Below are 69,190 nucleotides of genomic sequence, written 5' to 3'. Positions count from 1 at the left end.
CCGCAGGGACACTCACCGAGGAAGAAAGCTCTAACACAGAGTTTCGAGCTCCCGTAATTGCGGTCGGGTCTTCATTTTTGCATCCTTTATTTTTTTCTTTAGCACCTTGAAGAATGGAGTAGGAAGAAATGTCCCCTCCTTAAAAGGACTGAAGACTTAATTAAAGCTCCGGCTGCCCAGGAGAGAGGAGGAAGTGGGTTTTCAGTCCTAGTGAATTAGCCACCAAAGGTCTGTCACCAGGAGACTCCAGGAGAGAAGGCTCAGAGCGGGAGGGCGGGGGGATTCCTGCTAGAAATGAAGGACGTCCACCCAGGGGCAGGGGCGTCTGGGGCAGGCCCAGGAGGAGGAGCCTGGGAGAGGGGACTTCTGCTGCCACCCCCTGCCTTCTCCCCTCCCCCCCCCGGGGTGGCCAAGCCTGAGAAGCACAGGGAGCAGGGGACAAGCTCCAGACTCCCGAGTGGCCATCAAGAGTGACCAGGAGAGCGTTTGAAGTAGGTGATGTCCCTTCAGAGAATCCAAGGGCGCTCTGGGGAGGGTTACCCGACTCTGCCTCTCTCAATGGTCTTCAGGAGCCATTTGAAAACAGATAACGGCACAGGTGAGTCCCGTCCCATGGTGGGGTCCCTGGAAGATGGCCGCATTCGTTCCATGAGTGAAGGAAGAATAATTCCCCCTATGAGGTCGGAGCTCCCGGTTGGGACAGAGATGAGCTAGAGGGACACAGACACACAGCCCTCGGGCACAGGTGGCAGGTCCCAGGGAAAGGAGCCGCTCCCAAGGAGGTGGGGCTGGCTGCGATCCCAGGGTCACGGGGCCACCGGGGTGTGTTTTCAGAGTGACGGGACAAAGGCAAAGCACTTTGGGCCTCGTGGGACGGGGAACGGAGGGAGGGCAAGTCAGTAGTTCGTAAGGGCTGGTCAGTGCGGTTGGTCAGTGGACGTCCAGAGCCCTCTGCATGCCAAGGGCCCAAGGTGGTCTTTGGTGGTGAACTTGGTCCTTCCTGGTGGGCAGTGGGTAAGGTCACCTTTGGAAACAGATGCCCGGCTCTGAGGCCAACACAGAAAGGCTGGGAGCCCTCCTGTGTCTGTGCCCGGGGAGAAGCCTTCAGCTCCAACCGTCCTCAGGCCGAGGTGGCCGCTCTGGGGTGGCTCATCCGGGCCTCCTGCGCGTCTGTCGGGGAAGTCCCCCGGGCGCTTCTCCCTGTCCCCGGGCCCGGCACTCCCCGAGACAAACCATCTGATTTTGCATCGCTCATGGGTGAAGTCCCGGACCTGTGGTCATCTGTACGGGACTTGTTCTCACTTTCCAGAGGCGTCCTCCCCCACCGCAGCCCGCGGCCTGCACCCCACGCCCTTCCCTGACTGTCCCCCCTCTCCTCCAGGGGTCCTGAGACTTGGAGGGGGAAGAATGGCCCCGACCTCCCCTCTGGGAGCTGATGGCAGAACTCCAAGGGTGGACTTCACTAAGGCCAGGGCCTGGGACCCGGTGCTTGTCTGTGTCCTAGAGACAGGGTCATCCAGGGTCAAGGGCTCGGGCCTCAGAGCCCCAAACCTGCTTCAGATCCAAGTGTTCCCTTCTGTGTTGTGACATGCCGGGCACTTTGGTGAGTTGTCACCCCCTGTGATCTAGCAATGTTAATAGAAGCTGCGCCAACGCGAGGTGAGGACTCGGTCAACAAACGCCCGTAAGATGCTCGGCCCGGGGCTGGAACGGGGCACATGACAGATGAGGTTCTGTTGTCACCGTGCCTGGTATTGTCCACAGTCTCCTCCGGCACTCCCCCCGGGGCTGCCTGGCCGCTGGTTTGGGCTGGGATCCCCCAATTCCTCCCGGTCTCCCCCTCTACAGGTGCTCTGGGCTGGCAGCCTCCTGCAAGGGTCGTGGCTCCTTCTGAGCAGCCCACGTCGCCTCCATGTCCCCAGAACCGCCCTCCCCTTTCCAGGCCCATCCAGCGTCAGGGTGGTGAGGTCACCTGTTTCTGCCCTGGCTCCTGCGTATCCACCGTGCGCCTACACCCCACCCAGCCCTCTGTAGAGAGCGTCACCTGTCCCCACAACGCGGTCACTCTCGTGGTTACTCTTCACTCCCTCGTGTCCCTCTCTGCCCTGGCGTGGTGAGCAGAGTTCCCCCTGAGCCTGCTGGACCGCGGGCAGCTGGAGTCCTCTCTCCAGCTGCCTCTGAGATGTCACCCCTCGGCAGCCCTCACTCCACTGTCCACCCAACAGGCTGCCTTCCTTTTGGTGACTGACCCCGAACATAGAGCACGGGGGACAGAAGAGTTGGCGGGACGAGGGGCCCACCCCAGCCCAGTCTGCAGAAACAGACCTTAATAAAGCAATCGTGGCTACTTCCTCACAACTGTCATCCCTGACCCCAAATTGATCTTTGCTAAAAGGGTACGAGAACGTCAAGCCAAAGGGCTTCTTGGAATTTCACTCCTCTCCGATGGACTCCGTTGCTTGTGATATCTAATTCACCCCCGGGGCCTTTTCCATTGTCAGTCTTCTTAGTTTAATTCACAGCCCCCTGTTACGGAACCTGAAAGCTTAAGGAAGAGTTTCCTGCACAGTGCCAGGTCCCTGCCGGCATCTCGGAGTACAGGTGGGGGCCCGTGCAGCGAGGCATTTGGAGGAAGCTTCAACCCCGTACTTCAGAAATGAGCGCCCTGGATCCTGCAAGCCTGCCCCTGGTGAGCTTTATCGCCCACGTGGGCGATTATGGAAACGCTGTCCATTTACCGTGTCGTCTGACTTCAGTCACGGTGCAATCCGTTCACTCTTGCTTCCGAATGTGCTCTGTCTAGTCTCCCGTAAGGAGCGTTCAGCAGCTCCCATAGAGTCCTGCTCATTTTCCGGTTTTAGACGTCCCCTCCCAGGGAGGCTGGCTGTCCTCGGCGGCCTCCTTTGCTGACAGAATACAGCAGAAGGAACGTTTGGGGACTTCCGATGCTGGATCCTAAACCCCTGCGGCTGCCATGGACCCTCCTGGAGCCCTGAGCTCTCGGGCAAGGAGCCATAGGAATCTGAGGCTCCCAGGGTGGGCCACACTGGGACGGAGACTGCAGAAGCTTCCAGCAACAGCACAGTGGAGCCTGCCCTACTTCTTCTTCCAGCCAAGCCAGCAAGCAGCCCATTCCCCAGCTGTACACCACCGAGGACCCCATCTGTGCTACCCGGAGCTGAGGGACACTCTGCAGAGCCCTGACCTGCGAAATCACGATGCCCAATTCACAGCCGCTGCGCCCCGGTGCCTGGCTCTGGGTGACTCTGCACACCCTGAAGTTACCACATACCCCCCCTGCAGCCCTGTCCTTGGCTCTGGGGGCAGTTAGTGGCGAGTGACCCACCGCTGCCCTGGGGTCTCCTCGCCGGCTTCTCATCTCTGAATCTCGGCCCCTGCCCCTTCCAAGGTGACCCTTGGGAGTTCCCTTCACGTGGCTTCAGTTGGGGCGGAAGGGTGGGATGAAGGGTCTGGGGAGGGTCTGGGCTGGGGCTGGTGGCACACCAGGTCCCCTGCCCTTAATAAGCCCCTGGGGGACCTTGTCTGACTGGGACCTGGTGTCTCGTTGTCCTCCATGATGGACCCCGTTGCCAACTTGAAGGTTCAACACAGCGTTTCCCTCGAGGCCAGAAAGGCACCACCAAGGAATGCGGCAGGTGCTCACAAGAGGGCAGTGGCTTCTGAAGGTGCAGAATAGGTGCGCGTGGGGCGTCTGTGGCTGCTGGCCGGCTGCGGGCAGTGCTGCCAGGCCCTGGGCCTTCCTCTCAGCACCGGGGGCTCCTGGCCAGGACGCTGGCTGGCTGGGAGCACACAGCACCAGGCCTTCTGGAGGCAGGCAGGGGACAGACGGGAAGGGGCCGGGCCACCACGCCTCCTCTGTCCTCAGTTAATTCATCCTCTCCTCACAACAAACGGAGGGGCGGGAGGAGACCCGGGTCCTCCTGTCGTGAAACAAAGCCCAACGAGGAGGGCCAGGCGTCCCCAGCCCCAGAGCCAGGTCCCAGGGCACACGCATTACCGCAGGTACCTCCCGCTGCGCGTGCCCTGCCGGGCGGGAGGCTCTGCCCTGTTCCTCTGCAGCCTGGACACGGCCGCGTGTCCGTCCATTACCCTAGGATGTTGGTCAGGGTTTAGCTCATGCACCACTCAGGGGTGGGGGGGAGGCAAGAGAGAAAGAGGTCGGGGTCCGTCCACTGCGGCTCTTTGCCAGCTCATGAGGCTTGGCCCTGGCCCACGGGGAGGAGCAGGCCGACGGGTGCCCACTCCATGCAGCTGCCTTTTCTGGGTGCCGGGGATCACTGTCCCCTCCAATCCCCTCCCCGTGTATGAAGGAGAGAGCTCCGCTGGTGCCCGCCTGGGTCTGTCCCTTCCTGTTGCCTTACCCCCTTGTGAAGTCCTGGGCCACATGGCCACCAGGCCCTCCCTGAGTGAACCATCTGTCCCCCGCAGCGCCCGGGCCCTGGTATCTCCCCACTGGGGGCCAGGCCTGCTGGGGAAGCCCACTAGCCCCACCCCAGGCCCCTCGGTCAGCCCTTGGGATCTAACTTCGCCCCGAGGCCATGCTCCCCCACGGCGGTGGCCAGAACCCTGTGGTGGAAGTGACAGCCAACAGGTCTTTGGCTTCAGCTTGGCAGGAGGCCCTGAGTTGGACGCCGGCACCAGGAAACATTCTTTCATGCAGGACACACGTCCACAGCAGGCACACAAGTGCGTCTTCCCCACGTCTGAAGAATCGAATGCACGGAGAGCGGGTGTGTTGGTCGGGATTCTCCAGAGAGAACTGATACGATGGAGAGACGGAGGCTGGCTGGAGGCCCGAGAGGCTCAGTGTGGGTCTGGAGGCCGCAGAACTGGGGGGCGCTGCTGTCTGGCCTGCCTTCCTCCTTTTCGTTCCAGCCAGGACCCCAGACAACAAGGGTGGGTGTCCCCTCAGTCCACACGCTCCACGCCAACCTCCTCTGGCAATGTCCTCAAACGTCCAGGCACACCTGGGCAGCCCGGTCATTCCAGTCGAACCCAGAGCACCGTGTTTCCCTGGCGGTGAGAGCAGGGTGGACCCGGGGCCTGCGGAAGCCCAGGGAGTAAACACCCTTCCCACCTCTAAGTGTCCTTGGATCTGAGCAAGTCCACACCCCCAGGCGGCTGTCCCCTGGGGCGGCGGTGGGAGCCTTGGGTTTGCGTTCAGACGGCTGGAGCCTGATTTCTAGTTTCTGAGGGGCCTGGACCACCACTTGGCCTCTGCCCACCCTGCTTCCTCTTCAGCACAGCGAGGGGACAGCCATTGAGGAGACTGCGAGACGTGGGTGCGTGATACAGTCTCAGGAGAGGAGCTGTCTTACCGTGGCAGACGCCAGGTGCCTGGGTTGCAGGGAGCTCAAGGTGCAGCCCCAGCTGGCCCGGCCGGGAGCCCTGAGCCCCACACCAGGAGCCGCCAGCTGCCCCCGGGCTGCGCTGGAGCAGGACGCCCTGTTGGGTTACCTCCCACTGCATCCTAAGAGCCGGCTGACATTGTCCCTGTTGTCTCTGGTGGCCTTCCAAGTCCTCACCTGAGCCCAGCCCTGGTTGGGGGCGGCGGGGGTGGGGGGGAGCGGGAATCAAGAGAGTGACAGACGACGCATCTGCTCCTCGGGGCCCTTTGTGTGTGCGTCTGAATGGGGACAGCCGTCTGATCATTAGAGTTCCAGGGCAGCGCCTGGCAAGATCCGGGCACCCAGCAGCCCTGTGCCAGCCTGGGACAGGCTCCGAGGCCGAGACTGACTGACGGGTGAGCACCTTTAATTACCCAGGCACCGCGTCGACGGCCCTGGGGTGTCTCATTGCTGTGCTGACACTTGGGAACACCGCATTTCCCCATTAAGACGCCAATTATCCCAGAGCACGTCTGCAAAAACCCATCAGCCGGAGCTCTGGACGGTCGAGGGGGGCGGTCAGAGGGGTGGAGGCAAGTCTGTGAGATCAAGGGCACCGGGAGGGTTCAGAGCACCGTCCCTGCTCTGCCGACTGCTGCCAAACCAGGAGCGCACGCACCCTCACATGCTTTCCCTCTCCCTCTCTCTCCCTCTCTCTCTCTCTCCCTCTCTCTCCCTCTCTCTCTCTCTCTCTCTCTCTCTCTCTCTCTGTCTCTCTCCCTCTCTCTCCCTCCCTCTCTCTCTCTCTCTCTGTCTCTGTCTCTCTCTGTCTCTCTCCTCCCTAGGCAGAAAGATCAGCATCTCTGGTCCAAGTAGCTGCCAGGAGAAGTTTCAGGAGCCAGGAATTAGGAAGAAAATCAATTATCTGGATAATGGAAAGCACATGCTGGAAATCAGCTGATGGGGCCCGTGTGACGGCCAGGAGTGGGGTCGGCTGCAGGAAGCCCCTGCCCACCGCGCTCCTCCATTGCACACGGGTTCCATCCCCAGGGTTCTCTGGAAGCCTCAGCTGGGTGTGCCCTTCAGGGGGTCACCGGCCGTCCATGCAGCCGGGCTCTTGCTCCTGCCTGAACCTGTGGGTCCTCTCGGGACGGTGGGGGGCAGCACGGCTGTGGCTTCACTGCGGGAGGCTGCACTCAAACTCAGTGTTAGTCCAGAGGACGGTGGGGAGGGAGGCGTTGGCTTGTTTTCCTTACTGAAATCTGACAAGAGAATGGCAGTCGGGTCACGTGGCCCAGAACACAGCTCCCAGATCCAGATGCGGAGCCTCGGATTTCAGCTGGGCCACCTCTCAGCCCTGTGAACTTGGAGAAGTTGTTTAACCCTCTCTGCGCCTAAGGTCCCTCGCCTATAAAACGGTGAGGATGACGGTACCCCCTCCCATGGTCATTGTCAGGATTAAACCTGTCAATGACTTCAAAAATACTTGGAGCCAGGAGCCGTGGGCTTGCCCGGAATCCCAGACGTTTGGGAGGCTGACGCAGGAGGATTGCAAGGTTGAGGCTAGCCTCAGCAACTGTGCCCTCTCTGGGCGATGATGGTCCTTGGCTGGCCAGGGATGTGGGTCCTCAGACATCAGATGGGCAAGTGGGTCCCCTGTGGCCTGCAAGTTCCTGGACATTCCTTTCACTGAAAGTCAGATTCCCCTTGAAGGTGGGTGCATCGCTTCTAGATGGAATGTGTCCCCCAAAGACATCTTCCCTCTTGATCTTGTTTGGAGACAGACTCTTGGTAGATACAATCGAGCTTTAGGGGACCACACTGGGTTAGGATGACCATAGCCTGCTGACCCTTGCGGGGTGGGGGGAGATCTGCACACAGAGGGAGAAGGCCGGGGGAGACGGAGGCCAACACTGGATGGGTGTGTGTCCAGGCCAAAGGTCACCAAGAACTGCTGGTGGCCCAGACACTAGGAAGGAGCAAAGAGGGGGCTTCCCTATTTCTAATTTGGGTTAAAAGCATAAAATTGACCATCTTAGCCATTTTTAAGTGCACAGTCAGTGGTATCCAGCTTATTCACTATTGTTCAACCAATTTCTAGAACTTTTTCATCTTGCAACACCGGGACTCTGTTCCTAGTAAGACAGCTTCCCGCATCCCTCCCTTCAGCCCTGGAGAACATCCTTCTCCCAGCTCCATGACAACATCTGCCCTCGGTGACCGGCTCATGCCATTTAGCAAAAGGGTTCAAAATCCTCCTGTCCAGAATTTCCCTTCTTTTTCAGGCTGAGTAATATTCCGGTGTGCCTATATCTGAATCCTGTATCTGGTTTGTCCTCTCATCTGTGGGTGGACCTGCCTCCACTACCGTGAATAATGCTACTGCAAACACCAGTGTCCAGCTACATCACCATTGTCTTAAGCCACCAGCCCTTGCAGTAACTGTCAAACAGCAAGAGACCATTCCAATGACCGGATCAGGGTGTCGAGGGCCGGCTGAGCCTCCTTGCCTCTGGGTGGAGCAGCCTCTACAGCACATGTGACTCCAGAGTCTCAAGGTCACCTCCAGGCCAGCCTTGCACGGCACTCCTGCCAACACTACTTCCAAGGTGCTGACCCAAGCCTGGGGACACGCATGGCCAGGGTGGCACGGGCAGGCCCAGGTGGCTGCAGGGACGTGTCACAGCCTTGACAGGACAGGGCAGCGGTTCCTGGTCATGCAGACCCTTGGGCGAGTGTCCAGCCTGTGGGGATGTCCAGCAGCCATAGTACCAACAGGACGCTGCCGCCTGATCACAGCTCTCCTGACCCGTGGGCACCTTGGAGGAAAAGCCGAAGTCTGGAAATGGCCTCCGGTCAGAGCAGGCGGGGCCAAAGCATCTCGATGGGAACTTCTCTTGGCAAAGTGTCTTTTCATCTAGTCTCTTCGTGGGTCCTGTGACCCTGTGGGGGCAGTCCCCCTGTCCTGCAGAGGAAGTCCAGGAAGGCGAAGGGAATCCATCGAACCATTGACACGCGGTGGAGCCTGGTGATTTGCAGCCTCCCTGGGGCTGCCCCTTGCTGGCCGGCCAGCCTGCCCCCTGGACCTGCACACATCAGCCCGCGTCCCTCTTGCTGGGGCTGCACACTGGCTTCTGGCTGCAGACTCCTTGTCCTGATGGAGGAGGCCCAGGCTCCCGGAGGCTGCTGGCCCCGGGGCTGGCTCAGGGAGCTGGGGCCATGCTGACCTGTCAGCCGGCCAGGGCCTCCCGCGGTCACCTCTGTCCAAAACTCTGTGCCCCACTCTTCCCACTGCTCCCTTGTCCCCTGCTCAGACACCGCCTCGGGGTCTCAAATCATGTCCACGCTACAGTCCTGGTCTCAAAATTCTCACTGGACTCCCCGTGGGTGTGTTTGAACTCAGTGACCCACTTGTAGTGAACAGAGGACGTGAAGTGACAGCAGGTGACTTCCAGGACTGGGCCACCAAGGGCACGGCAGTGTCCTCCCCGCCTCCTCTGGATCCCTTGCTGTGGGGGGCAGGAGCGCACTCAGCCCTGGGGACTGGCCCAGACGGTGAGGGACTGAGGACCCCGGCCCACACAGCCGGGGGACAGCCCCTCAAGCCACCACAGGAGACAGCGCACAGGTGTGTGGCTGTCCACCCGCAAGGCTGGACCAGCGCCTCTGTTTCCAGGTGGGGTGGGCCTCAGGGAGGCTCCAGGGAGTGGCGGGCAGGGGGAGCCACGCCATAGGCTTTGCTGCTGATTGGCCAGGTCACCTGGGTGACCGGAAGCAGGAGGAGAGTGGGCTGTGTGTTTAGATCCCCAGCAAAGGGCCCCGGCTTCCAGGGTGCCAGGGCCACCAAGAACACACCCAGGCTGCCATCTGTCTGCTGCAGTGACAGCCTGGGTCCCGGTGTCACCCTCGCTCGGCTTATGACTGTCCCGGAGCCCCGGGAACAGCTCTCTGCTGTGGACCATCTTAGATGCAGATGCACCACCTGAGTCTGGCCTGTTGATGACCACAGTTCCGGCCAGTGGTCTTGACATGATCTGATGAGACGCTGACCAGGCCATCCAGTTGAGGCTCTCCCACATTCCCCGCCCACAGAAACTGCAGGTCAGTACCTGCTTATTACGTACTGACCCAAGCCTGTGGACATGCATGGCCAGGGTGGCATGGGCAGGCCCAGGTGGCCGCAGGGACGTATCAGCTGATCATAGCTTTGCCAGGACCGTCTCCCTGTGTTGCCCAGGCTGGTCTCCAACTCCCGGACTCAAGCGATCCTCCTGCCTCAGCCTCCCGTGTGCTGGGATCATAAGCGTACACTACCGCACCTGGTTATTTTATTTGATTTTTTAGTACCGGGTATTGAACTCGGGGGCACTCGACCACTGAGCCCCATCCCCAGCCCTATTTTGTACTTTATTTAGAGACAGGGTCTCACTGAGTTGCTTAGCGCCTCACTGTTGCTGAGGCTGGCTTTGAACTCGCCATCCTCCTGCCTCAGCCTCCCAAGCTGCTGGGATGACAGGCGTGGGCCACCGTGCCTGGCTGCACTTGGTTATTTGAAGCCCAAGTCTGGCACTGATTTCTTACACGGGAATAGCCAGACCTCTGCGTGTTCTCTGGGGGCCTCCTGGACTGCACTCTGTCCTGCCTCCCTGGCCTCCTTGTCCCCGACGGGGTCAGTGCTTTGGCAGGTCCAGCGCCCCACCCTTCCCCTTGGGACCACTCCTCACAGCCTGCATTTTGTGGGCTTTACGCTCGTCCTGCTTTCCCGGCAGCACCTCGGCCTCCCGCGGGCAGCTCCATCTTGTCCAGCTCGGCCGGTCACCCCGCTGGCCCAAGTCCACCTCTCGCTGCACAGATGCCCCTGGAAGTGCCCTAGGGTGAGCCGCCCGGGGGGCACAGCCAGGAAGCTGAAGCTGCTGAACTTCAATGTTAGCGAGGAGCCCCACAAACACCTCGGCGGGTCGAGGAGGGGACTCGCCCATCTCTGTGTCCCATGATCTCAACTATCCAAGATGCAAAGGAGCCGGAGCCGTCCCTCGGGCCCCCAGACAGAGCCAACCGGTCCCCGAGGCTGGGAGCAAAGCCCGTCTAATTAACTTACCGCGAGCTCTTGGGCCATTACTCAGACCCTAATTACTTAATCGCCTTAGCAGATATTTATTAGTCACCTAACATCTGCGAAGCTCCGTGCTAGGAGCAGGGGGGCCGGGGCAGGAGCTGGGAGGGTGCACTGGGTGGTTGTCTCCACTGAGGAGTGGCTGCCCGGAGGGAGATCCTCAGAGGCCACCAACCACAGGCACAGGGGCCCGCCAGGCGGGTGGGGGCGGGGCGGCGCGCGGCCTGTCAAGGAGGCCAGGCTCAATTAGTCACAATTATAACACGCGCAACAAGCCTCATTATCTGGTTTCCGAGTCCATAATGGATTAGCAACAGCACGTTAGAGGGGGAAGGAGGGGCCACGCGGGCGGCAGGTACCTTTGCTGTGGCCCAGAGTGACAAGGGACAGGAACCAAGACCCGGGGTTTCTAAAACATCGAGAGTAGACGGAGTCAAGGGGAACATGACAGGGTAAGGTCATTTTGGGTGGGGGCGTCGGCTCCATAAAGACACAGAGGCTGAATGACACTGGGGGGGAGGCACAGATCCGTCCCTTGGGGTCACTCAGTTAAGTCACGTCACCCGGCCCTCCCTCAGCCTTCTCATCCACGAAAGGGCACCTGTACCTCATAAGGATGTTGGGAGAACTCGGTGAGTCAATCATTAATTTATTTAGTCGACTGATTGAGTCAACATGGCGGTCGGAGGGCCTGCCTCAGTCAGGACTGGCTGGGTTTGCTGCAGTAACAAGTAGCCCTTCAAGTTCACGCAGACAACGAAGGCTCATCTTCCACTCAGATGCCTGTCCACCACGGATAGACAGAGGTTCTTGTAATCATCACCGTCCTCACCCCAGGGCCCAGGCCTATGGCTCTGCCACCCTCTTACGATGCCCATTGCCTGTGAGCAGGGAGGAGAGTGCCTTGTGTGTCACTTGTGGGTAGTTACTTGTTCATACCAGAAGTGGCGTGATCTCTGACCCACACAGAGCTCTGGCCAGCATTGGCCCACTGCCCCCTCTCTCCGTGCACTTGGAAGGGGTTATGGGGTGTTTGTCTCACAGCAGGGCCGGCTCTCGAGGGGCCTCTCTGCGCTAGGCCACCAGACAGAGTGTAGAGACCAGGGTGGCCCAAGGCTCAGCCATTCACTGGAACACCACAGGAGCCCACGTTCCGGGAGGATGTAGACGGGGACATTCCTTCTCAGGACGTTAAGCACCCCTGGCTCAGCTCGCTAGAGGTCAGGAGCGTCCCTCCTCCAAGTCACTGTGACAGTGACACCCTAACCTATCTCTTGGCCCTCCTGGGTGGGGCAGGGCCTGCCCTCTTTGCCTCAGAACCACCAACAGATGTTGATTGTTTGGAGTCAGTGAGAGCCAGAGCTGGTACCTGGGCACCGCTTCCCTCCCCGATGGCGGCTGGGGACCCTGAGTCCCGTCCACTATAGTTAGTTTTCAAGAGGGGACAGGGCTGCGGCGTGGCCCAGGGCTGAGTGCTGGCCTAGCATGTGCAAGGCCCTGGGGCCCCTTCCAGCACCAAAGAAAGAGGTCAGCAGAGGCAGGGTCCCCAGGAGGACAAGTGGGACCCATGACCACTCGGCAGGCCTGCCCCTTAGGAAAGAAACCAGGCCACTTCCTGCCCGTGAGATGTCCTGAGTCTGCTCGCTGAGCCCCCCAGCATGCTAAACTAGGCTGAGTAGGTCTTTGTCACTTGTGACCAAATTCTTTCCGACGAGAGCACGTGGCCCCTAGAAACGCTGCTGGTAAGAATGAGCTCCGTGTCACGGGAGGATTTCCTGTGGGGACGCTTCCCACGGGGTCAATCCACAAACCTCTGCTGTGAGCTGCGCACAGTCAGCCCGCACGCACAGAGGGCAATGTGTGTTCTATAAGGAGGGCTTCCAGAGGGGCAGGGCTCGCGGCCTTGGTCCCTGAGCGAGCACACAAGACACCAGGTGACCACCTCCCCTGGTCACAACTTCCCCTCCTGGTCACCTGGATACTGACCCTTTCAAGCTCCAGAGAAGAACTGACATGACCCATAAAACCGAGAAACAAGATGACATTAACCCTCACAGCAGCGTTCAAACCAGATTTATGAGACCTTTTTAAACTCGAAGATCTCCCGCAAGCGTTACGGTAGTGTGGCCTGAGGATGAGTCTCTTGCTGTGAGTGATCAGCCCTTACCCAAACGTCCCTCTCCCGTCCTGTGGCTGCTCCAATCTCTACATCTGGATTCACAGAGAGGACGCGGCAGGGCGTGCTCACCCCCCCAGCCCTTCCAACACCGCACGTGGGAGCACCTCGAGCTTCAGGGGGTGGGATGACCAGAATCAGAACAAAACTGCAACAAGCTCCTTGTGACTCTGTGTGCCAAGAACGTGCACTCAGTGAGCACCCAGTCAAACAGAAATAGTGTCTGGTTATCAAGGCAACCAGGAGACCTGAACGGCGAGTACTTACTAGGGCGCTCTGAGAGGACTCCTTTCAAGCTGCCTGAAATCCCAACCTGCTCTCACCTGCGTTGTGTAGGTGAGCAAACTGAGACCACAGTGACTGCTTCCTTGCCTGAACATGCAGCAGGTAAGGGTTGCTCCAGGTGCACTTTCCGTGAGCTGCACAGCAATGGGGTCTGGTGTCCCTGAATGTCCCGGGTAAGATAACAGGTGGTAGAGCTCCACCTGGGTTCGGACTCAGGCTCCAGAAGTTACCAGCGAGACTCATTCCATCTTGAACGATTTCATCTAACTCTGGGTGTCTGGTATCCCTTTCTGTAAAAACGGCTTTAAAGAGGTATTGGATAAGTTAAAGAGCTTACAAGGGGGTCCAGTGTGGGGTCCATGCTCTGAAATACCAGCCTTTAATTACCACCCACACTGAAGGGAAGGAGCCCAGCTGGCCCCAGGCCGCACCTCCTCCCCTGACCTTGAGCCTGGTGCACCGAGGTGCAGTTGGGGCCCACCCGTGGGTGGGGATCCGTACCCCTGTCCCTGCTCCATTACCAAGTCCGTGTGTGGCCCTGGGTCCTTGCAGAGGCCCCCAGAGGAAGAGAAGTTCTTGCTCAGTCCTCAAGGAGCCTCCCGTCCACTGAGGGGCACCTCATGGGTCCACCCTGTCCTTCTGAGCTGACGTACGGGGCAGATGTCATCACGGACCTAGGACCTTGCTGCTGGGTATCTTCTCGCTTATTTTCCTGCAAACCCACTACGAAAAAGCCCCATTTCCCCACGTCAAGGGCCCCTACATCGTGCAGAGCCACAGCTCTTAGATAGGTTCTGAGCCAGACAGCTTCATATGGAAATCGAAGTGACCATCAAGCGGCTGTCCATGCTGCATGAAGAGTTGCACCTGGACCTTGAAGAGGTGGCCTGCAGCCTCCCCCCAGGGCCTGGGCCTCTCTCCTCTCCTTTACCTTTGGCCTCCCAGGGTCCACTGGAGAAGCTGCCTCCTGATGACCGCGAGGCCTGCCCACTCGGGCACGGCTCCAACTTTGTCCCTGCTCCCTCTCCCTTCCCACATGCTGGCCCCAGCTGGCCCTGGGCCAGCCATGCCTGCCCCTCCCCTGTGCCTCGGGAGGCTGGGACGGTCCTAACACTGGCCGCTGCTGTATTTCACCGTGGAAATCAGCGGGTGCCACAATCCTGTTGTTTGTCATCAACGGGGGCCAGCTGCTAGACACCCGCCAATGACCACGTGCTCACTCTGCTGCCCGTTGCACCATGGGCTCCCAGCCTCCCCTCCCGGGTCTGCTTTGGGGGGCCCACGTGGGGAGAGGTCCTTATAGCTCCTTGTTTGGTCAAAAGAGGAAGAACTCGCGATCACACAGGAGAAGCATCCGCACGTGACTCTGTCCCCGGCAGTCCCTGGGTCAGCCCCTTCTTCTCTCCTCCCTCCTTAGCCAAGGGGAGGCTCCCCGACATTCTCAGGACAAACAGAACTCCCAGGCTCCTGGCCTCAAAGCTGGCACCAGCCCTGGGCCATCCGGTCACCTTACGGATGTGCTTGGTACCCGTCCACACCCGGGACACCGCCACAAGGGGCAGCCAGAGTCAGGCCGAAACTTGACCCTGGGTCAGGAAGGAGGTGGACCCACGGTGGACTCGGGAAACTGAAAACCTGGGGTCAGGCAGCCGGGACTCAGTCCTTCGTGAGGTCCGCTCCCCACTGGGCCGGGGCGGCCTGGCAGACTGCAGGGACGTGAGGATGCGGCTCGCGAGGCCGGGTCACCACGCACGTGGCAGCTTCTGCCCGGCTCTCTCTCGGGTCACTTGCTTGGAATAACAGCAGCTGCTGGGTCAGGAGGACGCCTGGTGGAGCGTCCACTCCCTGTGGAGCAGGACGGGAGCCTCCGGCCTGCCGCTCACAGCCCTCGAGTGTGCTCCCTGAAGGGACCGTCCTGCAGAGGACAGACCTGGTCCTGGCACCGGGACCTCGGCCCGGTCACTCTGATCCCCAAACCTGCCCGAACTGCACACAGTCAGTGCTCCTGGCTGTCCCGGCGCGAGGGTCTGAGGGCTACTTCTTCATGCAGCAGCAGGTGGGCACTGAGGGTCCCCCCACGGTGCCAGAGGCTGCCTCCGATGTGGCTACTCAGGGGGACACCTCTGCTCCCGAATCCACATTTCCAGCTGACCTCGACTCTGCTGTCCACCTGGCTGTCAAGTGGACGTCCACACCAGGGTGAGCTGCTCACCAGTAAGACCAGCCACGCGCCTGCCCGGCTTTCCTCCTGTCTTCATGGCGGGAAAACGGCACCCTCTGCCTCCCCTGACGAGGCCCAGCCTCCTTTAGGTCCCACTCGGGTGCATCTCGGCTGCTCCGACTCTGAACTCGCCTTCCTAGGGTCTCACAGACCAGCTGGACTGTCCTGAGGGCCAGCCTTGACCTTTCCCACCTCGTACTATGACTTCATGATGGGCCTCAGCCCCCTCTGTGCTGGGGAAGGGCCCAGAGCCTTGGGCACACTGGGCAGGGGCTCTGTCCCCGAGCTGCTCCCCCCAGCCCCCACCTCTGTTCCTGGTCTGAATGCACAACGTCATTTAGAGTGGAGCCCCGCGCCCCTCTGTGCTTGCCCTCTGCCCGCCCCATGGTGGCCTGTGCCCAGGTACAGGGCAAACCTTAATGAACGGGTCGGGATACAATTCAGGCTCAGACACCCAGCTCGCGGCCTGACTGTCGGCCTTCTCTGTCTCTTTTTGGCTCTTTTTCACCTAATTACACTTGGAAGCTAGAAACCAATTAGCGTCCACCATTAATCCGGGTGGTCAGCCATCTCCCAGGGCCCTGCTCTCCTGGTCAATTTGTCCCCCCTGTAGGAAGTGACACGAGGAGGCATCTCTCTCTCTCTCTGTCATCCGAACTTGGAGGGCCTGTAACACGAGCTGAAATATGAGGCGATTAGCCGTGTAATTCAGACAAAATGGCCTGGAAATGTCCGTGGTGAGTAGGTACGGAGCCCGTGATGGAGGGCTGACTGCAGACCCGTTCGTGACACCATTGATGAGTGGAGGCGTGCGCCGTGCCGGGAACACGGCGAATCTGTTCAAGTCAGCGTCCCAGAGGAAGGCAGACTCAGTGACACAGTCCCCCTGGACGCGGCCACCAGAGACGGAGCCCAGGACTCAGGAGAGGAGACACTGCCCAGGTGCGTGTGGGGACGGTGTGGCTCTGTACTTCTGTGCTGGCCAGGTTCTAGGGTGGCATGAGGCAGACACTGAGTCACAAGGTCAGGTCCCGTGAAGGGAGAAGACAGGATCTACTGGGAGCTCTGCTTTGTGCTCAGAAGCCAGGCCATGGAAACATCTAGAAGGAGAGCGGCTCTAGGTTCCCAGGGCAGGAGCCAACTCCAGGACATTCTCACTTGGAAGTCCCCAAGGACCCTGCCATCCTCCTCCCGCCCAGGGTGCGTCTCTCAGGAGGCATCAGCTCCCAGCGCCCTCCTGTGCCACGTGCTCACGGCCAGGCACTTCGAGGGCTTCCATCCCCTGGACTGGCCTGGACGTCACTGCGTCGTGTCCACACGCCTTCATTCCCCCCACACGTGTATCTAGAAAATGGAACAAACTTGGAGCAGACATCACGGGTTGGAAACTTCATCCCCAATAAGAGGAGACTGGGTCCTGAGGGCTCGGCCCCCATGAAGGGACAGTCACTACCAGGAGGTGGTGAGTCACGGAGGGTGCGGTTCGTGAGAAGACCAAGTTCAGCACTTTCTTGACTGGCACCTTCCACCATGGGATGAGGCACCCTGCAGGCCCTCACCAGAGGCCAGTGACACGCTCTCGGACCTCTCAGCCTCCAGAAATGTGAGCCAAGTGAATCTCTGCCCTTTGTTAATCATGCAGCCTCAGGTAGTGTGTTACAGCAGCAGAACATGGACTCAGACGTAGGTTCCCACAGCCAATGGGGAGGAGAAATCCCCCCCATGATCCCAACAGGAGAAGAGGCAGGGAGCCTTCTGGAAACCTGGGGAGTGCTGACGGCTGGCCAGAACAGGGTGCATGGTGCAGGGGCAGGCAGGGGGAGAGGAGTAGATGGGTGGCAGAGTGGGCTCAGCCTGGCCCAGGGATGGAGAGAGTCCCTGGGCTGGAGCGCGGGAGGGCAGGGAGGCGGGTGGACGTGGTCCAGCAGACGCCGGCCAGAGTGCTCGGGGTCACAGAGGGGAGGCTGTCTGGATATGTCCTCTGAGACGTCCAGACTCAAGCTCCGAAAAGATGCTTGTTGGCAGATGAGCTGAGACGGGACTCCAGGATCTGCTGCTTCCCGCCCAACGTCTGCATCCCCTGTCCTAACACGCAGGACTGATTCTAGAATGTGCCATCTGGAAATAACGTATTCAGAAGCAAGAGGCTTCCAGCAGGGCCAGGGGCGGAGGAGCGCAGATGCGCAGCCTCGGTGCAGACCAGCTAGATTGACATCCTGGCTCCACCACAGGACCGGTTACTCGACCTTTCTATCTATGTCCTCTGCTGGGGACAGGAGATAATGAAAATACCTCTGTGGGGCTATTGACACAATAAAACGAGATAAAGATTGATTTCCCCCCAAACCCGTCCTCTCCCTACTTGTCTGGCTCAGCCAATGGTGCTCCTGCCGGCCAGTGCGTGACTCAAGACAAACCTCTTAGTCACTGTCTTCATCCATTTTCTGTTGCTATCACTGAATGCCACAGGCTGGGTAAGTTACACAGGGTGAAGGTCATCACCGCATGCCTGCCAGCTAGAAGTCCAATAGGGGACGGTCGGCTTTCTGGTGGGGACTCTGCCCTGCCCCCTAGACACAAGTGTTACAGGGCAATAAGGGCGCTTACAAGGGACAGAACCAGTTGGCTTTTAACGGATCTGCTCCTGAGATAACCCATTGGCCCATGAACCCCTTGATCCAAGAATGGGTGGATCCACTCCCCAGGCCTCTGCCTCACCTGTGAATGGTCCTGTCTGATCCCACTCTCGGCAGGGACCAAGTGTCAGCATGAATTTGGGTGACGACTTGAAAACCAGAGTCTAAATAGTCATCCTTGATTTTTCTTCCCTTTCTGGAAATTTGAGTTTTCCGACATGCCCAAAGGATTCCGTTTCTGAGATCCCTGCCGGGTCTGTGGGCACTGGTTCACCTCCGCGGCTCCCGGCCTGCTCCAAGACACGGCTGTCTGTCCCCGTGGACATCAGCATATCCTACCTGGCTTCCTGTGCTTCCCACAGTCTACCCTTCCCCAGGCAGGGTCATCTGACAACGTGTCATTCCTTAGGCCCGTCCCACGTGCCCTCTGTTCCCGTCTCCCTCTCCACACCAAGCGAGAGTGGACCCTGTGGTGGGTTCTTCACCTTCCAGAACGGCCCTGCTGTGGTTTAGCAGGACAGAGTGAGATTCTCTACTTGGACTTGGCTGGAGGGCTCTCTTGGGCCTGTGGAGGGTCCGCGGTCATGCCCTGGGCAGAGCCCTCAACCGTGGATGTCTGTCTGACCCCTGCACTTCTGGGATCTACCAGGAGAAGGACGAGCCCCAGGTAGCTGCAGAGGGGGATGGAGAGCCGGCTCTGAGTCCACCCCGCATCTGAAGCCAAGCCTGGCCCAGCTGCAGCCAGAGGCCGAGACGGCCCTGACGTCCCCAGCCGTCGGCAACAAAATTGAACACCGTTTCGAGCTGCGGGGCGCTGAGGTAGTGACCCGGCTCTGCTGCCAAGAGCCGACCAGCACGCTCAGACCCTCCGTTTCCTCTGTCCCCTGAAGTTCTCTTGCTTGTCTCTGGACCCGTTCGGTTTCCCGGCCTCGGCTCTGCTGACGCTTGGAGCTGTTAACTCTGCGTTCCAGGGTGATGGCAGCTTCCTGTTCACTCGATGCCAGCAGCCGCTTCTCCCGGTCCCCAGGGTGAGAAGCCAAACTGTCTCCAGGCATTGCCCATGTTCCACGGGGGCAGACCTGCTGCCCGGTCTGCACCATGGTCTAGAACATTCTTTGGTGAGTCACACCTGACCTTCCATGATCTCCCTCATTTTCCTCTTTTCTCAGGCTCCTGCCTCTCCCTCTGGTCATTGCTAAGGACATCAGCCAAAGCAAGACCCTGGCCTTTACTCAAGAAGAGTCCCTGGCCTGTACCAGGCCCCCACAGACACATTCCAATGACAGAGAGCTCTAAAGACGTGGTGTCTGCTGTGCCCATGGTGACACATGACACAAAGAATGATGAAGGAACAGACGTCATCGGGGTCATCCACGGGGCTCAGCTGGCCGGTTTCCCTGTGGTAGGTAGCTGCTGCTCTCTGACTCTTAAAACTGATGGCCAAAGGAATGTTCTGGAGCCTTCACTGGGGTGCTAGGCTGGGGGGGAGCCTCCTGGGATATCTTTAAATTGGATGGAAACAGGAAAACACTCCAGTGCATGTGATTTCATTTACTTTTCTCAAACTGCAGGGCCCTCCTATCGGTGGCTTTCATATGCATAAGGACCTTCCCAGAGCCCAAGCCAGCGGCTGGCAGAGGGAGAAGCTCATGCAGAGGGCACCAGCCTGCTTCTGCACAACCCAGCACCCCCCACCCCCAGCTGCCTCTTCCCTGGTGACAGCAGACAGCACCCGTTTTCCCATTGGGGTGAGGTTTCTCTCTCTCTCTCTGAAAGGAAGACATCACCTAAATACAGAATCAGCCACATCAAAAGATCGACGGGGCCTTTGGGTGGTTCGACAGCCAGGCACAGGGAGAGGAGGGGGGACTGGCCCCCGGTGCCCAAAGCAAACGTTGATGTGTAAGCCGAGGGGCTAGAGATAGGCAGGCACAGGGCTGGGAGCAGGCTGGACCCAGAGAGCAGAGGCAGAGACGGACAGCTGACCAAGTCTTCCCAGAGACTGGCCGCTGCAGACCCATGCTGACTCCCTCTGAGGGCACCCACACCTGCCCAGTGCATGGCCAGAGCCGCTCCCCTCCTGGAGCAGGCTTCTCCCCGTGTCTGCCGCAATCCCCAGAGATTCAGCCAAGGAGCGGACAACAGCTTCCCACAGGGACACAATCCCCACTGGTGCTGAGAAGTAGCCAGCAGCCTTACCGGGACCCCTCCGGGGACGCGCGGCTTCTGCGCACACCCTCTCCTGAGCGCCCATCCCATCACTGTCACTCAGGACCATGTTGCCGCTGACTCCAGTCTCCTTAGGGCATCTGGCCCTCGGTGGCAAACAGGGCTGACCACGGAGATTCCATCTAAGTCACATCGTACGACGGTCTGCAGGCTTCAGGCCACGGCAGGACGGGCCACTTGATGTGTTGGGCTGACCACGGGAGCCCTCAGTCTCAGGAGGAGTGGCCTCTGCAGTACAGGCTCCTGCTCTCCAGTGCCCCATGGTCCCCCTGGCCACTCTGTCTGCTGGCCCCATTTGTCCTTGCTCCCAGGGCTGTGGTTTCTGGATACCCAGGGGCGGCCTTGGTTCAGCCGGCTGCGGAGCCCAGGAGTCCCCTCTTCCACACAAACTGTGTCCCCTCTCTCCACTTGTATAGTGAAGTCCTAAGGGGTAGCACCTCGGAAGGTGGTGGTATCCGTGCAGAAGAGTCTCAAGAGGTAATCCAGTTCAGGTAAGGTCATTTGGGGGCACTGGCCCAAGAGGAGAGTGTCACATAAGAAGAGAGACCAGGGAGGAGCATGCAAGAGGACAGGCCCCGGAGACACTGTGAGCACGTGGCCATCTGCAGGCCAGGAGGGGGGGTCTGAGCAGATGGTCCCTGCCCTCACATGGGTCTCCGACGCCCAGCCTCCAGCACTGTGACGGTCACCTTCTGTTTGCGGTGTTATCGTGTGGCGACTGCAGGAAGCGGGTACCCCTCAGTGCAGTCTGCCCTCCCTGGCCTGACGTGACTTTGGGCACTTGGATCTCTCTAAAATTTGGGAGAATGCGTTTCCACTTCTTTCCGAGGATTTGCTGGTCTGCTCTGCCAACTTGGCTAAGCAGAATCACATGACTCCTTCCTCTGTGTCTAGAAGAATTGCCAAAAAAACTTTTTTTTTTTTTCATGAAGCGTGCAGCAGCCGCAGGGAAGCCGCAGCTATTAATTACCCTCTGAGGGTCGTCACCCTTAAATGCAGAGAGGGATGGCTGCAGAGGCTCCAGGGACCCAGCTCACCTTGGCTCTCCCCCACTCCCCTCCCACCAGGCTTCCCCGCCACCCATCAGCACCACGACGCTGCAGCCCTGAGACAGCAGCTCCCAGAGACCAGGTCACCACTGCCCTTCTCCTTCGCTGTCCCCGGGCAGCAGGACATGCCACCTCCTGCCTTCCCTGCAAGCTCTCCTAGGGTTTCAGGAGGACGGGTCAACTGCCCTTGCAGGCCCTAGGCTCCGAGCCTCTCCTGCCACCTGTAGGAGCTTATTAAACCAAAGCCCCAGGTCCACAGTACTCCCAGGGCTTCTGCTTCCCTGACTGAGCCCTGAGCCACAGGAGGCTCAGATAGGAGCCCGGGGCCAAAGCAGTTGGCACCCCGCCCGCGGAGGCTGGGGACCCAGGGGCTTGCTACTGCCACAATTCTCACCATCAGCACCAACACACTTAGAGGCCTGGCTTGTCCACTTGCCTCATGACGTAGAGGAGTAAACTGAGGCCAGTTTGTCCAGGGTCACACCCCTCGGCATGGCTACCAGGACTCAGGTCTTCACATTCTTAGTCCCACTCTCCCCAGCTGGCCCCTGCCCACCAGCCTGGTCCTCTGGCCATCAGCTGGTAGCTGGGATGGCTCATTCTCACAGCCCAACTCAGACTGGCCTAAACCCCACACTGGGTTTAATAACCTGTCACCAAATGGTCCAGAGAGAGGACTGGCCTCAGCTGCATCACGGAGATGGTGGCCCCTCTGTTCCTCTGAGGTCCCCTCCCTGTTCCTTTCTGCTGTGTCCCCACCGTAGGTCCACTCATGGAAGGAAGAGTGGGGTCCGTGCTCCCAGGCCCCACACTCCTAAGCCAGCTGTCCCCAGGAAGTCTAGGGGCCTCCACCCAGTCTGCCGGGAGGGTGGCAGAGGTGAATGCATGGAAGGCCTAGTCTGGGTCACCTGCCGTGGGGAGGGTTGGCTTCCCTAGAACCACAAGGACTGGGATTGGGGGGCGCTGGCAGTAAAGGCTGGAGAAGCCACCTGTGCAAGTGGCCAGCACACGTCTTCGCACTGGGTCTCTGGATGGGGACAGAGGAGCTGCATTCACCGTCAAGGGTGATGTGTTTAGAAGTGGTGGTCATGTGATCAAGTATTGATGGCCACTTAGTTTAACAGGAACCATCCATCAGCCATTTCTGCTGAGTCTGTCTGGCATCCTGAGTCAGGTGGACAGTGGGGCACGTGGGCTCCTTGCCCCTGGTCCAGGTCATATTAATTAGTCTTAGACACTGAGTGTGTCCACCTGCTCCTGAGCAGCCCCTCAGCATGGAGATGTGTCCTGACAGACCTACCGGGATGTGGCAGATGCCTTTTTGAAAATGCAAGCCTCGTGGACAAGCATGAACTTGGCCCTTTGCCTTGGAAATGGATTTTTTAAAATATATGACTAATTTGACACTGTAGGAGTGGCCAATTATTTCCCCTCCATCTTTCTAACTTCTCAGCTGGGACCCCCTCAGACAAAGACAGATTAAGAAGAGAAAACCGCAGAACTTGTTAGGAGGTGGGGGTCACCCAAGGGAAAGTGGGCAGCTGTCAGAGAAGCGGCTCACCCCGCACCTTCCGCTAAGGCAGAGAAGCGGGTGGCGCACCAGGCTGCGGGGATGTGACCCGGAAGGCAGTTTGCTCTGCAGAACTTGTGTTGGTGCCTTCTCTGCTGATAAGTCTCTGGTGACTCCACCTTCCTTCCCTGGTACAGAGCAGGGGACACCCTCACAAATGGACATGTCCTCTACACAAGGAAGCGACCCTCACAGAAGGACCATTTCTTTCTACTTTGTTCTCAGAGCTTCTCCTGTGCTGCTGGTTCTCAAAATAATCCGCTCAAAATAATCCTTAATCTACAGAGACATATTTCAGGGGGAAGCACCAAAAGCAGTAGACAGTCCTGGTGTGTTTAGGGTCTGATCCAAGTCACCCTGCTCTTCTGACTCTCAGCTGCTAACCCAGCAGCCTGCACTCCAGGAGATCCCGGCCTGTGGGCACCTGGTTGAGAGCAAACAATGAATGAACCCTGCTGGGTGAGGCCGGGAGATGTTGGGTGTGGGTGTAGCCAATGGGAAGTGCAGGCTTGGATGTGGCCAATGGGAGGGGTTGGGCTGGGTGAGGCCAATGGGAGGGGTTGGGCTGGGTGGGGCCAATGGGAGGTGTTGGGCTGGGTTTGACCAATGGGTGGAGTTGGGCTGGGTGTGGCCAATAGGAAGAATTGTGCTGGGTGTGGCCAATGGGAGGAGTTGGTCTGGGTGTGGCCAATGGGAGGAGTTGGTCTGGGTGTGGCCAATGGGAGGAGTTGGTCTGGGTGTGGCCAATGGGAGGAGTTGGTCTGGGTGAGGCCAATGGGTGGAGTTGGGCTGGGTGTGGCCAATGGGAGGAGTTGGTCTGGGTGTGGCCAATGGGAGGAGTTGGTCTGGGTGAGGCCAATGGGAGGAGTTGTGCTGGGTGAGGCCAATGGGAGGAGTTGTGCTGGGTGTGGACAATGGGTGGCGTTGGGCTGGGAGAGGCCAATGGGTGGAGTTGGGCTGGGAGAGGCCAATGGGTGGAGTTGGCTGGGTGTGGCCAATGGGAGGTGTTGGGCTGGGTTTGACCAATGGGTGGAGTTGGGCTGGGTGTGGCCAATGGGTGGAGTTGCGCTGGGTGTGGCCAATGTTTGGAATTGGCAGGGTGTGGCCAATGGGAGGAGTTGGGCTGGGTGTGGCCAATGGGAAGAATTGTGCTGAGTGTGACCGATGGGAGGAGTTGGGCTGGGTGTGGCCAATAGGAGGTGCTGGAATGGGTGTCACTGGACAGAGTTAGGTTGCATGTGACCAGCAAGAGGTGCTGGGCTGGGTGCAGCCAGTGGGCGGTGCTGGGTTGGGAAGGGTGGGTGGGAGACCGTCTTCTGAGTTTCCGGGTAGAAGGAAAGAGGCAGAATCTTTGTTTGGGGCACTTCCTTGCACGACTGTAGGTCTTTGGCCTGACCTTCCACCCGAGGACTCACCAGGGCCCAGCCTCCGCAGGCCACTCCCGCCCTGGGCACAGGTTCCGCCACCTGCTCCCTCTGTCTCCCTGGCCTGGGTTCATCACGTCTTCCTGCAGCTGAGCAACCCAGGTGGCCTCGTGGCTCCCTGCTGCTGCCCCCCAGCCCTCCCTCATCTGGGCAGACCTTCCTCGTTAAATTCCCTTTGTTCAGACATTTCAGAGGGTCTGCTTTCCTGCTGGACCTTCGCGGATACACGTGGCATCGGGATTAACAGAGAGGATTTTGAGGCCAAATCACATCCGAAGCCTGCCAGACAGATTCATTGTCAAATCCTGAAACTGCGAAATTAGGACAACTTTCCTCAGAAACACCATCTGGTAGCACAAGCCTCACCCGATGTCTAGCCCAAATCCCTGCTGTGGCAAAGTTTGCCTCGGAAAACAGAGAGAGCCTCCTCACTGGACCTCGGGAGCCCTGGAGCACTGGCCTGGAGGGTGTGTGGGCTGGATTTGGGCTGGTGGCAGAAGACAGGGAATTTGGGAGGAAAGGGGGCGCTTCTAAGCAGTGAGTGTAATTAGCTGGATTGACAGTTTGTCAGTCTACATGCTTGGCTTTCAAGGGAAGCCACCATGTCTGTCACTGATGTATATCTTTAGGATTTAGTATCACACTGGAAATAATCAATATTTGCAGAATTTCATTTGTTCATTCACTCATTCATTTTTAAAATAGTAGGTACCCGGATGAGTTTTGATGGTGAGTGACAACAAATCCACACAGATTGGCTTAAACAAAAAAAGGGATTATAATAATCCTCATGATTGAAAAGTCTGAGGATATAATACCTTCAGGAATGGCTAGATCCAGGAACTCAGATGATGCTTCAGGTTTGTTATCTCCATTTCTCAGCTCTGCTTTCTGCTGTGGTTGGCTCTACTTCAGACAAACTCTCCAGGGGAAGGGGAAGGCTAAGGTCTTCTCAAAGCGGTAACTATGGGGGCGAGAGAGAGCTTGTCATTTTAAGATTTCTAGCTGAAATATGGGGCTTGTCAGTCATCCCCTCTGACTATCCTGGGTCTCCTGGCTCCTGTTAGCTGGTGCAAGAACCAGCACACGCCAGTCCTCCCAAGGCTGCGAGGTTCAGGGGCTGGTGGGGAGGGTGGTTCCCCAAAAAGGAACAGGAGCAGCTATCTGAAGACCAACAAATAGAGCAGGTAGGGCAGAAGCCAGAGAGGGTACTTCCTGTGCTCAGGGCGCTTCCATCCTGAAGGGAAGCCCCGCAGGGACCCTGTGTAAGCATCAAGAATGGGAAACTCTGCATGGTGTAAGCCCAGGCTGTGGGGCAGGAGCAGCTCCCCACACATGACCTCACCATGCAGCAGAGGAGGCCAGTTAGGCGGCTTTGTGTCCACCCTGGATGCTCCGGGGTTCACCAATGTCTCCCAGAAGCCTTTGCAGCCGCTGCTGTCTGGGACAGGTTGTGCAGTGCACGTGAGTTGCCCTAGACCCCGGGAGAATGGACGGTGGGACCAGGAGCCGGGGGCAGGAGGATTACCGTAATGGCCCACCCACGGGGCAGAGGAGGCCCCTGTTGTGGCAGCGGTCCCTCTAACACAAGCCACTTCTCTCTGGCCCCTTTGGCTGATAAGAGAATGAATCTAGACCATTGTCTTCCAAAGAATATCTTCATTCAGTCCCTGCCAATTTCCTATTCAGTCCCTGCCAATTTCCTACAATGCAGCCCTAACAAGCCTTGGGACCCAGAAGCCAGAGGCAAACAGGTGCCCCCCAGGATGGGTGGGACTTGCAGGCTCGGGCAGACCTCAAGCCCACGTCCCCAGCCTCCACAGCCCGATCCCTGCGGAATAATAAGACCCACAAATCTTTTGTCTGGAAAATTATCTTCCTGTAACACGGAGAGCTGTTACCATGGAAATAAAATAGCCCATTAGCCCAAATCTACCCAAACACGGAGGGACCTGGCTGCATTTCCGAGGCCCTTCATTAATAACGAGAAAAGCAGATTAACCTTTAAGAGAATTGACAAGAATGGCCAGGACTTGCCGGATTACGATTTTCACGTTGAGTTTATCGGGCTAATATCCCGGGCTGCAGCAGCCATGCCCGGTGGGGGAGAAAGAGAGACAGGGACCCAGAGTGGGGACCCCAGCGCCCCCCAGCTCTGGGTGGGCCCGGCCACTCTGGACTCCTACCCTCCCACCGATTCCTGGGGACGCTCCTCCTAGGCCGTCGCTGAGAGGGAGCGACTTGCCCGTCCCCTGTCCAGCAGCTGCTGAGACAGGCGGGGGGGCTGCCCAGGGCTGGGAACAGCACCGCCAAGATGCCAGGCAGGAGCTGGAGACAGATGGAGCTGAACGCGGCCTGCCCCGGCCTGCCTCCCCCTCCCGAGCTGTCCCCAGTGCCAAGTCCCAGACACATGGCCTGCCCGGGGCACAGCCAGGACGCTGCCTCTTCCTGTGACTGGCACGAGCAGGAACCGGCCCTGCATGGTGCATGGTGGCCCGGGGCCCACAGAGGCTGGACGCAGTCTGTGGCTCCCACGCCTGGCGGGCCAGGGCTGTCAGCAGGTGACCCGCAGGCAGGTGGCAGTGCCAGCGTCCTGCACGTGCTGGGAGCCTCTTTCTGGAGACACCTCTGCCCCCAACAGGGTCCAGGTCCCTTCTGCTTGGTGCCACATTAAAAGGAGGGAAGGCAGGTAGGGGGTGTCCCCGTGGGTGTCATTGCCATAATTGCAGTGTCACAGCCACAGGGACACAGTCTGTTCCCTTCCAGGGCCTTCCCTTGCCCTGGTGCTGGCACCAGGAAGCACAAGTCACCTACCAATGGCAGCAGTGGCCTCAGGTGACACCTGAGATGTGGCCATGGCTGTTAGCTGTGCACCCTCTGTGGGATGGTGGAGGAGGTGAGTGGCATCTGCTTTTTCTGCCCAGCCACCAAGAGTCCACCTGGGCCACAGCCGTGACGAGGAAGTCTCAGTGGCCCCAGGTGATGGCAGGCTTCCTTCCTGCCACCGTGCACACCCAGGGGCAGGGACCAGGCACACACGCTCTCCGAGGCCTGGGATGAGCCGTGAGGACTGGCCCAGGGGGAGAGTGGACCTGAGCAGGGGCTCTGACCCGGGTGTCTCAGTGACAGGCACCTCCATGTGCACCACGGAGGCCCCGTCTCTACGCACGGTGGACACTCGGGGGTCAGAGGGGCAAGAGGCCTGCAGCTACGGTGCCTTCCAACACCGCCTGGGTAAGGTGAGGATTCCAGGACCTTCAGCGTCCCTCAGAAGCCGACTTCCCCAGCAGGTCAGTTGGGACAAGAGTGAGCCCACCGTGTGCTTGACGTTCACACCGCGTAGGAGCCTTAGAGCCTCTGAGGAGCCCTGCTCTGACCTCCCCACATCATCCACGTCCTCTGGGCTCGAAACCCTCTGGCTTAGTATTTCCTCTTTGGGGAGGGGGTGTTGAGAGTCCAGTGACATTTCCTGGAACCCACGCTGAGGGACGTGGCTCTAGGAAGCAGACCTGGAATGTCCTGGTTAGTTTGCTTTTCTGACACACAAGAGCACCGAGTCTAGGTGGGGACCGGATGTGTCGAGAAGCTGCTGGCCTCTGCCAGACCCCACGTTGACTGCTGGTGTCCCTGAATGTCTCAGAGAGCCATGACCCCAGGACCACAAGGTCAGCTGGTCTAGAAGCTGTAGATAAGGGACAATCTGTCACAGCACATCTGCGTGTGTGTGTGTGTGTGCGTGTGATTTGTTCATTTACCAAACACATGAATAACAGTCCCTCCGTGTTCTCACCTGTACAGGGGGGACAAGGTGATTGTGCGTGTGACGTCTAGCCCAGGCTGGCCGCGTGGTGGGGACTGGACCCCCCGACTCCTCGCGGAAGCTTCAGCCACAGGAAACATCATTCACGACGGGATGGTCCTGAACGGGCTGCTCAAGAGGCCAGCGGGGACAGGGGGCAGTGAGGAGTGTTCTGGGGACGTCTTGTTGCTCAACAGGTGCTCTGCGGGTCACTACGGGGTGGGAGAGTGGACTGTGGGTTGGGCACGACGTAACAGTTTGAAGTTTCCCATGACACACTTCAAAGACGCGTCGCCCTGCACCTCCACACTTAAGGCACGCCTCTTCACTGTCAACAGGGCCCATGCAGGGGACACCTGGGGCTCGGGGCTGGCATCGGAGCCTCGGGCCATCAACAAGGCCTATGCACTGCAGGAGGCTCAGCAGCACCCCTGGCTTCTACCCGCAGGTGCCCTTGACATTCCGCCGACCCCCACTGTGACAGCCAAAAACTGTCCCCTGGGGGGACATGATCCCTCTGGTTAGAACCACTGCCCCATTCAGTGGAGGCCACTTACTGTGGAAGTGGGAACTGGGGACCACAATCTCTTGGCCTCCCCTCCCCTCCTGTCCCCTCCTCTCCCCTCCCCTCCCCCCCTCCCCTCCTCTCCCCTGTTCTCTCCCCTCCTCCCTCCCCTCCCCTCCCCTCCTCCCTCCCCTCCCCTCCCCTCCCTACAGACCCCCCCCACCCAGCACTGCAGGCCCGGCCACGCCCACACGTCGCTGGCCAGGGTACAGTCGGACCATCCCAGGAGATGCCCCCCCCAGCTCCCCTCTACTTGTTCCCATGCCCCAGAAACAGCCCAAGCTAATTTCCAACAGCCCCGTCACAAACTCTCCCGAGAAGCCCGGAGGATTCCTGGCCGTGCCTTCCACAGGCTGCAACCTGAGCCCTTTGTATTTCTCCACATCCTGTTTCTGATTTCCGTGCTGGGCTCAAAGCAGGGAAAGAACTTGCGCCCCGTGCGTTCCGGAGAAAATCAGCAGAGGCTCTGAAGGAGAGACCAGGTCCACGTGCTCACTGGTGGAATGCGTGAGGACGGTCCGCAGGGAGCAGGAAGAGGAGGGGCCCACGGAGCCGTGAGCAGTGTCCCCAGGCAGCGCTTCCCTTCCCGGGGCCTCTGGCAGCACACTTAAGCTGACCTAGTTTCCCCATTTGTGAAAGAAGAGTGAGAACACTACCCCTCGGGGCTACCACCTGTGGACTGCGCTAAGCACCATCATGATGCTCACCCCACGTGGATTATGAACCCCCAGTGATTTTCAGTGAAGGTCACGCTGTTGGGTTAAGCTGTCCAGAGTCGAGGTAGAATTCTTACCCCGCCACCTGTCATGCCTTCAGCCCAACCTGCCTCCAGGGTCCAGGACAGCAGAGTGGTTCAGAGACCAAGGTCATAGGCAGCTGGCCCACACGTGGAGTCCCAGGTGGGCCGGCCAGCCCAGTGGGTCCGTCCTGGTGCTCAATAGATGCTCTGCAGGTCACTTAACGGGTGGGAGAGTGAATTGGGGGTTGGGCACAATGCAACATTTTGAAGTTTTATCCGCCTCCACTTGAGCTTCCTCGTCTGTCAAGTGCAGCTCAGCCGGATTGTCTTGAGCAGCTACATGATGGCCATCTCCGTAGTCTCCCCCTGTACCCGGGGCTGGGGTTGGGGTGCCAAGGGCCTGTCCAACACGGACTTGTCCAGGAGAGGGTTGACACCGAATGGGATGGAGGAGCAGGTGGGACTGCTCTGGGACTCAGGGAAATCCCTGGGGACACTTCTGGTTTAACAGAGATGAAGGCTGCTTCCCAGAGCATGCACCGCTCGGCCCCCTGCCGAAGCCCAGGACAGCGGCCAAAACAGAGTCCCGCGGGATGCAGGAGACCCCTGGAGATCCCTTCCTCAATTCCTGCGGTCTCAGGGCCCTGGACGCAGCCCAGCCATGGCCAGGAGGGAGAAGACGGTGCCGGGGTCAGGACTCTGCCAGCTCCTTAGGGGGGATCCACGTTGAAACCATTGAAATACGAATGGAACTCTCAAAAATATGTGGAGTCCGCTGAGGAAATTGGAAAGCATCCGTCACGGCGCTGTTTATTTGGGGCCTTTCTAACCATGGCCAATTTTTCATCAGGAGAGAAAATTAAAACAAATAAAACCATGAGCACTCTCTCCCAGGAGAGGCCAGATCCATTTCTCTGTTCCCAGCCAGCCCCTCAATGCTAATATTGAAATTAAAAAAAGAAAAGAAGCCGTATGTTTTCCGTCTTGAGGATCTGCCTCGCTCTCCCGTTGGACTTGCAGGCTGGGCAGGGAAGGAGAGCAAGCTGCTACCTGGGGGACGGGTCCCCGGGTCTGGGTTCCGTCCCACCTCGCGGCTGTGTGTCCCCCAGGGCAGACTTACCACGCACCCTGGGCCGCTTGGGTTTAAAGTGCTCATAAATAACAGCATCTCTCTCTGGGGTGATTGGGAGGATTCAATGAGATGATACAGGCCACACTATGCCCGCGGCCTGCCCAGGGTGAGAGTGTCCATCAGGTTTTAACTCTTATTACTATCAGTGATCTCAGAACTCCATCTCAGGGGGAAGGGTGGGCCTCAACCCCCAAGTCATTTCCCTTTTATAGTTCTAGGCCCCTGGGTCCCACTTGGTCGTGAACTCTCTCAGGGGGTCTATTAACCCTTTAAGCAGATTTTAAAAACCCGGCCTGCTCCGGATCCCTGACCATGCTGCAGTCCCTCCTGGAACCTGGCCATACTGTCCCCGGAGTCAGGAGAGGGGAGGTCATGCTGAGCACCCCGGGAACTAGTTTTCCTCCGAACACGGATCCCAGTTTTGTTTAAAAAAAGAGACTCGAGGAGACAGATGGATTCCTAACTGTCACCACAGCGGGGGGTGGGGTGGGGTCGCTCCTCAGAGGACACCTGCAGGATTCCACGTCTCCCTGGGAGTCAGACTCGGGGGACGGGGGACAAGCAGGCCGACTTGTAAACCCCAGGTCTGGTTCTGGTCTGGACAGGATGCGGCATGTCGGGGGCACACAGGCTGAGGAGTGTGTGGGGGGAACTACTTAAATTCCTAAGGCATCCACGGCAAGGGATCCAGGAAACGCTGGTGAAATTGAAGTAATGAGGACATTTCCATGGGGCTCTGCATGTTGAGTCAGACCAACAGCGGGACCTGATCATGCTTTAGCAGCAGGAAACATCTCGAGCCTCCAGGACTGCAGAGCCCAACATGGAGGGGACAGGGGGGCGGAGCACCTTTTTGTTGTTGTTGGGGGAAGTATCAGGGATTGAACTCAAGAGCACTCGACCACGGAACCACATCCCTACCCCATTTTGTATTTTATTTAGAGACAGGGTCTCACTGAGTAGCTTAGGGCCTCGCTGTTGCTGAGGCTGGCTTTGAACTCACCATCCTCCTGCCTCAGCCTCCCGAGCCACTGGGATTACAGGCATGGGCCACCGTGTCCACCCTAAGTGCTTCTTTTTTGAGTGAGGGTGTGGGGGATGCCTGGTAGGGAGAACCACGGGACTCCTGCAGATTGGCAGCTGGGAAGTGACCCGGTCTCCCTGGTTCTGCCCAGGGCCATCCTGCTTCTGGTGCCCTGCTCTGGCACTGTGGTCATCCTGCCAATGTAGCAGCTGTCTCCCTCCGGGGACCGGGCACTTAGCAGGCTCCTGTGCTATACAATCGTCATTCTATTTGCTTTGGCCAAGACACCAGAAGAGAGGGGCTGGATGCAGTCCTTCCTTAAAAGTAACCAGTGCAGGAGACCCCTCGGGGAATGGAACAGTCTGTGGTCATGAATATTCAGGAGGAGGACAAAAGCAAACAGCGTCTGTGGGGCAGGAAACTGGCCACAAATAAATTCTCCACCCAAGGACCAGGAGCAGGCCTGGGAATAATGGCACAACGTCCCCAGGTCCCCCACAGCTGCCTCAGTGAGCCGGTCTTGTCCCCGGCTACCTTCCCAGTGCCCAGCACCGTGCTGGCCCCGGTGGGTGCTGGGGAAGACTTGTCAAATAAAGAAAAGAATTAGGAACCTCCTGGCTCCTGTCCTGCCACGAGTTTGTCCTGAACAAGAATTCAAGATCCGGTCTCCCGAGATTCTTGTGCCCTGGCTATTGAGCCCCACGTGAACCCAGGCACTGCTGAGAGGGGACTTTGCAGATGGAATTAAAACACAACGCGAATGACCTTTAACTTACAGAGATCATCCTGGTGAGCCTGGCCCAATCAGGTGAACCCTCGAAACGCAGAGTTGTCAGGGACTGGTGGGAGAAGGGAAGTCACAGGTATCCAAGCAGAAGGACACTCAGCGTGCCTTCCCTGGCTTTGAAGATGGAGCAGATCCTTTGTGAGGATCCGGGCTCAACCCCACAGTCTGCAAGGGATGGGGAACCCAGTCCGATAACCACAGGTCACTCAGTTGTGCCAACAGCATCACCGAGCCCAGAGCGGGGTCTTCCTCACAGCCTCCAGATATGAGCCAGGTCCAGTTAACAGCTCACCGGTGCCTCGTGAGACCCTCAGCAGAGGACAGGTGGAGCCCCCTTGAGCATCTGGCTTGCAGAACTGTCGGCTCATAAGTGGTTGCTGTCGCAAGGTACTCGATTTGTGGTGCTTTGTTACTCCGAGACAGAAAACGAATACAGGTACAATTAAAAACAAAACAGTGTATTCCCGGCCAGGAGTAGAGCACAGTGGTTAGGGACACAGACCTGGGCCACCAGGCCTGGATTCAAACCCAGCCCTGCCACTTCACTGGCTGAAAACCTTGAGCAAGTATTTAACCTCCCTGGAACTTGGCTTCCCCACCTGCGAAGTACCGATTGCCACATGGTCACCCACTAACCCAACTGCTGCCTTTAAATATGAAAAGGGATATTTGAGAAATAGGTAATTCATAAGTTATAAGCTGTGCTCCATTCTGACCATTGTGGTGGAGTCTCACTCGGTCCTACTCTATCTTTCCCTGGAGGTGAATCATCCCTTTGCCCAGAGTATCCACGCTGTATACGCTACCAGCCAGGTGGCTGTCCTGTTTCTCGATGAACCACTGGGGTACTGCAGTGCTAGTGTTCAAGGAGTCCTTATCTTACTTAATAACAGCCCCAGAGTGCAAGGGTTGTCATGCTACAGGTTCAAGCATGTTGAGAGGATCCCGAAAGTGCCTCCTTTAGGGAAAGGTGAAAGTTCAGTAAGATATTTTGAGAGAGAGAGGATAGTAACATAACGTTTATTATGGTGCATTCTTATAATTGTTCTGTTTTATTATTTGTCACTGTTAATTTCTTACTGTGCAGAATTTATAGACTGGACTTTATCACAGGTATGTGCATGTAGGAAGATCCTTAAGATATGAGGTACAACCCATGATTTTAGACACCCATTGGGGGGTCTTAGGACATACCACCCCATGGATAAGGGGACAAGGAGTCCCTCAAAGGGTCACGGTAAGCATCAAATAGAGCACAGAACAAAGATACTTAGAGCAGTGCCTGCTACACAGGACATGTCATATAAATCCCACTTTTATTATTGTTTAAAACAATGCACTCTTAGCCTGGCGGCACAGGCCTGTAATCCTAGGGACTCAGGAGGCTGAGGCAGGAGGATCACAAGTTCAAAGCCAGCCTCGGCAATGTAGTGAGACCCTGTCTCAAAATTAAAAACACAGTAATAAAATGATAATAATAGGATTATTACTGGGATGTGGCTCAGTGGTTAGGTGACCAGGTTCAATCTCTAGGACCCCAAAACAATAAAAGCAATGTATTCTTAGAACCTCCTCCAAACCCTGGGATCTGGGGAAGCTGGTGTCAGACCCCCGTGGCACTCATCAGTGGAAGTCCCGTCCCACTCCCTGTCTTCTGTGTGCCCAGGCCACCCTGCAGGGGTCTGGGCTGCTGCCCCTGGCCCTGGGGCCAGAGCACACCTACGGGGAGAGGCGGGTGGCCATCATGAGCAGAGCGGGGCCTCGTCCCCTGAGCCCTGCTCGATTTTTCTCTGGAAGGCTTTAGAGGTCTGGCCAGCACTTGGCACATGGCTTGAAAGGAAATGTGCAGACTCTCGTGGGCCTTTGAACTGAAGATCCCGGGGGAGGAAGGAGAAGTGGCCCCGAAGGGCTCTTGAGCCTCTGAGCCCTCGGGGCTGCCATTTCCTCCCTGATTCATAAGATAAAGGACAAGGCGACATCTCTGCAAGATGCCATCCGTCCAGCCAGTGGCCCCGAGGAGCCAGCCCACTAGACATGAATTGCAGAGCTGGCGGCTCAAGGGCCCTCCTCCGCTGTCCTAAATGATCCCGGGCCCTGGATCCCTGCCAAGGAGGAGTAGCGCGCACTCCAGGCCCCGGGCCACCACCACCGCCACCGCCTCCCGGCATAGTCATCAGGGCGCATCGGGGAGGGGGGGGACGTTCGAGCCACAGCCTGAGCCGGGGAGGCCACGTGCTCTGCAGCCATGGGCGGAAGGACCTGGAAGAGCCGTCCTGCCCCTGAAGGATACTGGCCGCGGGGCCAGGCCCGAGGAGAGGCCTTGCCACCACGGCACCGGCTCCCGCCCTTCCAGAGGAGTTGTGCGAATGGGCGCTGACCCCACCTGCACACCATCTGTTCCGTGGCCTCGGTCTGAAGCGGCAGCGGAGAAGCCGGCCAGCTGGCTGCAGGACTTCCTGACTGCCATTCTTGTTCCTAGGACCAAGTGGTGTGCAGCCCCGGGACGGTTTGGAATGTTAGATGATGCACCGATTTCTCTGGCTTTTCCCTCTCAGGACCCTGGCTCTTCAAAGCGAACTTTCTGATCATCCGCTTTCGCATCACCTGGGAGGTTGTTAGAAACGCAGACTTGCAGACCCACTGAGTCCGAAACGGCAGCCGAATAATGTCCCTGGGGAGGGGGGGGGACGTTCGAGCCGCAGTCCTGACGTTCGAGCCGTAGTCCCCCGTCTGAGATGGCTCTCCCCAGCCCAGGTGGGGAGGCTGAGTCACCCGGTGCTTTGGAGAGCAGTTGCTATGGAACCAGGAAAGCCAGAGGGAGAGGTGGATTCCTGATGAGCGAGTTTAAAAAAAAAAAAAATGCCCTGGTTTAAATTTAAGCAGAAGTTCTCCACGCAGACTTGTAGGATGCTGCTTTTCCCCCCTCGGGGATAAATCGTGTCTCCGCGCCTGGGGAGGCTGGGGAAAGAGGGCCACGGGGCAGCAGCCAAGTGAGATCAAAAGGCCCTGGATGGAGGCCATCCGCCCAGTGCCAGGGAGCCACATGGCCGCCCAGCCAGTGCCCAGGTGTCTTTCCCAAGGCCATCTGTTGGGACACTCGTGGCCATGTTGCCAGCCAAGTGTGCAGAAGGACATGCTCTTCAGCGCCCAGAGAAGTTGCTTCATGTCCTCTCTGGAGGTGGGCCCTGGGTCACTAAAGAACTAGTGTGCCCTGGGGGGACCGCTCCACCAGGAGCATCCAGCACTCGGCCGGACCCCTCCCGCTCCATGGTCCCCTATGCAGGGCCCACCAGGTGACTCAGGACTGTCAGCGTCCCCCTCCACCTTCCATGGAAGAAGACACAGTGACAGCGACTTGCAGCACGAGGGGTCAGACCCGGGAATGTCCTCAGAGGTCATGAAAAGCCCTCTTCCTTCCTCTGCGCACCCTTTCTTCTGTCTCTTGCTGTCTCTCTCCCGTCATTTCCTCCCTCTGTCTGTTCCATTAATTACGTAAGCATGGACACAGTGTCCTCTTACAAGTCAGGGTCATGCTGGGCACTGGGAGCCCCAGGGTGGGCAGATGGACGGCCCCTGTACCCATGTAGCTGACCCTCTAGTAGGGAGACTCTCTCTAAACTGTCTCTGAGAGACCACAAGACATGGTCCACCAGGGGTCACCCACTTAGCAAGGACCTGTTCTCCCTGGGGAGTTCAGGGTGGGATGCCTAGGAGCCGGGGTGCCATCGGCTTTTTGGAAGGCACCAGCAGGCCACGCAGACCCACATGGTGGCCTTCCTGCTCTCTCCCGGGGGACTGGCCGGGTTGACCCTGAGAGGAGCAAGGCCCCCCATATGCAGCACCTTCTCGTGTTGCTGGAACCCCGGCCACTCCCTGGCCACTGTGAGGAATGGAAGCCCGGGTCCCCGAGCCTCAGAGACACAGGCCGGGAGGCGGCTGGCCTTCAGAGGTCGCTTGCCCACAGCAGGTAGTGGTTCTCGGGTCTTGCCTCCTGCCCTGTGCAGAGAAGGTTCCAGAGCCGCCAGCTCAGGCCCACTTCAAACCCCAGCCCTGCTCCTGGCTGCAGCGTGGCCGGAGCCACCTCTCTCTCACCCTGTTCTGGCTGGTGTTCCCCAGCGGGAAGCCTGCACTCCCTTGGGGTGGCCTGTCTGCTGTGGGGTGGAGGCCAGTGGGAAGGGGAGGCTGGTTTCCCAGCCCCTGCCCTGTGGGGGCACAGAGCCTCCGTCTTGGGGCTGCTGCGAGGGGAAACACGGCCCACGGTATGCCCAGAGCTGGTGTGTGCTGAGGCACAGGGTTCTGGCGCCTGTGACAGCTGTGGCCAGGGGAGCATTCCTCCGTGGAGGGAATGGGACATTGAATAGCAAAGAAAAGCCAGGCACGTGACTCACACCTGTAACCACAGCAGCTCGGGAGGCTGAGGCAGGAGGATCGTGAGTTCAAAGCCAGCCTCAGCAAAAGCAAGGCCCTAAGCAACTCAGTGAGACCCTGTCTCTAAATAAAATACAAAATAGGGCTGGGGAGGTGGCTCAGTGGTCGAGTGTCCCTGAGTTCAATCCCCAGTATCCGCCCCCCCCAAAAAAAGTAGCAAATGAAGACAAAGGCAGAGGGCAGGAGGGCAGCGGGGAACACATAATAATAGTGAGAGACGGAGACAGATGGCGGGGGACAGAGAACGGAAGAGGCTTTCCACTCTACGGTCTCCAGGCACCTCTCCTGCTTTCTGATTGGGGGCCTGGGGCAGGCTCCTGTTTCCACTGCGGAGGGCTCTGCCCAAGGGCAGTGAGGGGTCCAGCTCCCGCCCAGCCACCTGGGGCCTCTCCTGGTTCCTCACCCAGAGCAGAGGCCTGTCCTCCGTCAGGAGCCCTCCCCGGCCTCCTGGCCACTTGGGCACATCCTGGAAGGCTGGGCCTCCACGTGCCACCTGTCGGGCTCGTTCCCCTAAGTGTCACTTTGCTTAGTTGTGATGCGGCATTGGTTGAGGGTCTGCCGGGTTGGACCCCCTACAGAAATCTCCCTGGCTTCCCCCGGCCCCCCACGAGGTACAGGCTGCCTTGGGCCCCCTCTGCCCCGGGGAGGCTGAGGCTCCTCCTGCCCAGCCTCCCTTGCCCTGGCTGCCCCCTGCCTTTGCCCAGAGCTGCCATCGATGAAGTGGCCTTGCCTCTCATTTCCCCCAGGGCCACACTGGCTTGGTGACGCTCCAGTTGGTGCCTCTTCAAGCACCATTCTTAGCAGAGTTGGCCTGGATCTGCCCTGGGCCAGCTCCGCGGAGCTGGAAGCCCTGGCTGCTCCCAGGAGAGGCTTTCCAGAAGGAAGGGACTCGGACTGTGATGGAAACCGCCAGGCGCTGGCTGGGGAGGGACGGTCCCCACGCCACCTCCCCGGGCCTCCAACGGGCAGCTCGGCACGCTGCAGGCTCTCTTCTGTGGGTCTTTAGGTCGCACAGGGAGGGCTGCACGGCGGAGCCAGGATCACAGTAACTGCAGGCCGCTGTGGCTCTCTGGCGGCCGTGCCCGGTGGAGGCTGCCAGCTGGCCCTGCTAATTACCTGTCGCCCAGGATGGGGAGGGAGACAGAGCGGACACAGAGGCCCCGGCAGAAGGCACCAGACCATGGCAGGCTGGCATCTCTGGGGTCTGGGCTGCCCAGCCGGCCCCAGGGCACTGGCTGTGCTGTCGCAGGGAATGACCTGGTGAGTTTCCGCCTCGACCCTCCCAGGCAGCTCCCTGGAGCCGGCCGCCACTCTCCTGTTCAAAGCAACGACCCTCTTTATCCCATGGCACCACGGGAATTGCTGAGGGTAGATTTTTGGGCAGAAGCACAGAGAGGGTGGGAGAAAGAGGCTGTTTCTAGATCAGTGCTGGCCAACAGGGATTCAGGGGAAGCCAGGTCCAGCTGCATCAGGTGGCCGCAGCCACGCAGGTGGGTGGCCACTGAGCCCTCGATGGGGGACAGGAAGCAAGACCTGAAGTGTCCCTCACTGCGCCTGGGTTTGCACTCGAGTGCCCACTCTTTCTTTTCTGCTACGCTCGACACACTCTCCATACCTCAGTTCCTAGCTGCTCCCACGATGGGCTGAGGACCAACAGCCGGGAGCGTGGCCGAGTGCAGCATCTCCTCTGGACGTGCGCATCGGGGCGTCTGCATGGGGACCGGAAGCTCCCCCAGGTCACTAGCGAAGTTGGAGGAGTGAGGAGTGCGCCCCGCGCTGCCCTCTTCCTGTCCCTCCTGGTCACATTCAGTCACTGCCATCCAGTGCTTCCTGGGGCTCCCTTCTCACCTGACTTCCCCTGTCCCTCCACGGGACCTTGGGCCATCGCCACATCCTGACCACACCTGCATTGTCTGCTGCTGTCCCCAGGCCACAGAAGTTGAGAGAAGAGAGACGTCCCAACAAGCAGGGATGAAGGGACATGCGTCCCACGTTTTGACCCTGACTGGGGCCAGGCCCCGTGGTCTTGGTGGGCACTCCTCAGGGGGCATCGGGCCAGGTCCTCACATGGACCCCACCACATCATTATTCCCTCCAGGAGGCTTAGAGGCTAAAGTCCACCCCCAGGCAATTCCTGGGGTGGGGAGGGAGCTGGGAGCCCCGCGCCCTTTGCCTACGTGCGGATGGGCAGTTCTAGCGCTCACAGGGCTTACGCCAGCTCAGAATCCCTCCTGGTCCACTTGATCCATTCGCCACGTCTTCCTCTCAACGATGGCTCACATGTCCTCCATTTCCCTCTTCCCCATCCCCAAACCTCTGTGTGTCCACTGGTGGCAGCTTCCCAAAGGACCTTGGGACTTTGGGGCTGTGTGTTGACTTCCCGCCCAGGACGTCACGTGGAGAAACACTGCTGAGCACCGGCCACGTCCCTGAGCTGGCCTGGCAGAGGGGACACCTTCAAGGGAAAATTTGGAGAAAGAGACAGCAAGAGAAGATGATGTGAGGACGCACGGGGGACACCCCAGCAAGACAGAGGCCAGGGGTGACCACGTGGAGTCCACTCAGAGCCTCACTTACAGGGCCCCAGCGCCAGCATGGACATGCCCTGACCTGACGCTGAAAGACCTGGGATTGAAGCCCAGCTCTGCCCCTTGGTGACCACTTCCCTCCTCTCTGTAAGGTGACACGTTGACCGGGCATTGCCCCCTGGGGGACTGTAGAAAACCAGCTCAGAGAAAGAGCCTAGGGATGGCGGTCTCAGAAGAAATGGCGGTGAACACCACGGGCTGAAGGCCTCTGTGCCGGCTTGGAATCTTCTCAAGAGTCGCAAAGGCACACCCAGAATTTCCTACGCAAGAAGATGGAGTCCACGTATTGGCAGGAACGTCTCTGGATTCTGGCGGGGTACGCCCCTCCACCTGACTTCCCCTCCTTCACCAAGTGGCCCTGAAAACGTTCACATCTGAGCAAGTTCCCTGCCGGCCTGCTCCGCCATCATGGTGGGAGAGGTGGACAGGACTAGGCGGCCGGGGCAAGATGGCCGGTGAGGCGGTCAGGGCAGGACAAGCAACGGGGAGAGGGTCTTCCCGTGAGGTCCGCGTCCTGCTTGACGGAAGTGCTCCGGGACCCAAGTGGGGACCCCATCAGACAGACACTTCTGTACTTGTGCTCCTCAGAGGGGGACCCAACAGAAAAACTAAAGAAGACGCGTGGACACAGGGCACCAGTCAGTAATAGTGAGGAGGGCGTGGACAGGGAGGAGGTGGGAAAGAGGAAATTCCTGAGACCGAAAAGGCACAGGCCCAAACTCCCCCACTGGTTGCCCAGCTCGGGGGCCCTTCTCTTGGGACAATTCTGTCCCTGTCACCTTGCAATAAACCCCCTGCTGCTTGCTGCCTCTGAGTCCTGTTCCTCCACTCTTTGCTGAACAGAGACAACAAACCCAGCCCCTAGACGGTATCAATGGTCCCTGCACGGATGGACGCATCCTGTCTGTTACCTCTGGGGCAGCTCTGGGCTCAGACAGGCCAGGTAGGCAAGGAGAGGGACGCTGCACGTAGGGCCTGGGGGCAGACCCTCTGACCCAGCTGTGCACAGACCCGCCCCCTGTCCCCACGGGCCTCTGCGACTCAGGCTTGCTCAGCTGGGGTGTCCTGTTCTCTGAGCTGCGTGCGCGTGGACCACTCTCGCGGGAATCCAGGAGCTGCCACAGGCCCACAAGCCTGCGACGCTCGGCAAAGCCGGGCAGGTTAGTCCAGAGCACAGGCGGACACGCTGGGGCTCCTGAGCTTCAGGGCCACCCACATTCTGCCTCCGTGACCGCTCCTCATATGTACATGGCTAAGGGCCAGCAGCAGCCCCCTCCACCTCCCAGATGTCAGCAGCACCTGTGACGACCAGAAATGTCTCCACACATCCCCCGGGGGGACAAAATTGCCTGTGGATAGGAATCACTGCGGTAAGCGCCAAACCCGGTGATTCCTCTGTGGGCCTTCGTGAAGTCAAGGGCCCAACGCGAGTGTCACTTTAAATTGTCTTTCTCTAATTCCAAGGAAAATTAAATTTCCTCTTTGTGTGACTCCTTGGCACTTAGACAATAATGACTGTTACCAACAATTGAGTCTTGCATGATGGGCTCTGGCTTCGTCCCATTCTGGGCATAAGGAGACTCGGGATCTGAGTCAGCACAGGGCACGGAACCACCCACGACACAGAATCAGACGCTGGGCGCCTCCTGTTCATGTGACACTCCTGGAGTGGACCCTGGGCCTGAGGAGCACCCAGAGTCCTGCTCTCCTCTGGTGGCAGCTCCCCAAGGCCACCTGCACTCCTTGGCCGGGTCCCTTCCTTTGAGCATCTGTTCTCCTCTCTGACCTCAGCTCCATCCTTGACCCTCCTTCCTCTGACCCCGATGCCCCTGTTACAAGGACATCAGTGACTACTGTGGGTATGGCCACAGCACCTCTCCAACTCAAGGCCCACGGTGTAGCCAGCCCTGCAAAGTCCTTTTACCAGGGGTGGCGACCTACGCAGAGTTGCCAGGGACCAGGATATGGAAAGCTGAGTTTCTCCAGTTCCAAAATCTGCTGGCTCTATGCACAGGGATTTCAAGTTTTCTAATACAGGTGCTTTACTCTTAAAACCAAACCAAAATCAGCTCACTATAGTGACGCAGCCACATCCATGTTTATAGCAGCTCAATTCACGGTAGACAAGCTATGGAGCCTACCTAGGTGCCCTTCAACAGATGCATGAATAAAGAAAATGTGGGACGTATACACAATGGAATATTACTCGGCCTTAAAGAAGAATGAAATCATGGCATTTGCTGGTAAATGGATGGAACTGGAGCATATCATGCTAAGCAAAATAAGCCAATTCCAAAAAACAAAAGGCCAAATATTCTGTTTGATATGCAGATGCTAATTCACAATGGGGGGGTGGGAGACTAGAGAAAAATAGGGATACTTAGGATTAGGCACAGGGGAATGAACGGAGAGGGTAGGAAGGATGGGGAATGAATCAGACCTTATTACCCTACGTGCACACAGGACCACGCGGCCCGTGTAACTCTATATCACCTACAACCAGAAGAATGAGAAGTTATGCTCCATTTACGTAACAACGAGTCAAAATGCATTCTACTGTCGTGGAAAACCAATTAGAACACATTTTAAAAATTAAAAAGAAAAGACAAGCCAAGCCAAAGCCTGATGCTGTAATGGGTGCTGGCCGCGTCCTGCCCCACCTACTGACCATCACCCCACAGCAAGCCCTCGGCTGCTAGTCAGGCCACAGCCCGTGCAGTCTGCCCGTCTCTCCCTGTCTGTATCTCTCTTCTCCCTGGGCCAGCCATGTGGGCACCTCCCCATCTCCCAGGAGCTGACTGAGCGATTGTGATGCTGAGATCTGCCAAGTGCCACTTCATCAGGTGACCTCAGAGCCGTGCACCCAGTCCTCCCGATGCTCTGGTGACCTCCGGCACTCCTCGCAGGCCCCCAGGCTCTGGAAGGGCGGTGACTCACGCCAGCATGGCCCACAGTTCCCTCCGGCGGCCCCTGGAGGGTCAGGGTAGCAGGATCCCACGCAGCCAGGACTGGAAAGGCAAGTCCCAGGGGACCGTGAAGCCACCATCACCTCCCAGGGGTCCCTTCTGACGTCTGTGTGACAGGGAGCCTTACGTAAGGCAGGGTGGCACCGGCTGTGAACTTGAGCAGGGTCACACCGCCCGGCGGTGTGTTCACACACGTCTGGCCAGTGCTCCGCCCTGCGGATTCCGGAGACGGGGGCCAGAATGTGCACTGCTACAGCTGCGGCTGGTCCAGGGGCCAGGCTTTCAGAGTTCAAAGCCTTCCTTATCAGTCGGAGATTCAGGGGCAGATGGACATAGATCTCCGAGATGTTTGGACTTCAAATAAGCCCATATCTGAATGTGGATTAGGCAACGAGGCATCACGAGGAGTCCAGAGGAGGAGCTTCCATGGAGAAGTCAGCAAACAATTGACCTCAGCAAGGATCAGCCTCTTCCTGCCACCTCCATTATGTTGCCTTTGCTCTCGGGGTTGCCTCTTCAGTATTGCAGAATGGCTGCTGCTGCTCCGGGTGTCAGGTGTGAACCCAATAATGTCTGCCCGAAGGAAAGAAGGAGGCTTTCCCTCATGGAGGGGAGTCTCTCTGAGAGGTCCCCACTCAACACCCCCTTGAATCTCATTGATGGGGTCACCACTTGCCCAGGCCTGGTCCCACTGTCAGGCAAGGCCACACTCATGCCTGCTGGGGAGCTCTGACTCTCAGTACGCAGCACAGTGAACCGGAACTTGACCAGGGCTCTGCCAACCACAAGGAAGGTGGGACTCGGGGCGCTGGGGCTCTGGGTGCTGGGGCTCAGGGCACTGAGGCTCGGGCCTAGGCCTGGGTTTCGACACCGCCCTGATTTACCGAGGAGACCGTGACCCGATTGCTCCGTGTTCTGACTCTCAGGCGTGCGAGGTGGGGAGATCAGGGGAGGCACCCCCTGAAGGCTGGGGGACACCTTTCCTGTGAGGAAAGGTCACGTGGTGTCGGGCACCAGGGCTGGGACAGGTTGCAGGGGACAGGGGCCTCAGGGTCTCTCAAGTCACGCACGGGGCTGAGGATCAGGGGCTCTGGGGTCAAGTGGCCTGAGTTCCAGCCAGGCTGGCTGAGGGCCTGGCCTCAGCTGGGTCCGGCCTCGGCTACCCATGTTTCAGAGTGACCCCCATCAATTCTGGGGCCACAGAGTCCAGCCTCTGGGCACCAGCGCTTGCAGGGCAGCGGAGGCCAGGCCAGAAGGGATCCTCAGGGTGCCGAGGAGGCTCTGCCGTCCCATCTCTGGCTGGCAGCCGTGCGGGGGCCTCTGCCCCTTCCTCCCACTTTTCCACACCGGTCCCTCCCGCTGTCCTCCTGGGGCTCCAGCGCACCTCACGAGGTGGCCAGAAGAACCAACAGTCCAGTCGTCACAGGGCAGGACGGGCAGGAGCAAGGACGGGGACAGAAGCCCCTTGGTGTGGGAGAGGCGGGTGGGAGGCAGCCGCACCATCCATCCCAGGCCACCCATGCCGTCCAGCCACATGGATCCTGCTGGGGGACCCTGGGCCTGTGGCCTCTGCTCCCTGGGCAACCTCAGCCTGAGTCTCCTCTCCCTCCCCACCTCAGATGCCCCCTCGTCCTTCGCGTCTCTTCACACCTCCCGCAGGACAGCACACTGAGCTGCCTACGCCCACTCCCAGGTCCCCCGTCTGCGTCCTTGGGGTCTGTTTCCCATTCATAGCACTGACCACAACTGGTGACCACTTAGTCTGTTAATTTACTTCATTTCCCCTCCGGCCTCTTGAGGGCCGGCGTGGACTGCCCGAGGCGTCCTGGGGACAGCGCCTGCGTCCACACCCAGAGTGCGTCCACGTCTCGTGGGCAGCTCACCCGCACAGGCCGAGGGGCTCCCTGCGTAGCTTCAGCACACCTAGTGACCGCCGCTCCCCGTGAGGCCAGGGGTGGGGCCTGCCGCTCGGGCTGTCTTGGCCGTGCTGGGGACGTCCTGTGTCTGTGTTCCTGGACTGGGCGTGCTGAGCCCATGGTAGCCCCGTGTCCTCGGGGAAAATCACGTCGCCTCTGTGGGCTCCATTCCCTGCAGAAGACACTGGCAGAGCCCTGGGCCAGGGCCGGGGAGATGTGGACAGTGTCCAGGGCCACGTGTGGCCACATGCCGGGCTGCACCTGTTGCTGTTCACCTCCCCTGGGCTAATTTAGGAGGCGCATAGTCAGGGGACTGGGAAAGAGAGCAGGCGCCGGCCTGCCCAGGGCCAGCCCTCAGCCCGTCAGCTGCCAGCGCGGTGGAGAGCATCTCAGTGGAGAGCAGCGTCCTCCGGGGAAATGCACGTGACCACCCAGGCCGGCTCTGCCATGATCACGTGCTTAGCACCAGCTGCATCCTGCCGGGCAGCCCGTGTGTGCGCCTGTGTGCGGGGAAACCCGCCCGGCCTGCCCCATGGGCCAGGGCTGGCAGGGCCCCTGCTCTGCCCCCCACCACCCACCCTCGCGCAGGAGAGAGGAAGAGCCCTCGGCCAGCAACGGCACTGTGATGGGCGGGGACTGTGGTTGAGCTGGAGGTGGACACAGCAGACCCCAGCGCTGACCACCTCACACTCTGCTCTCACACTTGAAATGCATCCTGCTGCCCACGTCCCTCCCGGGCTCCTTCCCATCTGTGTGCCCCCCGCCCTGAATGGCACATGTCCAGCTCTCGGGGTGACGGGCTGTGTTCTCGATTTCTCTAAAATGAGCAGAAAATCAATAATCAATGAACAGAGAATCAATAATCAATGAGCAGAGAATCAATAATCTAGAAACGTCCCTCGTAATCCTGGTGGAAGGCGTCTCCGGCTCACCCCAGCCGGGGGGAACAGGGTCATCTGTAGGCCTGTAGCATCCCAAGGGAAGGAATGTTCTAGGCCAGTACTTCTGGGCTACATCTGCCACTGTGGTGGCCACCAGGGCCACCAGAGCCACTCGACAACTGCAATGTGCCTGGTGCCACAGAAGAGCTAGATTTTTAATTTCATTTAAGTCTAGATGGCCTCGGGTGGTTAGTGGCTACAGTTTCTGATGGAACAGGGTCAGACGGGAACGTGGACAGGACTCACCTGGTGGAAATGCCCACTCTGGCCCCGTAGGGCAGGAGTGACCAAGACTCTGCGTTTCTAACCCGCTCCCTGAGGACTCCGAGGCCACAGACCCCCACAGTGGTCAGGTCCTGTGGTTCTCAGCTTGATGGCCTGTTGGGCTTCCCTGGAGAGCTTTGAGAACACTGACCTCGGGGTCCCCCTGACCGCCTGATGTAATAGGTCCACTGCTGCCCGGACACGGAGGCTGTTCAGCAGTCCCCTGAATACAGCAGGCAGCCCGGGCCACCCACACGGTCCTGCAGCTGACCTAGTTAAGGCTTTTCAAAATGACCCGTCGTCATCCCAGAGAACAGAGTCTGGTTCTAAAATATCTCTGAAGGGTCACTGGGGCCTGGCCAAGCCTCCGGGAGCTCCGGCTGACATTGTCCATCCGACTGGAAACAGGAAACGCGCTCTTCTTTCTCTTTCTGGTACCGTGGGTTGAGCCCAGAGGCACTGGACCGCCCAGCCACATTCCCAGCCCGTCTCCTTGATTATTATTATTATTTTTTTAATTTCGAGCCAGGGCATCCCTTCATTGCTTAAGGTCTCACTGATTTGCTGAGACTGGTCTCAAACTTGCCATCCTCCTGCCTCAGCCTCCCGAGGGATTTCGGGCGTGCCCGGCCACACCCGGTTACTTTTTGACAGTGGATCCAGTCTGAACAGGTGTGGCTCTGGGGACAGGTAGGGCTGGGAAGGAGGCCCTGGGATTCTGCCTGCACTTTCTGTGACCCCCATCTGCTAAGGTCCGACGGTGCTGGCCTCTCTTACTGCACTGGAACTGGAGGCCCCAGGGGCCAGGAGCAGACAAACCCCCCTGGGCTTCGGTGCTGAGCCTGGATGGGGGTGGGGAGTGGTGCTGTTCCCTGGGTGATCTGTCACCAAGGCCCACACCTGTCACTTGCTGGAGACACCCATGTGTGACGGCTGGATGTGAGGGTCCCCTACAGCTCCTGTGTTCCAACAGGAATGTCCAGAGGACAGTGACTGGACTGTGAGGCCGTGACCTGCTGAGCCGTCCTAGGTAAATGGACCGACTGGGCGGTGACCGCAGGCAGGTGGTGCCTGCAGGAGGTGGCCACGGGGCCTTCCCCCGCCCTGCTTCCTGATGCCACCACGGGCTGAGCAGCTGTCCCCTGCTGTCCCTCCTGCCATGACCTTCTGCCTCACCTGGGGCCCAGAGCCGTGGAGTCGGCCGTCCACGGACTGAGACCTCTGGAACCAGGAGCCCCAAATCAACTTCCTCCTCTAAGTGGCTCCTGTTGGGTGTTTTGGTCACAGGGTCACCAAAGGCCACTAACCCCACGTCAGGAGGAAAGGCTCACAAGTGCCAGCCTCTCCCTTCTCACGTCTCCCTGTCCCCAGAAGAGGGCCCGTCACCTGCCAACGGTCAGGACAGCGAGGGAGGAAAGCAGAGAGCCAAAACGGAGCCCAGGTCGGATTTTAACTCCAGAAACCGACGGTGGGAGCCCGGGTCTGAGAGTCGGGAGTCGTGGAGGCCAGCCGCTGGCCCCCAGGCCGGGGCTTGTCCAGGGACACCCTTGATGGCTTTAGAGGGATGCCCTTCGCAGCCCTCCTCCAGGCCGAAGGGCGAAGCTCATAGGAGGGCACAGACTCATCCAGAAGGAGACTCAGAAGTGGGTTTGGCCCTGGGAACACAGAGCCGGGAGGAGGAGCGGAGGCAGTGAGGCCCAGGCCTCTGGGGCCTCCGCACCTGGGGCCTTCAGCGGGGGAGGTGACAGGCCACGGGGAGTCCAGGACCCACACAGCATCGGCCACAGACGTTGAGTGAGGACGGCACTAGAGTGGGCAGGGGGGACGGGCCACCTGGAGGCTGGCAACCTGCCCTCTGCAGCAGGACGGGGAGATCCCTGAGGCTGGGGGCCACCTGGGCCCCGGGGCTAAGGAGGAGGAGCCCTTCTCCCACCCGCCCGGCCCCTGCCGAGCCTCCCCTGGGCCAGAGAACCTCCAACAGAGCAGGCACCTGGGAATCTGTGGCACGTCCCCTGGGCCTGCCTGAGACGGCCCTGCGGCAGGGACATCCCTCGGAAGCTCCGACTCTCCTCTGTGACACCCCTTCTGCAGAGCACCTGCTTTCTACTCCGTCCAGAAACGCAGGACGGTCCAGGCCCTGATGGGCAGCTCTGGTGCCACGGACCCCGGAGCCGGCGAGCGGGCGTCTCCCAGTGGAGAGCTACCAGGGCCCTTCTCGGAAGTCCTAGCAGAGTCTAGACGGGGACAGCACACCCAGAGTGCCCCGAGACAGTGCCCCCATCTGTCCCTGGGGGCTGCAGGGCTGGCCTTTGTACCTGCCCTCCTGAGCCTCTGGGAGCAGGTGCAGAGGCCGACCCCAGAAGTCCCTGAGCAGCGTCCTGGGGCCACACACATGGCCGCTCTCGGCACCTCTGTCCTTCCTTGAGGAGGGGTCTCCCTGGGGACCTCCATGCCTACCCCCACCTCCCGAGGCCTTATCTGAAGCCGTGCCTGGGGAGCCTGCAGGACGGCTCCGGGAGAGGCCTGGGCCAGGGCTGAGTGCACAGAGGACAGAGGCTGCCCCGGGGCTGGGTGGGGCCAGCACCTGCACCCAGCAAGCCAGGTCCTGCCTGGCACTGGGCGCCCGGGTGCCACGTGCCACAGCTGTCCTCCTCCTGGACTGTACCGCCCAGCAGGCCCACCTGGACTTAAGGCACCCCTGTGGACCCCTGGGATTCAGAGAGGTTAAAGAACCTGCCCAACGTCACTCAGCCAAAAACCAGAGCCGAGGTTTAGGAACAGTCCGACTTCCAATGGCACCCGGGGCACTGTCTCAGGAAGTTCCCTGTCCCCACAACCCCACTGTAGGGCTGCTGGTGGCTTTCCGGTTTGGGATCCCCAAGTCAGGCGCAGCCCGGGCTGGGTCTCCGGGCGGTTTGGAAGCCTGTCTTCAATCACCCAGTAACAGCCCTGCCCTTCCCGCCACGTCCCCCGCTGCCTCCTCTAATTCCTCTTCATATCCTTTATGAGGAGCCCGCCAGAGGGTGATTTACGGGCGCTCTCATCTGCCTCGCGTTTCAGGGAAGGGGGAGAGCTCAATTGGAGGGAGCGCCAGGAACCTGCCCCCGCCTGCCTCCAGCCAGCGGGGCTTCACGCTGGGTCCTAATGGGCACCTTAATGGCTTCCTGATGGGCAACGTAATCTGCCATTAAACCCACACCCGGGTGTCCCTCCTGGCTCCCTGGCTCAGGGTGTGTTGCTGCCTCCTGCTCCCTTGGGGGAACCCCTGGCCTCCCAGCCAGCACCCGCCGCTGCCCGTGGGGTGGTCCATATGCAAAGGGCGTCCTCTCTTCTGGGGTCCCAAGCTCCAAGGCTGCCAAGGGCCAGACGGGGGCAGAGAGGAGCAGGGCTGGTCCAGGGACTCTGGCCACCGGGGCCAAGGGCTACCCCTGATGGATGACGTGGGGAGATGTGGGCTCCCATCTCCCCATTTCCCCACACAAACGAGGCGGAAATGTCAGCGTCTACTTTAAAACAACACCCGACAGGCCCAATACAACATGGCAGCAGGCAGCTCTGGCCCCGAGGTGGGCTCCTCCTCCGAGGATCCAGGGGGTCCGGGCTGAGCCGCTCCTGCAGGGGTCTCCCCCTGCTCTGCTCAGCTCAGCATGGAGGAGAAAAATAACAGCAGGGTCCGTCCGTTCCCCTGTCCTGGAGGAAGCCGCAAACAGGAACATCTTGCCCCGTCGTGATTTGCGTCAGACCAGCCACGTGGCACAGCGCGGGACACTCTGGGGCTGGCCTTCTGGGGCCAGGTGCGTGCTCCCTTAACCTGCAGGTCCTGAGCGCCAAACCTCGCCACCACAAGCCACGGGGCCAGCCCCCAGAGGGATCTGCATCGGCAGAGAGTGAGCCTGAGTTGGCTGGGCCGGGAGGGGACGTCACCATGGCAACCTGCAACTTCCAGAGCCTTCCAGCCTTGGAGTCCCCCTCCAGGGGCTCGGCGGCCGGCCTCGCAGCCTGTCCTGAATGGCCACCCTCACAGCAGCAGGTCACCTCAGGGTCCCAGTAAGGGGCCACTCTGGAGACGCGGCACAGCATGAGAACCCGGCTGCCTGCCCCCCAGGCTCCCACGAGCTGGCCCCGGCTCCCTTTTCCGTACATGGACATAGACCTTGAAGCAGAGGGCAGGCTGCGTTAGCCCACGAGGCCACCACCGGAGCTCCTGGCACGCGGGCGGGCCAGCTGGGTGTTGGTCATAACAACCACCATGATATACCAGGGGGAGAGTGCAGTGTCCCTAAGCCCTGAGGACAGGGTCCACAGACCACTGGCCCCTTGCTAACCTGTGGATGCACCATCTCAGGATGATCAACTTCCGGCACCTTCTAGGATGACTGTCCACCGATGGGTGTGTCCTCTCTTGAAATTCCACCCAGCTTTCAAACCCCCATGGGAATACCCTCCTCAGTCCCCCCAGACGCAACGGTCTCCACCCTCCTCCAGGCTCAGGGTCAGCCCAGAGCAGTCGCGGCAGCTGGCCTTGGACGGCAGCTGTGTGTGGACACACCTTCTCTCCCTGGAGACGGCCACCACGTCCTGTTCTAGGTTACCCCAGCTCCGGCCTTCAACAGGACAGGCGATCAGTCAATATCTGCCCAAGAGACGGTGAGCGAGTAAACGAAGCAGGTGCCTTCAAATTCCCAGCCAGGAGTGGCCGGGTGTGTCCCGAGCTGGGGACTCTTGGCTCTCACGGTGGATTTGGACCGGGCCCAGGGCATCCTGGGAATTGTCAATAGTAAGCAACAGCTGCGTTTCTTGAGCACCCGCTGTATGCCAGGCGCTGTTCTAAACGGAACAGAATATCTCGTGGGATCTCTGCAACCGTCTGGTGGGATCTGCCCTAAATCTTCATCTCGCGGCTCCTGCTCGAGGCTGAGGGGCAGCGGGCTGGCCAGAGGTGCTCAAGATCAACGTGGTCACGAGCAACCGCGTCGGCCTCCCAGGGTTGGGGGGCACTCAATGAAGTCTGTGCACCCCACAGTTGGCACCGTGCCCGGCCGCACACCAACCCACAGCAGCGTGGCGAAGGGACGAGGAAGAGGACCCAGCGGAGTCACTGAAGCGGACGGCACGGGGTCGGCCACGTCACTGTCACGTGACACGGGCCTCCGTGAGGAAAGGGAGACCCAAGGCCGTGGCCAGGTCTGCACGTTTCCCTGCTGGGCGTGTGAAGAGTGGACAGTCCTGGGATGGTGTTGTGGGGCAGGGTCTTGAGCCTCGAGGGGCACGCCGGGGCGACCTAGCCAAGCGTCCCCACTCCCCTTCCTCCTGGGGTCCCTGTCCTTGAAGGAGCTCCTTCCCCCGGGTGTGGTGGGAGGACAAGTGTCCCCTGAAGGCCTCCCGCCTGCTCCTGGGGACCTCAGAGCCCTCCCTGCACCAACGCTCTCTTAGATTCCTCCAGCTTGAGACACACCAGGAACCAGGCCGCTCTCTCTGGGGTGGCGTGTTCTGAACACGCGTGTGTGCACAGGTACACACTCACGTGCAGGCACAGCCCACGGCAGCAGGCGCTCTTCAGAACCCAGGCCTGGGCTCAAGCAGGGTCTGGGGCTCCATCTGATGGCAGCGCCAAGCCTGCTCTGAAGCCAGGCCCCCAGGGCTCCGTGCACAGAGGTGGACGGGAAGCAGGGTCCAGTGGATCACCCTAGAGCCCTTCCCTCGAGAGTCCAAGTGCCCAGCCAGGGGCTCCTGCGGCACTTGAGGAAAGCAAATCGAGGTGGACGCCACAGGCCGCACTTCAGCCTGTTCCTTGCGCGTTGAGGAAACTGAGTCTGAAGGACTTGGTGGTGGGGTTGCGGCACGCCCCAGGTCTCCCCGCTCGGTCCTCCGTTTCTTGACTGACCCAGCTCTGCTGAGTGTGGGAGGGTAGGGAGAGCCCGCTGACAGCCCCGCTGGCCTGGGCAAGACCCGGCCAGCAGTAACAGAGGGCACCTGGACTGAGCGCTTGGTACGTGACGGCAGCCAGAGCCAGCAGTTCGGCTCCTGGAAACCACAAACTCACAGAATTCTCCAGATAGTCCAATAAAGGCAGGTGTTGTTATTATCTGCCCTTTATAGATGAGGGATCAGAGAGGTGAAGTCGTTTGCTCAGTGACGCCCAGCTGAGCCATGGTGGGACCGAACACCAGGCCAGGTTCACACAGGGTCCCTCCCCGGCCCAGTGCCATGAACAGTCCCCGGTGGCCTTTTCTCTCCTCCCAGGGGCCAGAGACTTTGATCTCCCTGCCTGGCCTCCTACCCCTCCTCTCCCTTTCAAAACAAAAGAGGGGAAATGACCTTTCCTGTAGATGAATGTTCCGGGATGAATGCCTCGGGAAGCCTCCCCTCAGAGGAGCTGCCATCTCTGGGAGCCCCAGGGCGTATCAGCTGGTGGTGAAGAGGCGGAGAGGATGCCTGGCAGTGAGCCGCGAGGGGAGAGAACTTTCTAGAACAGGGAACCCAGGTGACTCCCCTGGCTGAAGAGAAGTGCCCCCAGGTAACGTGTGGGGCACGGGAACAGGTAAGCTGTCCTCGGGGGTCAGCAGGGCCAGGCAGGCTGGGCCTGACGCTGCACAGACCAGGGCAGGTCTCCTGGCGGATGGCACCCGTCACCCTGGGGAAACCGAGGCTGTGGGCGAGGAAGCGAATCCGTGGAGCCTCCCGCAGTCCTGGGCAGCAGGACACCGGCCTGGCCTGGAGATGACCACGGCCACAGAGTCCCCCGGGCCCAGCTGGCTCACCTGTAGTCCCTGCACCCCGTGGCCAGGGCCCTGTCGTGAATTAATCTTCAATTTCCACGCGGGGGCCCGGGCGCAGCTCATCACAGCCGCTAATTGCTCCGAGGAGACCCCCCCCTCCTCCTTTTATGTTTCCAGATCGGGCTGTGTCGGATGCTTTCTGTCTGTTTATTTTATAGCCGGAAATGCTTTTAATAGCCTCGTGCATGGAGAAGGGACTTTACTACCCTCCGACTTGCCCCGACTTTTACGACCGCTCAATTAATGGAACCAGTAATCTTCCTCCGTAATGAGGCGGGAGCGCGGGGCCAGGCGCGGCTGTTCGCTAAATCAGCGCCCGGCTCGGCTGCGTTTTGGGGGGCTCCACGTGGGAGACCAGCCAGCTCGGGAGCTGGCAGGATGGAGTGCCGCGATTAGGCGGCTGTAAATACCGCCTGCCAATAGATGGTTTATGGTGGTGATAACGGGCGCCCGTTGCCGGCATCAATCTGGGTGCTCCCGCTGACGGGGGAGAAATGGTTCCCGTGGTTGCTAGGGAGTCGCGCCGGTTCGCGGGTCTCCTGGGCCTTCTGGCACTGATGGATGCTCTACCCGGGAGACAGCAGTGGAGGAAGCTGTGGGTCCCCTTCTCCTGGGCCGCAGGCCCTGGTGACCCTACGTCCCCCCTGGAGATGGTGTGGCCTGGGCAGAGCTGCAGGTCAGGGGCCATACCCGGCAGCTGGACAGGAGCTGTGGGCCGTCTGATGGCTGGTTCTCTGTGTCTGAAAACAACCACGGGGCTCACATGCCCAAGGGTTCCTGCCAACTGTCACTCTGAAGGGAGACGGATTGTCTAAGTGCGTGAGAAATTGGCGGCCGGTGACACATAACCAGAGTGGTCCTCCCGCCACATAATCACAGCAATTAAATCCCCGACTCTATTTCCATGTTGAACAAAAAAAATGAAGTGCCCTTAACAAGCAAATAAATGCTTCTTGTTAGAAATAGTGTGACGACCCGGGTATCTCCTGTAGTGGAAAAGCCAAAGGCAGGAGAACAGGCCCAGGTGATCGGAACTCAGGCACCTTGTCCCCTTACATTCCCGACAGTCCCCTCACTTCCAGAGAGTGACTCCAAGCTCGGGCGGACTTCCTGTAAACCCTGGGCACGGCCACATTCCCAAACTCCTGCCGACTGACAAAACCTGAATTCCGACTTTCTGGGTCTTGAGAATGGATCGAGAAATATTCAGCAGAAATTTGATTTTTTTTTTTTAAAGTGACCTTTGGGAACAGGAGAAAGCAGACCTATTGGGCTGAAGCAAGACGGATCAGCTAGCTTTCATCGGAAGTCGGTGGTAAGGCCGAGTTTAGATGCCTGTGAGCTCTGTGACCCTGGGTAACTTAGCCACCCTCTCTGGGTCTCTTTCCCGACTTGTAAAATGGAGATACTCTTTCTTCATAGAATTACTCTGCGAATCAAAGGAAATAACAGAATGTAAAACACATGCCCCGGGGGGAGGGGGGATCACCACGAGTCTGCAGTAAATGTCAGCCTGTCCCCTCCTTCGCTCCTCCTCCCTGGACACCCTGAGCAGACCCCCCACCCCATGCTGCTCTGTTCTGCAAATGCCACGTTCTGCATAAGACCCCCGCCTGCCATCCCAGCAGCCCGGGAGCCTGAGGCAGGAGGATCACGGGTTCAACTCAGTAAGGCCTCGAGCCACTGAGCAAGACCCTGACCCAAAAAGGGCCGAGGCTGTGGCTCTGGGGCCCACCCATCCCCAGGACAAAAACCAACGGCTCTTCTCCTGGTGTGCCCCACCTACTGCGGCTCCATGGCTCGCAGCTGGGGGAAGGGAGGTCTCTCTGCGTCATCTGGGGCAGGAGCCTATAAGTCACGGTCACGCAGCCCTCCCTGCAATGCCCCCTGAAAGGCCTCCATGTCACGCAGCCAGACTCGAGGGAGGCGGAGACCAACTTCAGGTTGAGGGGTCTTCAAGGAAGTCACTGTGGTCACAGTGGTCAGCAGTCGGCTGCCTTTACACAGTCCCCGCAGGTGGACACCACCTTTCCCCTCCAGAGGACGCCTCACGAGAGCCACCCTTGACGGCGGGGTGGACAGTAGAGCTGGGACAGCGTCCTGCCGGCGTACGAGGCAGGAAGGAAGAGAGGGCACAGGAGAGGGAGTGAGGGGACCTACCCAGGGCTGTGAAGCCCCTGTCCCACTGTCCCAGAGCTGGAGCACTGTGAAACTCAAACACGGTATGTATGGACGATCATGTGTAGACCCATGGAAGATGAGCACGTGGAGCCTCGTCACAGAATAAGGTACACCTCTGGATTGTGACTTTCCCCCCATTTCAGGGCCCCGTCTCCATTCTGTGGAGAAGTGTGCAGAGTTGGAAACTTGGGACTTACGGCTCCACGCGCCCTCCAGAGGCCAGTGGAAAGCGTCAGAGAGGGTGCTGTGGCTGACCGCCAAGGTCAGAGGGCGGAGAGACCCAGGACACCAGGAGGAACCTGGCAGAGCTGGGCTGCAGCTGTGACCGGAGAGGACGAGCAGGTGGCCCTGTCGGAGGAGCCTGCTACTCGGTGACACTGAACAGTGTGGGAGTGGGCACTAGCAGACCACAGAGCACATCTGGTCTCCCTCTCCAGCTACCCCAGGGCCTCATTTCCAAGGTCACTCTGGGGCCAGGGCCGCCTGCCAGTCCCTAGGCCAGAGATGCAGGTCCCGCCCGCTGCCCCTGGGTCCATGTCCAAAGGCAGCGGGTGAAATCAGGCTCAGGAGAAAATGGCCCATCGAGGGGATTCCTCAAACGCCAGGTGTGTGAGCGACTGCCCAACACGCGAGCAGTTTTCACAACTCAGAGCAGGGGACAAACCATGATGAGGACACGGCCGTGCACACAGACACAGCCACACCCCTGCGGCCACTCCCCTGGTTCACAGGAGATGCGCAGTTCACCACGGCACCTGCTCTGGCTACCGCGTCCACCTGGCCAGAGGTAGCTTGACCAGCCAGCAGCGCTGCAGACATGCAAGTTGTGTGCATGCTGAGATGTGGGGAAAGAGACTTTCCAGCTCTGTTACAGCCTCAAGGGACCAACCACAATGTCACTCTGGGAGCTCGTGACTACAGACTGCCTTGGGCCGTCTGAGGCTCAGCACAGGCTGGGGACTGGTGCGGTTATTCTTGCGCTATCACCCAAGCAGGCCAGCGCTGGACCGTGTCCACGGGCCAGTCCTTGGTTGCCCATCTTCTGTGGGCCAGTCCCCAGAGACACCCAGATAAAGACATACAATCTCTGTGTCCTAGGGTCTCCCCGATGTTTGCATTTTTGACTGGAGCCTTAAATGACTTAATCCAAAACTGAAGGAGAGATTTCAGAATCCCCGCGTCTTGGCGAAGCCAGGGAATGTGTCGCAGAAGGAGACCTTTAGACAGGGATTCTGTTTCTCACCTCCCAGTCCCCGGAGTTTCACTTTATTCTCCCAACAACCTGCGGAGATAGGAATTGGTGATGCTACCCCTGTGTTTCAGACCCACAAAAAGGGGGCATTGCTTTTAGCTCCTGCTGATAATCCCACAGCCAACGCGGGCAGAGGTGAGAGTCCAACCCCTTGTCCGGCCCCAGAGCTTCGTCCCGGGCCGCGGAGAGCATCGTCTCTGGGGTCATAAGGACGGTAAGGCAGGTCAGAGCCGGAGTGAATGGCAGCAAGACCGCGTAGGGAGGTATTTTTGAGGGCAGGGCTAAGAGAGATGGCAGAGGGTCAGCCGGGGACAGCGGTGGCCTCTCTCTGAGTTTGTCTGGAGGCGAGAACTGGATTAAATGATTTCTCAAGGGACGATGCTGGCTGAGACCCGCCGGCAGCTGCCATCTACCCCAGTGGTGCCCGGAGCTCAGAGGTCTCATTTCCTGCTCTTGACCCCTCTGAAGTCCTGCGCCCCGAGGACACTTCTCGACAGCTACCCGAGGAGTGGCCTGCTGTCCCCTGCTGGTCAGGCCAGGGTTGCTCAGCACCCGGTGACGCCCTGGAGGTCTCACCCTGGCACTCTGAGAGACACCATGGAGGTACCACGGTAGACATTTCCAGGTCCCAAATGCCCTGTGGTCACTACCCAGTCATGGGGCTGTGCTGACCCACTACAGCCCAGCTCCGATGGCACAGCTGCAGAAGGTGACAGAGCCACCTTCCAACCCTCCTGGGCTCTCGTTCCCAGGCAGAGTGGCAACAGAGACCAGACGCTCCTCACAGAACTTACTAGACCTCGTGGACACCAACACCGCTAAGGAATGCGGGGATTAGCAATGCGCAATAAGGCCGCACAGACACTTTGGGTCAACGCAGCTGAAGGCCCGATGGAGTAGCATTCCCATCAGTGGGGCTATCCTCGTGCTGTGGCTGAGATATGAAGTGTCCCCGGAAAGCTCACGTCGGGGACGGTGCAGGAATACTCAGTGGTGAGATGGTCAACTGTTCAGAGGATCAACCGATGGATATGGATTAACTGGGGGTAACTGGGCAGGTGGGCTGTGGCTGAAGGACGTGGGTCACGGGGGCGTGCCTTTGGGGTTTATATTTGGTCTTGGGCCAGCAGAGCTCTCTCTGCTTTCTGATGGCCATGTCCTGAGCTGCTGTCCTCCTCCACGCCCTCCGCCCAGGGCCCAGGGCCAGGGAGTCAGATGACCTTGGGGTGAAATCATGAGCCCCAATAAGGTTTCCCTCCTCCAAATTGTTCTTGTCCCGTCTTGTGGACACAGAAATGCAAGAGCTGACGGAAGCCCCTGGATTGAGGCACCAGGGGACGTTCTGGACGTCCTCAACCTTGGCCTGGGAAAACGTGTTTAAATACGCATCCAAGGAAGAAGGACCTGGGGTTAAATGTTGTTCAACCCAATATACAAACCTCCAAGTTTCATACCCGTCAGCGGCTCCTAGGAAACTCCAGCCAGGGAAGCAGGGTGGGGGGGGTGGGGCAAGATGGCGGGAGGGAAGGGAAGGGGTCGCTTGGGGGAGCTTGTGCCAAGAAGCTCGAGATTTCCACTTTGTGCATTTGTTGGAACGGCTGGAGCCTCTTCGGGGTACACTTCCAATCTACGTCAATGACCGTGCACAGGTCGCAGGAGAGGAATTCAAATGCAAAAAAAAAAAAAGTAGAGACACTGGCTTCCGGAAACTTCCAGCTCTCTGCAGTCTCTTTCAACAGGAAGGTGCGGACATGTGCGTCCTTGGCCCCCGTCCCTGAACCTGCGGTGAAGACTCTAATTGCCAAGTGATTTGTATCCCTACCTCGGATTCTTTATGGATGGGGCTTAGCTCAGCTGAAACCAGCACAAGGTAGTTGCTCAGGGGAACCTTATGGCGCTCACAAAAGCCCAACAGCTGGAAGGGATTCCACACCCGTTGGTAATTAAGGTAGAGGTTTTTCCTTTGCTTTCCCTCTGGAATTCTCTGAGACTCGGCCTCAGGGAGAATGAGATCATGGGCCATCTTCCCAGAGCCGCGAGTCCCTCTTCCAACAACCAGACCCCCAGAACCTCACTGGAGGAGGGCGGGCGGCCAAGGCTGGGGTGCCGTCATCCGCAGCTGGAGGAAAGGTGAGCCGTGACGATCTCCAAAGCCCTCGCCTGACGTGGCCTTGAATCCGTGTGATAGCAACTTCCCAGCCCTGGATCTGGAAGACCTCCAGGGGACGTCCCCAGGGCATCGCAGGGAGCCAGGAGAGATTGCCTCATCTGGGACTCTGCTCAAGGTCTGAAAGTGCTGACTGTCTGCAGAGGTGACCTCTGGGAAAGGCCGTGTGTGTGTGTGGGGGGGGGGGGGGGGGGGGGGGCGGGGGGCTCAAGGGCCGGGAGAAGGAACCCCAGGAGGCTGTTGGTGTGAGTCGGAACCCACCCCAGCCAGGACCAGGTGCCTGAGAGCGGACGGAAGGAAAAGGCAGGAGAGGGCAGGAGACCTGGGTTCTGGTCCCAGCCCGGCCACTTGTTTTCTGGGACACCTTATTATGTGACAGGCTCGGCTGGACCTAGCTGTCCCTCTGCACAGCACACTGATGAAGTCAGCTGACAAGTCTCAATGCCGTCAGGGATGTGAGCGTGTGTGTGAGGGAGATGGGGTGAGGCAGTCAGGTGGCAGGGAGCACGGGTGACTGTGGCCAAAAGGTCAGCTCCTAGCTCCACAGGGGCAGTGTGGCTACAGCTCTGCTCTGGGTCACTCAGCCCTGGTCTGGCCTGCGGACCACCATCTTTAGACCCAAAGATCGGATGAGGCCCGGGGCCACGGCTGCTCCATGCTTCTGGACACGCATGATTCCAAAATGGGTCGAGTAAAGGCCCACCTTACTCCTCAGGAAGTGGGGTTGTGGGCTGGCCGTGATCTGGGTGGCTCTCCTGCTCTGTGACAAACGAGGTGTCCTCGTTTTGTTGTTTGTGCTTCCAAGATCTGACAACTTTGAAAACCAAGACTTTTGGCAAATGTACGGGGAACCTCACTCTCTGGCCAAACCAGCCGGACTCTCTGGAGAGGTCATTTACGCTGGAAGTCGGCAGTCGGTGTTTTGCCAGGGGCCAGATAGATGGTCAGCGATGCAGGCTTGGCCACACCACTCCACGCGGCTCTGGCAGGACTGGGCAATAGCTGGGCTCCGTGAACCCTGTTCTACAAAACCAAGGGAGGCTGACCGCCCACCGCCTTGCAGTCTGCTGACCCCTGGTGCAGACCCTTTGGCAGGAACCATTCACACACTTTGCTGCGGAAATATCAATGGCCACTGTCTCCGACCCCCCTGGGGTTATGGTGGGTTCGTGAAGACCCCTGTGTGCTTCTCCCCGGATCCTGTGAATAGGTGACCTTACACGGCAAAAGGGACTTTGCAGGTGAGATTCCACCTGGGAGCTGGAGATGCAGAGGTGACCCTGCGTTTCCAGGTGGGTCCCAGCAGGAGGGTGAGAGATCAGGGACAGAGAGGGCAGGACACTGTGGTGACAGGAGCAGAGGCCAGCAAGGGAGGAGGGGGACCTGGAGGTGCTGGGCCCTCCATTTGGATCTGGAGTGACTGCCTGTGCTGGAGGTGAGGTCCCCTGACCTGGTGGGAGGCCGTGGAGCCCGTAGGAGGCAGGGCCTGTGGAAGGAAGTTAGGCCACGCCCTCAGGAGGATACCATGGCCCCTTCCCCTCTCCCCTCTGCTTCCTGGGTGCCATGGAGTGAGCAGCTTTACCCCGCCAGATGCTCCCTGCCTTAACGTTCTGCCTTGCCACAGGCCCCAAAGCCACCCCAGTCAACCACAGACCACATGTCACCTCTGAGCCGAAGTAAACCTTTTCTCCTTATAAACTACTGTTCTCAGTTATTTTGTCACAGCAACAGAAAGCTGGCTGGCTCACCCAGGATGCTGCCTCTCCTGGATCCTCTCCTGGTTTCCCTTGTGCTCTGGGCCCTCAGGAGTGGACCACGTGGGAGCACCCACAGGGGACAGCTGAGGCAGGGAAGAGAAGGAGGTCAGGAGTGATGTTCCAGATTCCTCCCTGACGGTCACTGCAGGTGGGGGACACCCTCCTTGTAGCTCCTGCCAGGCAGCCCCGTTAACACAGCTCCCTCCAGCTCCAGGCTCTGGTGACCACTGTCCACCTCATGGTTTTTAACCAAGATGTGGTCATGATGCTAGGTAAGGGCACTGTCCCTTCTGGTGTCCCTACACCTGCTCACACTGGTGAGCTTTAAGTGACTGTCCCCAGGCTCCCCAGCTGTCTCCCACTTGCCTTCTGCCAGGACCCTCCCTGGTGACCGTGACAGTGGACCTTGCTAAATACTTGCTGCACACTCTGCCACCACTATGTCATTTAACTCCCCAAGAGTCCCACGAAGCGGGTAGTATCAGTGCCCCTGACAGCCGACGCACCTCAGGCCTGGGGAAATCACAGTCACGGAGCTGGGAAGTGACCTCCAGGACCGCCCCCGCCCCCCATGGGAGCGCAGACTCCCATTTGGACCCTCATGTGTCACCGTGCAGCTTGGTGGCTCCGCGGGCCTCAGCGCACCACGGCCTCTTCAGATGCACCCCCCGCCCCCAGCACCAGTGATTCAACAGCTCGTGCCCATCTATACCCGCGGAGAGCGGCCGGCGCTCCTGCTTGGAGGGCCTCACTCGGCAGCCGCGACCCGTCTAGTCTCAGGAGCTGAAGAATTTCAAATCAACCTTGAGGTGTGGAAGGGGCAGGCAGGACGAGGAGGGGCAGGGAGCCCAGAGGTCCACAGGCAGGTCGTGCTTAAATACCCCCTCGCCCAGCAGCGTCTAGTCCACAGCGAGAGGGCGGCAGATGCACGTGTTGTCAGCGCTGACCTTTGAGACCGAGAGCCCGCATCCACGGGAGGATGTCGCCTCTGCCCGACTCGGTAAGAGGCTGCTGTGCTCCAGAGGGTGAGGTTTGTGTCCACCAAATGAGGACCACCAGAGACCCTTTATCTTCACACTGACGGTTCTATAAACCCTTGGCCCCTCTGCAAGCTGCGCAGATCTGTGTGGCCTCAAATTTCTTTTTCAAAACCTCCTTGATCACCTCGCTCATGCATATGGCCTTTGGCCTCCGTTCAGCAAGTCCTTAAGTCTACCTCATCCCACCGGGACCTGGGGTGGGGGACACGCGAACTTCGCGATGGATTTTGGTGACACCCTCGTCCCTGACACCCTCTGGCTAGCCTAAGTGGGGGAGTTGCAGAATACACAGGAGACGCGGTCGGCTCCTGGGGACAAGGCTTCAGAACAGGACCCAGGGTGATGCCCGGTGCCAAGGAAGCTGGTAAGTGACCTGCTGTTCAGGACGTGGGAAGGTCCGACGCGGACGGCAGTGGCCCCACCATGAACATCTTCCTCTTGGGCTGCCCAGGACAAGCTGCTGGTGACTGCGGCTGGGGCCTGATTGTCCCTCCCCTTCCTCTTCCCATCCTGCCTCCACCAACCGGAGTGGAGAGAGGTGGCCCTCCAGTGGGAAAAGGTCACCAGCGAGTGTCCTCCGCAGAGGATGCTCTGGGTACCCGCCTGTGTCCCCTTGGTCAGCCATGGAAACTGCCCCTAGGTTTCCTCACACTAATTGCCCTTCCCCCTGGCCAGGGAGCTACTTCCAACCAGCAGGAGCCAGGATGTGGAAATCAGTAACTCAGCTTCCTGTAACCTCAGGGTCTGAACAGGCCCCACGTGGTCTCAGAAGGCCCTCTGTGCCCCTGAGCTGCTGTCCACGGGGTCACCTAGGCATTGCACTGGGGAGGGGACTGGCCTGCTACCTTCCATGTTGCCCTCTCTGAATCTCCTGCCATCTTCTCCTAAATAGACCACGAGTGCCACCTGCACCCAAGGACCTGCGCAGGATCTGCCCACGGGACCCACAGGCCAGATTCAGAAGGGGACAGTCGAGTCCCCCACAGGAAATCGGGCTGCTGTCAGGTACAGGAGATCCTGGACAGCCACAGACGGCAAGTCATCAGCTCATCCACTAACACCTGGGGCCAAAACCAAGCTTTTAAAGATTTTTTTAAAAGTGGGAAAAAAATCAGAGATGTCCCCTACACACACTTTTAGCTTGCCATTTTGATTCACGATGGATAGGTGCTCAGCCACCGGTTTTGCATGTCCCTATGAAGGGGGCTGACTAATGCACAGTATACCCCACTGCCAAGTGCAGACAGGGACCCCACCCACCCCACCCCAGCTGGTCCCCAACCCTCAGTGGCCGACCTCGGGTCACAGTTCAGCTGTCAGCTCAACCATTCTGCAAGAACAAGGGCAGCTGGCACGGCTGGTGGCACACGCCTGTCATCCCAGCGGCTCTGGAGGCTGAGGCAGGAGGATGGTGAGTTCAAAGTCAGCCTCAGCCACTGAGCAAGGTGCTAAGCAACTCCGTGAGGCCCTGTCTTTAAATAAAATACAAAACAGGGCTGGGGAGGGGGCTCGGTGGTCCCTGAGTTCAATCCCAGTAACCCATCCCACCCCCCAAACAAAACAAGGCCATCCCTGCAATTCCTGAGGCTCTCACTGGGATCCTGGCTAACACCCCCCACCCCTCCCTGCTCCCCGGCCAGCCCCCCAGCTCCTCCCCCACCGCCATGGGAGCCCAGACGGCAGCCTGGAGTCAACAAAAGAGGGGAAATGCCTCCCTGAGCCACCAGAACCCGGGAAAGCACAGCCAGGTGCTCACCACCAACCCGGAAATTCCAGCTCAACACAAAAACACCAAACGCCCTGGTGGACGTGCCAGGCTCCCAGAAGACGATGGGTGACATCGCCAACCCAAACACGAGGCGCCGCCAAGCAGGAGCGGGGCCGTGCAGCCGTCCTGCCACCCCCCACAGACCCCCGTGAGTGAGTCCTCCGGGAAGGGCCTGGGTCGGAACTTCCAGGATGTCTCTCTCATTCCCCAAGAGCCCCGGGGTCACAGGTGCGCCTGTTGTGAATGACCCTGGCCCAGGGCTCCAAGGCAGAATGACGTCATCATGACCTGGGAAAGCAGCCCCTAAAAATAGACACTCATGAGGGCTTTTCTCTTCCGGGCAAATGAAAATGACAGAGACATTTGGAAAGTTCTAGAAACTCGTATACAACAGCCAGGGCTCAGGTCCAAACCTTGGCCGCTCGAGTGTGCGCCGACTCTGGCACCAAGGACAGGATCCCTGGGCACCACCGTTCTCTGGTCTATAAAATGCGGACTCCCGGGAAAGCCCACGGGACCAGACACGATGCTTTGCAAACAGAAGAGAGTCGTATTTCAGGGTCAGAACCCAAGGCTGAGACAGCCGGCCGCCTCCACCCAGGGCAGTGCGTGATTGATTGGCAGCTGTCACCCCGAGGCGTCCTGGCTGGGCTTGGCGTGGCCCTTCTGCCTCACTGTTGTGACACCTCGGCTCACAGGCTTCGGCAAAGCCCGTGAAGCACAGTAAAAATGTAAAAACGGTTGTTAAAAGTGTCCATAAAACCCGCTTCATCGTCCTCTTATTTTACGGAACAAATCACATTCCAAACCACTCCAGGGAACAGGACTGCAAAGATAAATGTCGACAAGTCAAGTCTCTTTTTTTTTTCCCCCCGACGCAGTGCTAACCACCCAATTTAGAAGTCCCCAGGCATCTCATGACTGAGCCGACAGAAGGCCACCTGCAGCTCCTGAGCTCTCGCCCTGCAGGAGGCCCAACCACCTCGGCAGGTTCCCTCACACTGGATTTTCCCGGGTCCCGTGACAGGTGGCATTACCATGCCCATGTCACAGTGGGGGACACCGGGGCCCAGAGAGAGACTGGTCAGGGGAGGAAGCTCCTCCGTCCTCGGCTGCTTATCCACTGCTGATCCGCGTACCTGCTGTGGACGGGGCTCAGCACCTCCCCTGCCCCACGAGACATGGCCCGCTGGACGGCACAGTGACCCGTGCCCTGCAGGGCCTCTGCAGACACGCCAGGGGCCACCCTCGGCCACAGCAACAGGGCCTGACACTCACGCCCACTCCTCTAGAGCCACCAGTTAGAGCTCCCTGCCGGAACCCGTCTGGTCCACGTCCTCGGCCCAGTGAAGGCGCTGGCCGGTGTCTCGTCTGACCTCCTTGCCGGGGTCCCCTGGCTTTGCATGGGTGGCCTCCAGATGTGTGTGGACCTCGGGGTCTGCAGCTAAAACTACTTTCCCACGGTGGTCGTGGAATGGAAACTGAGAATTACAGAGGTCACTCGGCTGGGCCCCCACTCAGCAGGCCTGGTGTATGTCCTCCGCCACCGTTAAAATCAAAGGGCTCCTTCAGAAGAAGTGAAAGCCAGACGCTCCGGGGCTCCCACCTTCTCCAGCTGCTCCGAGGACCCCAGCGTGGGAAAGCCAGTTCCCTCCGGCTTTCCTGGGAGCAGGAGAGGAGGGGACAACTTGAACCCCTGTGTGTCCGGCTGCTTGGACAGGAGCCTGCAGGGAAGGCCAGGAGCTGCAGAGGCCCCGGGGGACTTGGACGGCCAGGCATCTCAGTGTGCGGGGACCAGGGGTGGGGCAGGGTGACACACTTGGAGCTGTCACTACCCGAACTGGGACAGCACAGGGCAGACGTATGCTCTCCCCCAACCCTTGGCAGAACACGGTGGCGGGTTCCAAGGAGAGGCCGTGGTCAGACGGCCTGTGCCAGGACCCCAGCCCTGCTTCACAGCTGTGTTAGGGGACAGAGAGGAGAGGTCGGTGGGAACAGGAGGTTAAGAGAGTGATCCTGTAAACTGGCCCACGGTGCCGACTCCCACGTACTTTCTTTGCCAAAAAGCAATTTACCTGCATGCAGCCCTGGCTGGCCTCAGTGGACAAGGATATTCCTCAGCCAACTGCAGGAGAAATGCAGGCCCCAAGTAATGTTGAGAGGAACCCAGGTTACCCAGAACGGGGAGACCTTGGTGACCAGATCCTGAAGCCCTGGGAGGTCAGGAGAGTTCCTCCCAACCAAGAAATCTGTAAGCATGGATGGTTAAGGATCCAAGTAGAACCGGTCAGCACGGGCCAAGGTGGGTGACCTAGAGTGGTCATGGCAGAGGGGACTTGAGAGTCTGATGTCATCCTGCTGTCACTCACAAGTCAAGAGGTGGACCTGCTCAGGACTTGCTGGAAACTTGTCTGGGATCCCCCATAAAACTGGAGAGCCGGGGAAACACAGTGTCCCTCTGCTTTCTGAGAGGACCCACTGTCTCCCTTGAGAGTGTCCCCTTCCCTTGTCCTATCCTTCCCACCGGGCATTCCTGTTACCCCAAGCAACGTGTCTGGAATCTTCCTGACTTGATGGCACCAATCGGGGTTTGAAGGGGGGGGGGGTCTTTGCACAGTCTCTGTTTCCTGGAAGTCACCAGCTCCGTAACAGCAGGGCAAACACGTCCCCCACCTCAGCCTCGGTTTCCTGATCTCAAAGATGGACTGATAATATCGACCAGCTAAAGGTGGTGGGGTGTGGGCGCCTCTGCTTGTGCCCACAGTGGGCAGCTGTGAGCTGACGTCATCCGGCAGCTGCTTGGACAGCGCTAGACCATCCTTCCACCAGTCATACCCGACCGCCTGGATAAGGTGACCAACCCTGCCCGGAGCAGCAAGCCTGAGGAACCCTGGGTCGCCAATCATGATCCCAAGTCACCCCTTCAGTCCTGCTCCCTGCGATCACCTCTCAAACGGATCCCCTGCCCCCAGACCTTTGTTTTCGTCTGTTTCCAAGGGAACCCAAACTGAGGAGAATTAGAAATCACAGTCAGCTTTAGGCCATGTCAGAGGAGCATGTCCCAAAGGCCCGGTGTGTCATTATCTGTCTGCAGTCCCAGGGTGGCAGGCGCTGGGAAACCTGGCTTTGAAGGGGTCTGTCTGGGGACCAGGCTGCTCCTAAGGGGTCGATGTGCCTTCAGTAAGACCCCTGAAAACGGACCGAGTCCGCCTGTAGATTGCTGTCGCCGAGCCGAGTTTTGTTCAGAATGAAAACTCCCTGGAGGGACGTAATTCATCAGGCCAGTGCTCGGATGCAGAGAGCGGTCCCTGCTGCCCCCGCTGCTCTGCATGTCCTCCGTGCCAGGGGGACACCAGGAAAACAAGAAGCATGCAGAAGGACACAGCGGTGGACGTCTCCAGGGCACCCGCTGTTGTTACAGGATGTCCTGACGCTCACGCAGCTTTTACATAAATAGCTGTCGGCACGTGACCTTGCGTCAGACCGTCCCCGAGGTCTGCAACAGATGTGTGCTGTGGGAGGAACACGGCTCCCGGGTGCTCCGAACACGAGATGACCGTGGCGTTCCACGACAGAGCCGGAAGGGCTTCCTCCCAACATCTCTGCAGACCCGGCCGGGGTCAAGGGCATTTTAAATTCAAGTGCTGAGGTGTGACTCATTCTTGGCCCAGCTGTGCCTGGGCTCCCTACTGACCCAGATGAAGAGCCCTGCAGGACAGCCAGGGACTCAGGGGTCAGGAGCCAGGAGAGCTCGCCACAGGGCATCGCCGCCTGTGCAAGAGACCTTAAAATAGAGCAAAGGACTTGGGATCCTGAAACGCCCTCTCCGTCCTCTGCGGATCCGGCTGAGATGCTGCGTCTGCTGCAGAGGGTCTGGCCTGAGATTCAGCCTGTGGAATCAGCTCCCACTTCCGTGAAATCAGAGAAGAGGGCTAATTTCTCCAGACGCTACGGTGATCTCTGTACTGAAAGATGTTTAATTAAATCAACACATTCTGAGAGACCTACTGAAGGGGACTGTCAGCACCCAGCCCCGTTAGCAAGAGGCTCGGGGGTGTTAGTCCTGACACGGCGGCCCCTGGGGATGAGTTTGCCCAGTGCTTCTCATTGTAGGGTTTGAGAAGCAAACAGAACATGCGTACGACCCTGACCACGGCCTTGCAAATGATGCTCTACGGAGGAGCCTCGACCCGTCTATATTGAGGGACATATCGGAGTCGTTTTTATATTTGCAACAGCTGCTCTCAAGAGCGCTCCGGGGACACCCCATCACTCCTGTTGGCTTCCCCAAAGGCCAAGTCTTCCTGAGCAGGTCTTTGATCTCATTCCGAAGCTCTCCATCCCTTCTGGGGGTTAAGAGTCTCCCTTGATCTTAAGGCTCACTTGAAAGCTTCAGTCTCATATCAACTTAAAGTCGTGGGTACCCTTACCCAGGGAGGGCCTGGGAGCAGAAGGCAGTGTCCCCGACCCTGGGGGATGCGGAGCGACTCGCAACGCAGGCTCCTCCTCTGCCGCCCAGGGCTGGTGGCAGGCCCCTTGCCCGTCGTTGATTCCGGGCTCTCTGTGTGCACGTCCCCGGCTCCTCCGAGGCCTGGCTGTTTGTGGAGGCTCAGAGCACGCCCACAGTTCTTCCGTCCCCTCCCCTTGGGTGACAGCCAGCCTTAGTGATTCATTTCCAGGGAACAGAACGTGGCAGCAGTTATGCTGGGTGACTCCAGATCTGCTCTGGAGAACGTGATCCAAACACCACCTGGCTCTGTCTCTGGGGACACCGGCCCTGGGGACCAGCCACCGTGCTGGGAGGCAGCCAGGTGTGGGAAGACACGTGAGGTGGTTGAAGCCATGGCTCCAGCGAGGGTCCCGGCCAACGCCCAGCAGACACAGGGGCGGGGGACCCGGGGCGGCTCTGCCATGTCGCTGACTGCAGCCCTGACTCACCCAGCGAGGTGCAGGGCGAGCGGCTCACATCCGTTACCAAGAGTCCGGTGGCTTGTCCCTGCTCTGTGGCCCTCTGGAAACCCCAGGGGGCATGTCCCTGCCCAGGCCACCTGCTCAGCTCAGCGTGGGCTGCTCTTCTCCCAGCCCAGGCCCTGCCCTGCCCCCACCCAGGCTTCGAGGCTTCCTGCTGCCAAGATCCCTCCGAGGAGAGCATCCCACCGCCTGGCAGGCACCTGCCTCCCCTCCATCTCCCATCCCGTCTCCATGCCCGGGAGCTTGTGCAGCTGGACAGCAGTGGCCCAAAGAGCCCCTGGCAAGGCAAAGGAAGGATGGCCTTCTCTGTGGCGCTCTGATAGGACACGACTCCCCGAACACAGACTTGTCATCTGCCCCCAGTGGCAGAGCAGAGAGTGTCCCGGTGACAGAGGGGATTCTGCCCAAGGCTCTGCCCACGGCCAGGCAGGGAGGCGGCGGTGTCCATTCTTCCGCAGCTCCCAGAACTTGGACAGAGGAGCTCCTGGCCCCGTGGGTGGCACAGGTCCCTGGGGCTGGGCTCCGCCGGCCAGGGGAGCCAGCAGACTTGGGCTGTGCCAGGCCAGAGGCACATGCTTTAGGTGTGACAGCCGCAGTCAGTGTCCGTGCACAGTGCTGCAGGACAGCTCCCCTGTCTGAGGGGCCAGGAGGGAGATGAGGTCCAGAGCATGAGAAGGAGGTGGCCAGGAGAAGAGGCAGGGGCCACACATAACAGGCAGAGGGACGGCACATACCAGGGAAGTCACAGCATCACCAGAGAGGGTCAGCCACAGAGACCAGCCCCCAGCGCCCGCCCGTCACCTTGGACTTTCCCGCCCTCAAGCCCAAGCCGGCCAGCATCTCCCGTCACACACAGGTCTGCACCCCTCGGTCACAGAGTGTAGAAACTTTTTGACTCTTTGCCAATATGAGAGAGTCGAGGGACTTCCAGCAAAATCTGGACTCGGTTAGCAGGGATCACAGCCTCGTCCGGCTGAAAGGTGATTGATGGGTCCCACGGCCGGTTTTTAGGACAGTAATGACCGGATCCTCCTCCTCCTCCTCGTCATCACTGAATGCTTGTTGTGAACAGGCGAGGAGCCCAGGGTTCGTTGTCCCCACGTGTTAGACTTGGGGTCTGGCACAAGGAAGCCGGGCACAGGAGCCAGAGATGGCCGCCCAGGGTGCGGCCGGCACCTGGGTCCCCTTCCTGCCCGTAACACTTGGCTTGGAGTTGCTGGTGGCTGCCACCTGAGAGGGGGCACATGCTCCCGTTCTTGTCCCCGTCACTCCCGATGCCTGTCCCAGGTCTAATTCACTCACTGACATGATCCCTCCTGAGTTTGAGACCTTCTGTCCCAGGCAAATCCCGTCCCAAGAAAAACAGGGTCAGGAAAGTGAGGAAGAGTAGTTCATGGCGACCAGGCTCCAGACTGCTCTGCGGTGTGGTCGAGGTGGACGATGCTTTCCTACAAGATCTGGTCACCTGAGCCACACCAGGGGGACCCCCACTCATGCACCCCACCTTCGAGGGCCTTCCAGACCCCAAGGGGGAAAGGGGCTTTCCCCTCCCTCCACCAAGGGTCTCCTCTCCAGAACATCTACGTGGGGGCTGTTCTCTAGGATACAGTGTTTGAAAGTGTATCCCAAAGAGCCCCAGCTCCTCAAGACATTAAAGTAGGTTTCTAGAACATTCCAAGGGTTGGAGATAGCTGGTATTGTAGGCCTGGCTTCCCAGAGGCTGGCCCTGACCCGGGGAACCATGTCAGAGGGACCCCGTGGGGAAGAGCTGCTCTCAGTTGTCACAGAGGTCCCCGCTGGGACTACATCTCGGTCATTGGTCAAGGGTCGTACATTAGCTGGGAACGTGGATTTTTTTGGTTTTAGGATTTGGGTTGTGTTTTGGCTCCTGGTATCAACTCTCCAGCCTTGGGCATGCTAGGCAAGTGCTCTACCACTGAGCCATGTCCCCACCCCCTGCGGGAGGGTCGAGAGAGCTCGAGGAGGACACGGGTGGGACAGAAGTGGGCAGGAGGGGTCTGCGGGGCCCGTGGAGCCCTGCCCTCCCCAGCCGTCTTAGGCGTTTCTAAACCACA

At 59.2% G+C, this 69,190-nt stretch overlaps 1 protein-coding gene and 2 long non-coding RNA genes across 17 annotated transcripts; 2 read left to right on the top strand and 1 right to left on the bottom strand.

Moving 5' to 3' along the window:
- Nucleotides 1-33,367: 33,367 nt before the first annotated feature.
- On the bottom strand, nucleotides 33,368-39,213 carry LOC124079865 (uncharacterized). Its single transcript, XR_006847492.2, has 2 exons — nucleotides 38,141-39,213; nucleotides 33,368-34,928 (listed from the first exon to the last, which is right to left on the bottom strand). It is a non-coding gene; the product is annotated as an uncharacterized LOC124079865 (long non-coding RNA).
- Nucleotides 37,252-44,880, top strand: LOC124079867 (uncharacterized). The gene is made up of 2 exons (XR_006847494.2): nucleotides 37,252-37,785; nucleotides 39,206-44,880. It is a non-coding gene; the product is annotated as an uncharacterized LOC124079867 (long non-coding RNA).
- A 12,917-nt stretch (nucleotides 44,881-57,797) lies between these two features.
- On the top strand, nucleotides 57,798-68,789 carry LOC124079820 (uncharacterized). 15 transcript variants are annotated; one of them, XM_046425602.1, is made up of 5 exons: nucleotides 57,798-60,145; nucleotides 60,233-60,336; nucleotides 60,640-60,740; nucleotides 61,269-61,787; nucleotides 62,017-68,789. In XM_046425602.1, the coding sequence occupies exon 5, from the start codon at nucleotides 66,846-66,848 to the stop codon at nucleotides 67,752-67,754; it is 909 nt and encodes a 302-aa protein (XP_046281558.1). In that variant the 5' UTR covers nucleotides 57,798-60,145; nucleotides 60,233-60,336; nucleotides 60,640-60,740; nucleotides 61,269-61,787; nucleotides 62,017-66,845; the 3' UTR covers nucleotides 67,755-68,789. The 15 variants fall into 15 exon arrangements, with proteins under 15 accessions (XP_046281558.1, XP_046281564.1, XP_046281552.1 ...); XM_046425608.1 differs by having other exon boundaries at nucleotides 57,798-58,820; nucleotides 59,954-60,145; nucleotides 60,233-61,787; XM_046425596.1 differs by having other exon boundaries at nucleotides 57,798-58,820; nucleotides 59,305-60,145; nucleotides 60,233-61,787.
- The last annotated feature ends 401 nt before the right edge of the window (nucleotides 68,790-69,190 follow it).

Source organism: Marmota monax, unplaced genomic scaffold, assembly GCF_021218885.2.
Source record: "Marmota monax isolate L192 unplaced genomic scaffold, Marmota_monax_Labrador192_F-V1.1 WCK01_AAM20220418_F8-fsc00028, whole genome shotgun sequence".
In the NCBI taxonomy this organism is placed as follows: domain Eukaryota; kingdom Metazoa; phylum Chordata; class Mammalia; order Rodentia; family Sciuridae; genus Marmota; species Marmota monax.
Note: the sequence above shows the minus strand (reverse complement) of the source record. Positions and strands in the feature narration are given on the sequence as shown.

Bases quoted from the DNA above. Each gene is read 5' to 3' on its own strand.
- LOC124079820 (XM_046425610.1), top strand. From the start codon at position 66,846: ATGCTGGGTGACTCCAGATCTGCTCTGGAGAACGTGATCCAAACACCA.